Here is a 72,089-nt window from a genome sequence, read left to right on the forward strand (position 1 = left end):
AGTTAGTGTTCAACAGGTAGCATATTCTAGATGAGGATTTTCAAAGGGTTTAGGAGGGCTCAGTTAGCATTTGCCTAACTTTAACTCTTCTGCCTGCATGGCATGTAAATATACTGGGATGTCTCACAGCAGCTATTTTTGAAGGACATGTCTGCTCAATACACTTCTGTGGAAACCTTGGCTGCATTGGCATTTGTAAGACTACAAGAGGAACGTGATCCAGGTAAGGCCACTCAAGGAAGACAAAATCAGACAAAAACATATGTACATAATGCTGCATAAAACTTCCAACATGATTTTTTTCAACATTTTTTTCCCCTGGCAAAGTCAATCTTTATCCTCTCCTTTAAATATTTTACCTCCCTCAGCTATTTATCTCCTTGCTCCTTGTGATGTAGGAAACCTTCTTTTCATTTTCTCATGTTAGAGCTTGGAAATATGCTGAGGATTGAACTGAGATCTCATCAGTCATAAGGCAGCATTTGCAAGATGAGCTAATGAGCTAGTGAATAGAGTGGCTCTGTGTGAATCTCTGTAAGGATACAGGACAATACCATCCTGCGTTGTTACACTGTGAGTTGGTATCACACAACAGGTTCTGTTAAACTATATAAAAAAGCTTGTGGCTATGTCAGAGATGTTGCTTTCTGCCTTTAGATAAAGGAAAGTGGAGGTGCAGGAAGATGAAGGGCCAAATATGACAAACAGAAAGCAGATTTGAATTGCAGGAAGGAATTGAAAAGCCCATAAAAGCTGTTTTAAAATCCAAAGACAGAGAGGACAGAAACTGACAAATTTTTAACAGCAGACAGATTTTATGGCAAAGCAGCAAAGCATTTCTGTGTTTAACTGTGCTTGTAATTAATCAACTTTTAATTCTGTTCATTAAGCTTCATTATTATGAAGCAGTGCGTTATAGTCACAAAGGAGTGGATTTGATTAAAATTTGAAGTGGAGCAATTCAGAAATAGTACTGCCACCTAACAGAGCTAAGCAAGATTCACACCCAGGGGTTCTGCCACATTAAATCCAATGGAGATGCTCCCTCTTTATCAGATCAGAATTTGGCTCTAGTTCCTGGCAACTTCTTATTTGTCTTATGTATATGTGTGTGTGTTTATAAAACTACATAGCACAGTTATATACAGCTATAAAATTGATTTTCTCTATTGCAAGCAGCTCAGGTGGCAGTGTGGTGGTGTTACCTTGTTGTGATATATGAACAATTTTAGTTAGCCCAAAAAAGACATGTAAAGGGGCAATTGTCTCAAGGTTTATTTCCAGCAGGAAATTTCCCGCTTCAAGACGTAATTTCTGAAGCATTCCCCTTTAATTAAAGCCAGTCTACATGTGATTTTTCTTAATGTCTAATTCAGTTTTCACTAGATTAAAAAAACCCAGACAAACCTGGACTGAGTGTATGTGTTGACTTTCCTCACCCAAAGGTGTGACTAGCTAGCTTTGAGCACCATTTCCAACCTGTAATAAAGAATTTGCTGAAATGTTAAGGCAAGACAAAGTGTTTGTTGATTCTTGATCCTATAATGAATCTGAATCCAAGGCCAGCCAGTATCTCTTTCCATTCCCATTGGATGTGTTAAGCTCCTTGGCCAGCTTTGATTGCTTTCACTCTTAATGCCTCTTGACTTGTTTCACAGTTGTCCTACAGACTTGGTTCTTCTCACTGACAATGCCCTGATCACGAAAACATGCAGCTACTGCTTCCCCCTGCAATGCACGCATTTATTTGTCTATTATCCAGAGAAAATTGCATGTGGTAAATCTCCAAAGCTGACCATTCTGGGGTTTTCTTTTCCAGCACATGTTCCACTTTGTGTAGGATGAGTGTCTGGACATTTTTTTTGAGCTTGTTTCAAATCCTGTTCACTTCCTGAGGAACCTTATGCCTTTCAAGTGAATGCCACAATTAAGAATGCACTTGGATGTATGAAGCCAAACATGGAGTCTGGCCTCAGGAAATCCATGGCTCTCGTTTCCTCTGGATCCCTTGGGAAAATGTGCATGTTGTGAAATCTTAATGATGTCCTGCCTTTAGGAATTGCTTCTGCTGCCTTTCGCTCGCTTACATTATTACATCTACTCTGTTGCAATCTGTAATGAACCATATTCAGGACAAGCCAAAACTTGTTTGCCTTGTTGACATAAACAGTCTGATGGAAAGCCCTGGGATTATTCACGTGAAGGAACTCAGCAGGGTGTAGCCCACTATGTCACTGCTGTAGCACTCAATCTGGGGGAACATTCACAGTGTTTCACAGATTAATGTGTGCCTAACTACTGAGGAGCTTTATCTGAGTGCAGACATATTTCTCCATGTACTTCTTGACTGTGAGTTCAGTTTGCTGGCCAGAAGATGCTGTTATTTGCTAAAAAAATATTTTCGAAATCAAAACCTGATTTTGTATCATGTCTTCAGATGGTGGTAACAGTCTTTCAAATAGTGCTGAAAGGGCAGGATCAGATCTCTGCTCTTCTGAGTTTGGAGTAAAGTCAAAACGTGCATCTCTGCTGGCCCAGATCAGTGCTGTCATGGCAAGGCAGTGGAGGCAGCTGCTGGCTGTGGACTGCTGAATATTTAGATGTTTAATGAAGGGGACTGGCTTCAGCAAAAGCTTGGGAGACTGACTGCTCCGCCTAGTGCAGTCACGCTCCTAACCCAGGGATGTTGCCATCCATGTCATTTTATTAATTCTTGACTGACTGGGCTATCCTAGTTTTGACAGGACTCTCTTGCCAGAGAATTTTGATTAGAGTCAAAAGTGTGATCAAAACTGGTTCCTTTCCAACAAATGGCAGTTTTTCTGGAAATGTAGTAGCAAATATGTCTTTCAACCAGTTTTCTTACTTGCTGTACGCTTTGAAACTACTTCCTTAAAGCCCGATTCTTCTCCCAGTTCAACAATATTTAAGCGTTGGCATTTTTTTGCCTAGATAGTTCAAAGCTATGAGGACTTTTAAGTTAGCTTAGACTTTTTTCTGATTTTAGAAACTAAAATCAGTGTCTTTATTATCATGTCTTACTGTATACGCTATACTACAAGGGATTGCGTGTCTTTTATCCATGTTGGATGCGTTATGGGGTGGCACTGTACTGCCAAGACATCTGAGAAGACCTGGTTCTCAGGGAAATTCCTTTTCTTATTGAACAACCAGGCAAGAGTTCATGAGGGCTTGGGACATCTAAGGGGCATAATGTAATACCTGATATGAGAAATAAGGAATAGTAGGAAGATTTAACAACATGGCTATTAAAAGATCAATAATTTTTCATGACAAATTGTTATTATTGTTGTTGTTATTGTTATTTGTCAGGAAAAAAGACAGTGGGAAACTGCCTTTTTTCAACTCAGGTAAGAGGACCTGGAGTTGAATGTGCACATTAGCACTGACGACTGGTACAAGCTTAGTCTTTGTTTGAACAACAGGTAAAAAAGCATACAAAAATAATGACAGAGAAATTATTTTAGGGCTCAATTGTTCATCAGGATGTATGGGATATTCAGTGTTCATGAAATCTCTCCTTAGATTTGTAACATGAAAGTAGAAGCAGGAATGGTAAACTATGAACACCTAGTTTATCCTTTGAGATCAGGATGGTACAGTTAGTTAAAGTGTTGTTATGGAACAATTCCCCCTCCGCCCCCAAATTACAGAAAAAAAGAAAATAGGAACATGAACACACAAAGAATAAAACATGGAATAAGATCCTTCTGTAACTCCTTTCCTTCCTTTCCCCCAGGACAAAAATGAAAACCACTTTAGAGGAAATTCTTATATTTATATAAAATAAGGATTTTTTTTTTTCCTGCTACTATCTAATTTCCAATGAATAAGAATGACTTTCATGCTATGTCAGAGTCAGACGGGATTTTAGTTGAATTTACCCTGAGCTATATGAGCATTAGAAAGTGAAACCTTTTTTCCATAGATATGAGTCTGTTCATGGCTTGTATATTACAGTTTGCCTTATTACGTCTCATGGATTGAAGCCTAAGGCTCTGTAAGTGAGTTACCCAAAACTGGAGGACCCTTACAAGCTTTGACAACCAACAACCTGCATTAACAAATGATGTGGATATTTCATTTGAAGTGGGAAGAATAAAGAACATTGCTTTAAGTCAGTAAGGAAAATGAAAGACTTAATATAGGTTGAGTACAAAAGATGAGTCCAAACCTGATTGTTTTCTGTAAGAATAATTAAAAGGAGGCACTCTAAAAAAGATACACTCTTTAACAAGTTCCTTCAAGTGTTTTTCATTTATTTTCTCCATTTCTTCTCTCTCAGCTCACGCTGATCCACTGACTGCGACCTTCATTAGCAGTTAAATTAATGTAGTCTGACCCGGACATTTTTGCTGAGAAACAGACTTTGTAGACTGTGAGCTGTTTTTGCATGGTGGTCACTTGGAAAAGTGATGTTCCTGTTTTCACATAAGATATTTGTACAGTGGGAGATGTTCATAAACTATAACTGTCGAGACATAAGACTTTTAGAGAAGTTTTTGAGCATCTCCATTATTTGGCAAGATTTTCACACAAGCTGAATACCCTGCTAGTTAGTTACTTGCATTCTCTGCAGTCAGCACTTCTGAAAACTGCATGAGATTTTGATGTGTTGTGGTATAGTCCCAGCCAGTAACTAAGCACCACGCAGCCACTCGCTCACTCCCCCTACCCCGATGGGATGGGGGAGAGAATCGGAAGAGTAAGAGTGAGAAACACTCCTGGGTTGAGATAAGAACAGTTTAGTAATTGAAATAAAGTAAGATAGTAATGATAATAATAACAATATAATAATGATGATAATAATAATATACAAAGCAAGTGATGCACAATGCAATTGCTCACCACCCGCCGACTGATACCCAGACAGTTCCCGAGAAGCGATCGCTGACACCTGGCCAACACCCCACCCCCCCCCCCTCCCCCAGTTTATACACTGGGCATGACGTCATATGGTATGGAATAGCCCTTTGGTCAGTTTGGATCAACTCTTCTGGCTGTGCCCCCTCCCAGTTTCTTGCACACCTGGCAGAGCATGGGAAGCTGAAAACTCCTTGACTAGCATAAGCAGTACTCAGCAACAACTAAAACATCAGCGTGTTATCAACATTCTTCTCCTACTAAATCCAAAACAGAGCACTATGCCTGCTACTAGGAAGAAAATTAACTCTATTCCAGCTGAAACCAGGACATGTGTCCAGCTGTAATCCTGTAGGCCTTATGGTGCAAAACATGAACTACATCCTCAGTGATATTTAAAAGGTATGTTAGCTGTCCTTTCAAAGAAGTGTATGATGTACTAATTTCTCAGGGAAAAAGCAGGGAGCTGGAATGTAAGGTTTTGTAAAATACAGAAATTTTGAGGAATGAGGCGTATCAATCATTAAAATGGACCAACACACAAGAAGCAGAAGATGAATAAGGTGCTCCCCTGAGATTACGGAATAATCAGGTTCAGTTCATATACCATGAACTATGAAATGTGGTCACTGGTTGATATTACGTGACAATTATTCTGAAAAGATAGATGTTTTCTATAAGGAAAAAAGCTACGGAGTGGTAAACATATATTAGTCTTATTTTAAGGGATCCCATGATTCTGTTTTATATGAACTCTTTAATCACTCCTGCTGGAATGAATTCCACTCTGCTAGCATAGAAGAGCTACAGGTCACCAGAGCTAGGGAAAAGTTTCTGATTTTTGAGTGGCAGAGCTCTCTACGTACCGATACAAGACACAGTTCTCCATAGCCCTTTGTGACAAAGCTCTGCTTTGCCTTTGAGTCCTTTCTTCATAAGAATCATGAGACATGAGATTCTTCCTGTGTTCCCGAGGAACATAAATAATTGTCAAAACATTATCTTTTTAAAAAAAGGAGCTGACAAACTGCCATAACCGCAACTAGTCTCTGAGGCCTGGGCAACTCAAGAGAGGGAGAGTTTTCAGGACACAAGACCCTTGTCAGGCAGCAGAAGACCTGCTCGTGTTTTGCTATCATGGCCCAGGATATGGAGAACTGTATGTATGCTTGCCAGGATTATAAACTCCTCTGAACATCCATTTTGAGGTATCATTTAATCCCCGCTTTTTTTTATTGGACCAGGTTTTGAAAAGACATTTAGAAATGTAAAGATATAGATAAATGCCAAGAATGATATTCAGAAGCAGCCAGGTGCCAAACCCCTATTGAATACAGTAGGTGTTAAATACTGATGTGCTTTATTTAGGCCCCTAGGAACTACTACAAATCTGACTTTTTGGATTAGGATCTGCACCAACTGAAGTGAACAACAGCATGGATCCAGAAGGGTACCCTCCTGGTTTAATCATAACCAGGTACCAGTGGATGGAAAAAGGCTAGTAGTAAAAAGTAGCATTCAAGCTTCAATCACGTAATTCCTGTGGTTTTTAATGACTCATAAAAGTTTATTCTAGTTTGTAGTGCAGAGAGAACCCAAATATCCAACAGCAAAATATATTACCCTCAGCTCATTCTCTATCATACCCCTGAAAATAGCTTGTGACTCTCAGCATCTTGGGGACCTAATCCAGTGTTCTTGCATGGTACAACTGCTTCTCATCTCCTGTTTCTTGCCTTTGGAGGATCTTGTGTATCTTCTGTAAGCTTTTTTTTTTTTTGTCTATATCTTTAATATCACTGGCTACTGTGGTTTCTAGTAGTGTTAATTTCTGTGGCTGAGTACTGGGGGGAGATGGGTTTCAGGCTGATTTTGTCTATATGGCTTAGACATGATTAGTTTGTTTTAAGAATGGTGGTTTGGAACCAGCTTCTAGAGAAGAAATTCCTTGACATATTTAGGTATGGATCTGAATCTAAAATTAAGAGCTTTTCTCCTGCCTAAGTCAGGCTGAATTTTTCACTAGATATAAAATCTGGCTATTGATACACTTAACATTTTATTTTCTTTTTTCCTTTTGAAGTGTCACAGCAATGAATATGTTGTGATTTGTTTCTTATTCAGGATTATTTTGCCAAGTGAGTAGGAAAAGCTTTTAGGCACTCACTTGTTTTTTGTTCAGATCACATAATAAGTCACCTCAATTATCAACAGAAAAAATGTCTCTTTCTTTAAAAAGACATTTTGATATTTATCAGTTCCCATTGTGTAGTATTATTTCCCATTCTAGAGTGTAGTTTAAAGGTCAATGATGAAGTAATTTGAGATTTAGTCATCCTAATGTTTTGGTACTTTAATTTGACAAAAATGATTAAGAGTTTGGAGTTGTTGAAAACTATGAGAAAAAAAAATGGTTCTTGGTCTATTTCCATGTTCAGAAGAGGATTTTGGGTTTTGGGGTTTTTTGTTTTGGTTTGGTTTGGTTTTCTTTTATGCTTCCCTGTTGGATTTTGAGTGGCAAAGGAATTTTTTGAGCATTCTGAAAATTCAGAAAATACACTGGTGGAACTTTTTCAAGCTATTTTGTGAGCTTATCAGGAGTTAACAAAATCAACCTTTCTGAACAGAACTGATATTTCAAAACCAGTAAGGAACTCATGAGCTGCTGAAACAATCTAATATTCTGCACTCCTAGTTCCTTTTAGATAAAGCTAGAGTTCTTTTTTCAGGCAAAATCATACTCTTGGGGGAAAAAAAATACACTGAAAACTGGAAATACAGAATATTTCAACCATCTCCTTATATTCCCACTGATGTGCATAGAAGACACATACCTAAATTCCAGATTTTTTTTTTAATCTTAACCATTGATCCTTTGTTCCCTTAGAACTTGTCCCTAACCATAACCATTTTACAACTATTCCATAGGAAAACATAGGTAAAGAAAAGATGCCATAGATTAGGGTACAAAATAGAAAGAGAGAAAGTGAGAGGACTAATAAGGAAGAGATTTGGAACAACCAGCAAAGTGAATGTGTTGCAGGAGGCCAAATGGATAGGAGGATTACTGTTAAATTCCTGTCACTGTTGCATTTTCAAGTTGTACCTCAATCTCCTTGTTCAGAAAACAGAGAGAGTGTTATGGTTTTTTGCACAGTTAAAAAATAGTGTCAATTTAGTGCACAGACAGGTCATCTTCAATGACAGTCATCAAAGGGAAGGTATGATAAATGGAAGTTTTTAGGGATGTAGATATTGCTGGTAGGTCTGATGCTATCAAACAGTTCACCTGTTTGGTGAGTAAATAGGAAAAATCTTGCTTTAAGAGTTGTGGGTTACAGAGATTCTGTGTTATTTTACAGTAGGAAGAAAATACCTGAATTCTGAAGACCTGGCAAAACACTGGTCTTGTTTCCAGTCAGCCCTACTTGTAATAGATCTTCAAGAACTGAATCTTATCAGAGTAGGATAAAGATTAGTTCATTACAGTGTATAAGTACCTTCACAAGGAGAAAATGAAGGTAGTAAAGAACTCTTTAACCAACCTGAGAAAAGCCTGAGAAAGAATCAATTGCTGGGAACTGAAGCCAGATGAATTTAGACTAAATTTAATTTTTTTAACTATCAGTATGATTAAATGTTGGAATATGCTTCTGAGACAGACAAATTCTCCATTTTCCAAGATTTTCAGTCCAAGGTAAAAGATCTTTTGAGAATCTCTGTTTTAGCTGAGTATAAGTTATTTCTTAGACAATCACTAGGTGTTTTGTTTAGTAACAGGATAAAGTTTCATGGCAGGGATGGTCAAGCCATGTAATGATCCCTTCCAGCCTCAAACACTTCAAGTCTTGGAAAAAAAAGCAGTTTGAGCTGTGCAGATGAAAGTAGGTTAGGACACAGCTAGGTTTACAACTGTCTTTTGATTGTGTCTCACTGATAACAGGAGACACTGCTGACACATATTGGTCTCAAACAAGCATTTATATTGGTACAGCAACTGTTCTTATATTCTGTACAATGAAAACAAAGCCTTTGGGGTTTTTTTCCATTATTTCCAAGGTTTTATCTGTCTTGTGTTTCACTTACAGGATTTTACTTCACTGTCCTCTGATCTCCCTGATGCTATGAGTTGTGCTTTCATCACCCATGATGCTGCTGATTTGTTCCCTGCTCTACGCAGCCACTGCTAGATCACTGGTGGGACTTTCAGAGGCTGCCTTCACTGTTTCCTTCAACTACATGTTATCCAAAGGTGTCTTAACAAAACTTCTAGATGTTTCATTAAGCACAGGGCAAACCCCAGAGCCCTACTTTACGTTTCCTAAAGTCTCAGCTACTCCTAGAGTTACCCCAGGTAAGGATGAAGAGCGCTAAAATCTGTATGTTTGCGCCAGTATCTGTCTCCTGCCATCCTGCATCGTTTCTGTTCACTTGCCATTGCTTCTTTTTAGACTGTTACCATCTTCTATGCTTTTTGCTGACTTGGGGAATGAATTGCATTTAACCGACAGCAGTCTTTTTTTTTCTCATCAGCTAAACATGGGAGAATAAATGAATCTATGAGCAAGCTTGAATTTCTTGACACACCAGGAGGACGAGATGTTATCCAGAGGGACCTGGACAAGCTAGAGAGGTGGGCCTCTGTGAACCTCATGAGGTTCAACAAGGCCAAATGCAAGGTCCTGCACCTGAGATGGGGCAACCCCCGATATTGATACAAGCTGGGGGATGAAGGGATTGAGAGCAGCCCTGCGGAGAAGGACTTGGGGGTACTGGTAGATGAAAAGCTGGACATGAGCCAGCAATGTGCGCTTGCAGCCCAGAAAGCCAACCGTATCCTGGGCTGCATCAAAAGAAGCGTGGCCAGCAGGTCGAGGGAGGTGATTCTGCCTCTCTACTCTGCTCTGGTGAGACCTCAGCTGGAGCACTGCGTCCAGCTCTGGGGCCCTTAGCACAAGAAGGACATGGACCTGCTGGAGCGGGTCCAGAGGAGGGCCACAAAAATGATCCGAGGGCTGGAGCCCCTCTCCTACGAGGCCAGGCTGAGAGAGTTGGGGTTGTTCAGCCTGGAGAAGAGAAGGCTGCGGGGAGACCTTATTGTGGCCTTTCAGTATTGAAAGGGGGCCTGCAGGAAAGATGGGGAGAATCTTTTTAACAAGGCCTGTTGTGACAGGACAAGGAATAATGGATTTAAACTAAAGAAGAATAGATTTAGACTAGACATAAGGAAGAAATTTTTTACAATGAGGGTGGTGAAGCACTGGAACAGGTTGCCCAGAGAGGTGGTAGAGGCCCCATCCCTGGAAACCTTTAAGGCCAGGTTGGACGGGGCTCTGAGCACCCTGATCTGGTTAAAGCTGTCCCTGCTCGCTGCAGGGGGGCTGGGCTAGATGACCTCTAAAGGTCCCTTCCAACCCAAAGCATTCTATGATTCTATTCTATGATTCTTTCAAAACCATTTCTATTTCTTATTATATTTCTTGGTTTGAAATCATGAAAATAATTGTGAAGGATTACTAGAATACCATGATTAAGAGAAAGTTAGGAGATTGTTTTTTCCTTTACCTTGTTCATCTGTTACTTTAGATAGCTCAGGAGAGCTCATTACCTTTATCAGGTTTCCATGCTACTTTTGTTACTGTAGAATCGCTGGAGTGCCATGCCCTGGGAAAAGAGCAAGCAGCCTTTAGGGCCCACAGTTCTTTTAGCAACCATCCAATACTGTGCTGTTCTGAGAGGCTCAATACACAAAACCAAATCACATTTGCTAGGTCAGGTAAGGTAGAAAGCAAACCTTTAATTCTTTCCAGTTGAGTTAGTAAAGGAGAAAGAAGAGATGACATAATTTACTGAAACTCTGATGTTTAATTATGCTAGTAAGAACAGCCGTGCCATCCTCTTGTGCCATGAAATGAGAATGCTGTCTGCTAGGCAACACTCTTCACACATGCCAGCCAACCCTTTGATCTTATTCATGCCAGTCTGCACCCAGAGTCCCTTTCGTGGCTTTATTGATGCTTCCTGAGTGAAGAGTAAGAGCTGAATTTGAGCCACTTTTGCATCCGCAAAGTAGATTTCAACCTATGTTTTAAAAGTACAGATCTTTTCTTCTTGAAAAGCATTATGGGTGTAATTCCTCTTGCCTAACTTCCATCATTTACAAGCATGTGTCTAGCAGAAAATGATTGCTAAGGATCTATTCCCAGATTAAGCTGCAGACACAGCACTCTGCTAACAATTGTACCACCCATTCAGTTTCCCTTATAGTTGTCAATGACTTTTACATCAGCCCATTTTCTCTATTACCAGTGTTAGCTCTCCTGCAGTAGAAGGCATTAGCATATTCAAAGCATCTCCTTTTATTGTTTTGTAAGATGACCTTAACAAAATCTCCAATCCTAAATAGGAAGCACTGGCTGAAAGAGCATATTGAACAACTAAGGATCATTGCAACAGATACTACAAATACTTTAATTCACTGTTTAGAGCTACTTTGTTGCCTTCAAATGCTTGGTTTCTAACAGTACAATAAGTGATTCTCTTCTGTTGATGGTTTTACATTGATAAACCATAACTGAATACAATTACCAATTTACTGAATGTGACTGAGGAGAAAGCACAGGTTCTGTATATTTAAAACAGGAAAATTCTTTTCATTGGTAAAGCTAAAATGAGTCTCCCATTTGACATGATTTATAGCAGTGAGGGCAGGTCTGATAACCACCCAGGTTCAGTCTATAGCTCCTAGAATGGATAGATTATTATCTTCTTTTATTAAATTCATGCATGGCTTGCTGTTGAAGCTGTATATTAAAAGGAAAACAAATACTGTATAGCTATATCCTGCTATCAAGTCAATGAATAGACTTCCTACTATGCCTGATCAATGGGGAATTTGGTGTGAAATCAATGTCCAGCTCTGGCCCATAGCAGTCAGTTCTCCTGAGAACAGTATATCCATGTTAATGTCACATTCAAATAAGAGCAAATTCCTGTTACCCTAGAAATCAGTGAACCCTTTATTGTTGATTTAAAGGTGGGGTGGCTGTGGGGGGTGAGGCCCTGACACTTTGAGTAGAGTTTAAAAGGCTGTTATTCTCTTTATCCTTAAAGGTATGACAATTTCGGTTTTGCAATTTGACAGAGAGCTGAAAACAGCTGCATCACAGATCTGTTCCTCTATGAAGTCAGGCAAAAGAAATAGGCTTTCTGCCCTGTTGGTAATTTTCCACTATCTGCTTTACTTGCTGTCTGTAAAAGGTTTTTCCTTTTTTAGATCCATACATCTAACAACACCTTTGATAATACCATTTTTTGTTAGGGGTTGGAGGGACTCACAATGTTTACATGTCAGTATCTGCTTCATTTCTTTTCTGACCACATGCACCCAGCCTGAATAGAAACCATGGCACCAGATGCAAACTTTCAGCCCTCCATTTGTTTTGACAGGTTGCATCAGTGATAGATACATTACATCATTCTTTAGGCCGTTCATTTCCTGCCCGGGAGGAGTGGAGCAGATAGGACTGCAGGGGAACAACTAATAGTCAGCTGGAATATCTTCTGTACATCTTCTGTTTCAAGTGACACCCTAGGCAGACTTGTACAGATGTCATTCTTGGGACTATTACAATACAGGTCACAGGAATACTGGAAAAGCTGACACATCAGCAGTGAAAACTTGGCTTTCTAGTCCTTTGGCAATAACATTAAACAGATTTCTTAGGCTCCTAAAATTAGCTAATTAGATATATATGTGTGGCCTTTCCATTATTCCCTAGCACTCTGGTGTTCAAAGCACTATTGTGTGGGTTGAGTTGATTATGGTCCTGTGGATGTTAAATGCTCTGCATTAGAATATATTTAAACAGCATTAATCATGGGACTGTGTTCAGCGACTTTGAAATATGAAAACTTCATGAGGGAAAAAAGGGGAGAGACACAGTGTTAAACTACTGCCTTGAGGGTGTTGAAAATAACTAACAATCACCTTTAATGGCAAAAGCTTGAAACCCTGGTGATATTATTCAGCATTCCAGGTGTAACACAGGAGACAGCAGTGAAGTTTTAGTTACCATAATTTAAAAATATAGCCAATATTCAATATATTAGCAGTGCAAGCTTAAAGAACCTCCCCAGCAGATTCTCCACCTGTTTCTTTCCCTCTGTTTCTTGACATGTAAATATGAAGGCTTAGGAAGCTTGTGACCAAAGTTGGATGTGGTGTTAGGTTGCTTTAGTGCATCTCTGCTTACCTCTGGATGCAGAAGCAGTAGGGATAAAAAGGGGGGTGGGAGTGGTTCAGGCAAAAGATAGTAGAGAAAAAGGAAAAGCAGAAACACTGAATAGAAAGCAGGCTTTGAGTGAAGAAATGCCAAAACAGCAGAAAGGACAGCAGTGAAAAGGGCAGAGGAATATGCAATACAGGTTTTCAGTAAACGTACTTCTGACCTTGGGTCTGGAAAAGGCATACAATGAGATGTCCAGTGCCTTTGACATCCCCCATCCACATCACATGCTGCAGTCTCCTGCTAATGAGCCCCATTTTCGGGTGCAATATGTAGAGCCATTCAAAGCCACACGCTTGATTAGTCAGTCGCCTTTGACACTGCTGATCATGAGGTACTGCTGACCTGGTGGTGGGGCTGTGCAAAATAATAGGCAGCTGCTCCTCCCCTTCCTCAAGGTCCCTGACACGGGAAATCCCACAGGACTTGCCACTCTTATTTGATGTCCATGCTCAACAATTAAGGGACACTGAGAGCAAGGGACATGGCAAAGGAAAGGGCCTCTTCAGTCATCAAGTCTGGCCCTTTGCTATTGCAGATCTCCTCCTTGTGTTATTCCTTTCACAGGCTGATCAAGGACCAGCTTAAAACTGCTTGTTTTCCTTCTCCTGCTCCAAACAGAAAGCTCTTCCAGAATCAAACTCTTCTGAAGATTAGCAAGTCGAGCCTGAGGACATTTCTGGTTAGTCTCTGCTCATTAGTTCTTGTGACAACATTTTCCTTTAGCTTAATTACCTCATCTTCCTCCTCTGACATTTACCTCACTAATACATTTATAGAGAACAGATTATGTCTCCTCTCAGGCTTTCTTTGGCTGGGCTGAGCAACACATACTTTTTTAGTTTCACCTCCTAATTTAGACTCTCTGTTCCCTGGTATTTATCCCATTTAAGTTACTTTTTTTGACTAAGATTGAGGAGAGCTGTATCTAGATCTCATCAGTGCTTCACATGGTAGTACTGCATCTTCAGTACTGTCCTTTTATATGGGGCTTCATATGCCCTACCACATTTGTGGCTAATATAGTAATCCTCAGTCCCAGCTGCTGCAGTTTTAACTTCTATTTTGTTTCTTTGTTGTTAAGAATAACAAGAATAGTTTTTTTCCTTTGCATTTCTAGCTCTGATTCAGACTGACTTTGGCAGTTATTACTTCCTCTATAGTGGGATCACTTCCTCTATAGTGCATCCGTGGGTCCTGCGGGAACTGGCAGATGAAGTTGCTGAGCCACTATCCATCATATTTGAGAAGCTGTGGCAGTCCGGTGAAGTTCCCACTGGAAAAGGGGAAACATGACCCTTGTTTTTAAAAAGGCAAAAGAGGAAGACCCGGGGAACTACAGGCCAGTCAGTCTCACCTCTGTGCCCAGCAACATCATGGAGCAGATCCTCCTGGGAACTATGCTAAGGCACATGGAAAATAAAGAGGTGATTGGTGATAGCCAACACGGCTTCACTAAGCAAAAATCATGCCTGACAAATCTGGTGGCCTTCTACGACAGGGTTACAGTGTTGGTGGATAAGGGAAGAGCAACTGATGTCATCTACCTGGACTTGTGCAAAGCATGTAACACTGTCATGCATGACTTCCTTGTCTCTAAATTGGAGAGACATGGATTTGATGTATGGACCACTCGGTGGATAGGGAATTGGCTGGGTGGTCACATTCAAAGAGCTGCAGTCAATGGCTCGATGTCCAAGTGGAGAGCAGTGACAAGTGGCATTCCTCAGGGGTTGGTACTGGGACCAGTACTGTTTAACATCTTTGTCAGCGACATGGACAGTGAGATTGAGCACACCCTCAGCAAGTTTGCTGACGACAGCAAGCTGTGTAGTGTGGTTGACACACTGGAGGGAAGGGATGCCATCCAGAGGGACCCTGACAAGCTTGAGAGGTGGGCCCCTGTGAACCTCATGAAGTTCAACAAGGCCAAGCGCAAGGCCCTACACATGGGTCAGGGCAATCCCAAGCACAAATACAGGCTGGGTGGAGAATGGATTGAGAGCAGCCCTGAGAAGGACTTGGGGTGTTGGTTGACGAGAAGCTCAACATGACCTGACAATGTGTGCTTGCAGCCCCGAAAGCCAACCGTACCCTGGGCTGCATCAAAAGAAGCATGACCAGCAGGTTGAGGGAGGTGATTCTGACCCTCTGCTCTGCTCTGGTGAGACCCCAGCTGGAGTAGTGTGTTCAGCTCTGGAGCCCCCAACATAAGAAGTACATGGACCTGTTGGAGCGAGTCCAGAGGAGGGCGACAAAGATGATCCGAGGGCTGGAGCACCTCTCCTATGAAGACAGGCTGAGAGAGTTGGGGTTGTTCAGCCTGGAGAAGAGAAGGCTCCGGGGAGACCTTATAGCAGCCTTCCAGTACCTGAAGGGGGTCTACAAGAAAGCTGGCGAGGGGCTTTTTACAAGGGCATGTAGTGATAGGACAAGGCTTTAAACTGAAAGAGGGTAGATTTAGATTAGATATAAGGAAGAAATTCTTCACTCTGAGGGTGGTGAGGCACTGGAACAGGTTGCCCAGGGAAGTTGTGGATGTCGCATCCCTGGCTGTGTTCAGGGCCAGGTTGGATGGAGCTTTGAGCAACCTAGTCTAGTGGAAGGTGTCCCTGCCAATGGCAGGTGGGTTGGAACTAGATGACCTTTGAGGTCCCTTCTAACCCAAACGATTCTGTGATTCTATGATTCTACCAGACCCCCAGCACAAAATGAGCATACTATGAGCAAAGAGTTCACCACAACAAACCCTAAATTTTGGAATACCCAAGGTCAATTGGGAAGCATCCTTCCTGTTTGGCACTGTTGACTTCATTCTACAGAGTAGATTAATATTTGCACATGCAAGGGGGTATTCGGAGATACCTTCTCGCTTTCCTCCCATCAGCATCAGCTCTTATCCATGTCTTTCCCTTCCCCAGGTCTTGCTCCTGCTTTTGCTACTCCTTCCATCCCCACTTTCTTCACCAGCAACATGAATGCCTGTCAGCATTATTGTTTTCCTACTGCCTCTAATTCCCAGACCCAAGGTAGAGCCGTTTGTGTGTTTGGGAGATCTCTGTGTATCTCTGCTTATTTAGCAAATAATGTTGACACAACACTAAGCAATAAAAAGGCCAGGATCATGTGAGCCATGCCTCAGAGGTAGTTTCCCTGGAGGTAAGGTAGTTACCTCTGCAGGTAAGGACTGAACGCAAGCAGAATACTTGCCAATTTTGTACCAATTGTGCAGCCAGTTCTATATGATCTGGTCTGTACTATCCTCTTCCTTGCAAACAGGTCAAATGAATTTAAATGCACGCAAGGAAGGTCTAGCAGGACTGGCCCTTGGGGCTTAGTTCAATCCTTGGTTACATAAAGCAGTTTTTATTTGCTCTGGGTTGGAATAACAAGCCTGTAACTGAGATCAAAATTAAGCTCCTTGTGTGTGTGTGCAAATTACGCATTTCAGCAACAAGCTTTGCTAACAATGCAGGGGCAGAACAAAATGATGGAGGGAGCAGAGAGCCCATTCTTCTGTCTCTTCAGAATTTCTTTAGAAAATGATTGTACAAACCCTAGTCTTTGACCTCTGTCCTGAAGTGGCAATCTTTAATTACAATAAATTGGCCCGCAAGAAGAAGGGTAAATCAGTCAATTAGTATAACATGTTATCATCTTCCTAATATTTTGCTAATAGGAGCCCATTTTTGCTAGATAGAAGGAACACTAATTGTTCTTCTCATATTAAAACCAAAACACACACAATAAAAGAATCCAATGATAATAATTTAAAACTGAAAGATTAAACCCACAGGTGCAGCAGAATCAACCCACAAATTTGAAAATTATTTCCAGATTTCAGTTGCTCCTGGAGCCAGTCTAATGTCCTTGTATTTATGTCAGAGATACAGGTTCTTCTTCAGTAAGTCTTTGTTGCCTAGCACAAACAGATTTAACCTGCAAGCACAAGCCTCATTATTATAAGAATAATCAATAGTGCCTTTCCTCTCCCTACCTTTTTAAACATAAATCTTATTTCCAGGCATCTCACAATGAGCCAAAAAAATCTTATTCTGGGGTGCAATACTTATGTAATGTCTTAGGACAGGAATATTGTTTACTATTACTAGATTTGGATCCCTATCATGTTAAAGTTTTGGAAAGAAAAAAAAAAAAAAAAACAAACACAAAAAGATCTTTCAGGATCTTCCTGAAAAGAACCTAAAAACAAACACAAAAAGATCTTTCAGGATCTTCCTGAAAAGAACCTGGCTGTTTTCTTGTTATATATCTCGCTGAGAAGTCTTTCAGTTGTGCAAATGTCAGTTTGGTCCTTATGTTTATTTGAACCATTGTCACCCGTTGTTGGAGACGGAGATAACTCTAGAGCTGACTGCCGCTCCCTATTTCACTGCATCTGTACAGGGGAACCTATATCACTGTCCTCAGTTTTTGGTCTTCAGTCTTTTACTGCCCTTTTCCTGGCCTTCCCAGTCCTTATTACATTTGGGTTGAAAACCTTTGCAGTTCCTTTCCCTTCCTGGGCACCAATAACCAAACCTGTTGTTAGGAGTAGTGGAAGAGGGAAGCAGATGGAAGGACAGCTTGGTAGAAGCTGCACAGCTGGGGCTGCATTAATCCCCAATGCTCCCTTACCAGTAGACTCTGAGTATGGGAACAACAGGATCTGGATAGTGAGAGCATAGGTGGAGCTGTTCAGGGTACAAATAAATAATCCTGGGATGTAGAGAATGAAAAGAGGAGGTCTGAGGAAAAGGAGGAACTAGAGAGTGACAAGATCAGCTGGAAGGTCTGACATGTAAACTGATATGAAGATGAGAGATGCTCTGAAGGAATAGGAGGAAAAGGGGGAACTGGAAGAAAAGGCTTTACTGAGATTCTCAAGAAGTCATTCCAGTGGGATCCAAGTTCACTCCTGACTACTTTTTTAGACAGGATGAACATGGACATGTACTTAAGAGCTTTGCTGAATTTGGAATCACGCAACCTATGGCCAAATAAAACAAATCAGGGCCAAGGAAAAAAGATAGTGGAAATGACAGGAATGTAAAGCTGGAAGGAACCTCAAAACATCTTCTCCAACTTTCTGCCTGAGGCAGTGCCAGACACATCCAGACTCCCTCAGGTGGTTGTTGCCATCTTGTCACACAGCCTGGGTAGGCAGCTGAAGGGAAAGTTTAATGAGCCTTGAAAAAAACCAATGAATTAAGCAACAGGATGAAGTCTCTGAAAAAAAAAGAAGATTCTTCAAGATATACCATAGAAGGCAAGGAAAAGAAAAATGTGTCCAAGGGGGAAGAAGATTTTAAAACAATGGAAAACCAGGCATCTGTGTTGAATCAAAACTTGAAGAAACTGCACATAAGGAGTTGATTCTCTGTTGCTGCAAGAAGCTGTTGAGAAGAAACTAGGGTTTAGGACAGCCTTCACCTTTGCCCTCAGGGGAAAATACTAGGAGAGGCAGAATGGAAAATATTTTCTATATACTCTTGCAGCCATGGGGGTTGCTCTTATTTGATGTGTTTGATTTTTTTTTTTTTTCATTCTTAGGGAGGGGGGTTTTGTTTTGTTTGTTTGTTGGGTTGGTTTTTTTTCTAAATTGTAATTTTTAAAGCAAAAGAAGTCATTAATACTGAACTCCAGCAGATCAAGGACCTTCTGCTCATGCTGTTTCATGGATTTCTTGCCAAATATCTCAAACTAAAGGCCTTGCTTAATGTAGACAAGTGGACTTACATCCATTTTCTTGAAGTTATGCTAGTTTATACCAAGAGGGCCTATGGTAAGCTTTACATCCGGATACTGCAAGCCAACACTAAATCTAAAGACCAGTTTGTGAATAGCAGATTGTGGGTTTTGTGTTTTCCAAGAGTGCTATTGTTTCAGTGGATAGATACTTGCAAAATAATTCCCTTGTGCAATATTCTAAATTAGTTTAAGGAATTTAATATTTTGCTGGAAACCTTTATTTCTGACATTTTTCTGAGTAGACAAAAAGCAGTTCCTTGAGAAGAATTGATAAAGCATGGTTTCCTGCAGCTTTATGCTGGATTCTCTGCTGTTTTTCAAGATGATCACCTAGAGAAACATCTTTTGGTATAGGAAAATATCTAAAGCCATTTTCCCTTGAGGACTGATTCTCTACTCTTTACTAAGAGTTTAATTCATATTTCTGTCATTTCTTCAGTGGAATTGTAAAAGGGATCTTTCTTTACCTGGCTACCTTTAGCCATCATACCCATAGAAGCATATCTGTGAGGTCCCTACCCCTTCAGAAAATTTGCTTGAAGATGTCTGGTAGGTTCAATGTGGGGGAAAGACAGACAATTTCATGCACACAGATGAAAATGACATAAATAAGCCTCCATTCTTATAGAAATCAGCTGAAAACAAATGTCTGATTTCATTCCGTTATTTACCGCATCTCTGTTTTAAAAGATTTTTCTGCAGTGTTTCTTGAACTTCACTCACACACTGCATTAGAGATGAAAAAGCCCCTGTCCTTATCAGAACACCCCTGCAAATTTTTCATATAATGGAAATAAGTTTTTCTGGTTGTGGATCAGTAGCTGAATAGACTGTAAAAAGTTAGTGAAGCCCAGTCTGCAGCCTGGCATGTAGGGCAGTGCAAACTGGTATTTGACTTGTACCAAATGCAACTAAGTCAATTGTGAGGAGAGGTCCGGTAACAGAGTGTGTGTACATGTATGTGTATTCCACAAGATAAGCAAAAGGGTACTGTAAAATAATTTATGAAATAGTTCTTGAATAGGGTATAGCCATGAAGAGGGCAGTCTCTTCTGCTGTGAAATGGAGTGTGTAGCAAGCGGTGCTAATGTGGGGTATATGTGGAGAAAAGGAGGGGAGAAGAAAATTTCTCCATGTGCCTTCATATAGCCCAGTAAATCTCAAACTTGAATAGATACACAATACATGCACAAATAATACTCCCTTGAGATCATTTAGCATAAGGGCCTCCTGTGCACAGGCAGCAGAGTACACAGACTGCAGACAGCATTTTTTTTTTTTTAAATGATCACTGCTCTGCTGCATCAAGAGTTAGTGGAAGAAAGGTCTTTAGCAGCCACTGGCACTGCTCAGAGCTGTTATTCTCTGTCCTGCCAATGGCCTGTGGTTTCTAAGATTGCCCAAATACCTCTCCTGGTACTGTTTCCCCTTACCTTAAAGCTCAAGGCTGAGCAAATACACAAAATCCCACAGATATTTAGAGGAGAAACTCATTTTAGTGTGCCCTGAAATCATATGAAGTATGTAACACTATTCAGCAGAACTAGAAACTTGTGGAAATGTTTCTGCTCACTTCTCTCCTTGATGTGAAGATACATTACTGCCAGGCATTTGTGGATTTTAAATCAAACCATTCATGTTACTTTAATGTAGTTTGATGTGTGTTAATAATGTATACATGCCTAATTCAATGGGAACAGTACCATGTCTAAACTTGGAGAACATTAAATATGTGCATGTTATTAATTTCTGGTTTATGGGAACAAAGAGCTAGCTATTTTTATATTTTTTTGACCTACCCCTAATATTCCATTTCTCTTGGTTCATTTTATAAACTGAGTTTTAGGGATTTCAGTCCTTCTTTATTCCATTTCATATTGAACTTATTATTTCCCCCTGTTGTAAGGTGCTCTGATATTTCTGGGGTTTTGTTCTAAATAAAACAAAGGCACTTCTGTAAAGCCACAGCTTTACTGTTGGCAGAATGCCACGATTATTTAGCCTGTAACTACAACTCAGATAAACCCCAAGTCTTCCAATAGCTTACAATGTACCCTTTGTTTCTTACTAGGTTTGTTTTCTGCTTCTTAATTCCTCAAACAATTCACATTTATTTTAACTGCTCCTATGTTTGAACACCGTCTTTAGGGCAGCAAAGATTAATTGAAGCCAAAATGCTGATTTAGAAGCTTTGACCAGACCATCAGCTGCTCTAAACCAGCAGAGCTGAAAGGGTTTGGCTGCTGAAGATCTGGTTTACTGGATCCAAAAAATGGAAGGGAAAAAAGAAATAGTTGAAGGAAAACTGTTTTCTTCAGAGATTGCTCATCAGATTTTGGCATAAGTAGTACCATTGAGATGTGGTGAGTTTTTAGGGGGATCCTTTTAAACAACTGCTGTGCTGTAAGGAATAAGATCCTGAGTACTGGGCAGATGATACTGCACAGGGACTGACTTAATCTGTACCTGGCTATCTAAAACTTAGTCATCCAGAGTGGGACTGCTGACCAGACAAAAACACGTGGTGCTATCGCAGGTGCCTGTGGCATCATGCCTTGCAGTGGCCACCCCAGAAGGGTGCTATGTGATATGGGTTGGTTGTCCTGGGTAGCGCTGATACTCAAGGAACCCTTAGCAGCACGCTACAGCCATGGCACCTGAATCCCACTCTAGGTGAGCTAGTTGTCCAAAACTAACCATGGCCAGTGGAGAGAGACAGACAAACATATCCAGGAGGATAGGTGAATGAGATAAATAGATTGAGTCACTTTCTGCATGCACCTGTTTTCTTTCATTACAAGGAGCACTGATGATCTGCTTAGCAATCCTTCATTTTTAGAAAGCTCAAGTTAGGTGAAATAAAATGTGTGCTGTATGTAAGATGGGTCCAGTCCATCAAGACGTTTGCTACCACTTTTCGGTCGTGAAGAAACAAGTCTGGTACGTGTTGCAGGAAGTATTTAGCACTTCATTACACAAGGCTCAAATGGGTATAGGTTTGTTGTATTAAACCCAAATTCTTGAAGTGGGGAAGGACTAATAAGAAAGTCCTGTAAATTAAGATCTGTGGATGCAAACTCACCATCAGGTGTGTTTTTGAACCCACTCAAGAGAAAGAGCTTGGCCATGCTTGCACCGTATTGTGGATTCAACTTACATCAGGCTACAGCCAGCAAAGTGATTAAAGGGCATTTGCATGTTTCTTCCGACTCTCATGCCTCCTCTCTGTCTAGTTGTGTGGTTGTGTGTGAAGCAGCTTGGATGCAACAGTGCAGGTTACTGTGTTTGGTACCAAAGGTGTAGCTTCTTTGACATAGAATCCTTCTTTGTCATAGGTACTTCTAACAAATGTAAATTAAAAAGCCTGCCTCTTCAAGCAGAATGTGCTGTGCATAAAATGCATTTGCCAAATACTTTCAGCACTGCAATAATCCATTTCATGATTTAAAAGCCTTGTAAACATGTCAAAATGGTTGGTTGGTTCTACCATCTTTGTGCCATCTATTGCTCTGAATAAATAAAGGAAAATGCAATTTATTCAGTGCTTTGGAAGCACAACATTTCTCTCACTGATGTGTGACAACTATTATCATATTTATTGTCAGCATTACACTCCTAAGCATGCAGGTGATGCACTGTGAGTATTTCATACTGATAAAGCCATCAATAACTTCCTACTGGACCTTATTTGCTCAGTTGAATCTGCTCAGCTGGCTGGGATACCGGGAGGTAACTGATGAGACATTCAAACAAAACAAAATAAAGATAAACCAGGAAATGCCATGTTGCCTGCTAGAATCTTAACTGAAAAACAAATAAACAAATAAAAAGTTTGTTGGGGATTTTGAGGGACTAGCTGAAGCCAAAGTTTGCAAGTCCTCCATCTTCTCTGCTGCATGGGAATTCAGTAGCCTCTGGAAAGATGACAAGATCAGGCCACAGACAGCACCGTGTGATTCCAAATAGGCAGCAAAAATATCTTGCAGCAGCTAATATAAACCATTTAGCACCTAATCATTCTGACATATTTATATTTTCAAAGGCACCACTGGAATGAAAATGAAATTTAAAAAGGCCTCTCTCACAGGGTATAGTCTAGTGGAGGAAGCAGCCCTGCAAAGTCCCAGGGGCTTACTAAGTCACCACTCTCTGAGACACTGAGGAAGAAGCTCTGCTTTTGCAGCCTGTCAGCTTTATGCTGAATGTTTGTACAGGATCTTTGATCTCTTATTTATACATATTTCTCCAGGACAGGGAAGCAAGCAGAAATAGAAATTCTATTTATATAAATCTTTCTATATCCCAGAGGTCAAGAACAACAGCATTTCAAACAAAGTGGGGGAATTTATCTTTGCCTCTTAGTTTGCAGGAGAGATGCATATTTTAGATCATGCTTCCAGATGAGGCTCAGGTATACCAATAAATGAATGTGTTTTGTAGGTGACACTGCCATAATTTCTCTGGGTAAACTCATGTGTATGTGACACTGGGACACATTTTAGGTTGTCTCCAGAGTCTCCTGGTTGTGTCAGCTGTCTTCAAACAGGTTCTACCTGTTTTCTGACCAGGCAAGGAGATGAGGTAATGAACCATACACAGGGTGTTTAGAGCTTAAATAGTCAGTTTAGCTTCATCGTTCCTGTAGTCACTGTAGCCAATGTGCAATTTGGATTAAGATCAACTGAAGTAAAGCTTCAAAAATTCATCAGGATTTTCATTGTTCTCTGCAAATAATTTCATTACACTGTGAGGACAAAGTAGCCAAGTTGTAAAAAACCCCAAATCCTCTCTTTCCTACATAATCCCAACCTAAAGTGTGCTTCTGACGCGTCTTGTCTGACACTGCTAATTTTAACCAGGCAGGGATATACTGTCCTGAAGGGTTATCTTATTAAAAAAAACATAGCAAGCAGCCAGTAGCTCCTGTGGAAAATAACAATCCATAAGACTGTTCCTCTTTTCAAACGTTACCTGAAAAGCAGAGGCTTCTGGAGCACTTTTAAAATAGGTAAATATAAAAATATGCAGTTTTATTTTTAAGATACTTGTAGATCTTAAAGAAGTTCTTGGGAGGTGTTCTTTGGGTTTTTTTTTTTAATTGCTGTTGGAAATGTCTATAGCGGTGTGCGTTAACTTTTTTTTTTTAGTATTATCATCTCTTCCCCCAAATTTTGACCTGAAACGTTGCTTTATTGAAAAGTTAACAAATGCTGATTTAGTTTTTCTTACAAGGGCCCTTCATGTTTTCTTGCCAACTGGATGTTTTAGTAAGTTTCTTTCTTATTTGCAAAATCTTTTTAATAAAAAAAAAGAAAAATGCTTGGATGCAATTTTTGAAGGCTGCCTAGCTTGTAGTGGAAATAGCTCATGGAGATGAGACAATATTCAATCCAAACAGTTATGATCACATGATGATAATTGAAGTGTCACGTCTACAAATATATAATAATTAGCAATTAATACAGTGAAAAATTGGCAATTAAACCAAAATGGACTAACATTGCCGAAGACCATAAAAAGACCCCATCACACGATGACACAATGCCTTTGTTTTTAGACAATAAAATAAACCATGAAGAGCATATTTCTATCATTTATGTGAAATCAAGTAGGTTAACCATTTATGATTTTTATGCTTCAAAGCTTATGTGTGCTACATGCTGTAGAGAGATCTAAACCATTACTCTAAAGCCCAATGTACCATGCATGCTCCCTGCTGCTGCAGAGTCAGCCTCATCAAATCGGGCTTTGTCTAAAAGATATTTTAAATATATTATTGGATGAAAGGTGCTGCTTGATTATGCAAAACCAGCATAAGAATGCTAGTTAGCAAAGGTACATAGCTCTTGGCATTTATTTCCTCTGAGAGCTCACATAATCAAACCTGGGAATACATATACAGAGACGTGATGCAAACCATGTATTCCAGACGAGATGTCAGCGAGGTTCTGGGAAGATGAAACATGAAGCTGCACTAAACATTTCCACTCAAATTGCTCATCTGAAGCAATCACTAGCTAGTATATACACCCTTGTCTCTAGCTGGGTAGCAAGACCAGGAAAAATTTCACAGAAGTGGAGGAGGTGAATGTAAACTGTATTAATGCACCGGACTTAAAAGGCTGGGTGGAGTAAGTGGGAAATGCTGGAAAGACATACAACACATTCCTATATTTTGCTGGAGAATTTAGAAGTTTCCTTTACTAAGCTGACAGTCAGGAATTGCCTGTAGGTAAGCACCAGTCCGTTGCTCAGATTGAGTGACATGATGCCCCCACGTGAAGTGGCTCATGTTCCACTGAGCAGGAACCTGTCCTCCCTCTGATCACATCAGTGTAAATGGGATCTAAATTATTCCTGACCAATGTCCACCTAACATTTTATTGATCTTCTGTGGTGGAAATTTCTTGATGTTTGGAAGAAGTATTCCACGATCAGTCTTCCCCTCTGACAGGAAGGCTTCCTATTGACTTGGCTACGATTTGATCAAAACATTATGTAGAGTTTAATCCTCTATCAGCTCCATGTTTATTGTAGCTACCAGCAGAAGAAGAAGAACTTTTGCTTGGATGGGGGAGTGGGCGGGAAAGAATAAGGAGGCTGGAATCAAGCATAAAACAATTGAAATGCCAAGTAAAACCAGGTAGCTGCAGTTCTTTTCAGGGTTACCTCTGGAGCAACCTATATACAGAATGCAACTGCATAGTGACACACACATGCCATAAATAATAATGGTTCTTAAAAATGTAATTTTCTATCAGGAGTTTGCATGCTTGCGAAAGCTCATAAATAACTGGTGTTTATTCTCCACACGGCACTTTTGCAGTAGCTGATAATAGCTGAGTAAATGGTGGATGGGATGAATTCCTCCACTGATTTCAAATAAACCTTATGAGTTGGAGCAATAAAGAATGTTAAACAGTGTGCACAAAATAACATGCTGTTAGATACCATATATGCTGCTTCAGTAAACACTAAAGCATTTTAATCTTGGTTCCAACATAGTTAACAGCAAGATAATAAGCTAAGGAAGAATACTATTCTTTAGAACTCTTTCACATGCTTGTGCATACTGTTGCCCTGTGCTTGAGACTGCTGGCAGATGCTTCTGTCACTTTATTTCTGTGTCACTGCAATGAAATTGGCCTGAAGTTCAGATGAACATACTCATTTGTGCTGAAATGTGTTAGTGTAACTTAAATCCATGGTGGATGAGTGCAGTTGCAAGTGTAGCTCACAGTACACTCAGGTCCTCTCAGGAACAAATGATAAAGAGGACCATGTCAGCAGCTAGTAGAAATTTTTGTTGTCTCACTTATGCCACTTATTTTAAAAGAGCCCTCCCCGCCCTTACACATATGCTTGCACAAACAGCCTATAGACAAAACCACTCCAAAGCAGCAACAAACCATAGCAATTAGCCTGAAAAATCAATGCCCACCTAAAATGACCATCCATTTTTGTCATGCCACAGAATAATTAACTGAGAAATCATGCTGGCAATTGAGGCAGGCCTGGCTTCACTCAGCTGTAGAGATTTCAGTGTTAACATGGCAGTGCATGCCTTCATTCCTGGTATATTCCTCATTCCTGGTGAGGCCAGAGCAGGTGTTGGCTGTTGGGCTGACAGAACATCATCCTGAAGAGAAAGACCAGAAAAAGAGTTTCCTGGTTCCTTAATTTGTTCTCAGGTTTCTTCTTGCAGAAAGGGTCTCCTTGCAGGTTTCTCCTTTTCTCACTCTGCCTCTACTGCACCTGCTGGAGTCAACTCCAAACCCCTGTGCCCTTCTTTAACACCCACAGCAGTGTGACATAAGAAAGCCTCTTCTTCCTCTCAGATGAGGCTGAAGGCCTCTGGATATCATGCTGTTGCCTTGCTCTGTGGATTAGATCTGTCTGCTTGGCACTGTACCATAGTAATGATGCAGGGAATAGGGTCTCCTGTTCTTCAGCTGATGAAGGCTGAGTTCCAATCAAGCCAACAACTTCATCTCCAGCATGAGGACAGCAGGTAGCATTGCCATGATGTAGACACAGGTATTATGGGGCAGCCTGAAAGGGTGGGTGAGCTTTGTGGTTAGGATACTGCTCTGGCAGGAAGAAGCCTGGATCTTCTCTCTGTGATAAAATCCAGCATTGCAGCAAAGGTCAGAAATTCCCACCTGTAACCCCAAAATTACAGCACAGGGTGCTCCTGCCTGTGCTTTTTAGGAATCCTACACTGTGCTTGGTGGCCCACCTGTAACAGGAAGATTTTCTAGAGCCTGTGGTCAAGTGTGGTCTTCTGAGGAGCCTGAATATTTGGTGTCCTAGCTCACAGGTAAGTGCCCAAATCCCACAGACAGGGATACCAATGCTCCTGAAAAACAGCAGGAGCCCAGATATGCCCTGTGCCCAGCATTTCCTATTGCCAAGCACCAGGCAGCTCCAGCTCAGTACCTACCTCTGTTCCTCAGCCTTCTGATTTCCCACACACACTGTGAATCCCACTGAGGAGGCTTCAAGCTCTCCTCGTTGGCTTTATGATATGCTTCATGTACTGATCTCCACCCCCTTGAATCACCCTGTTGGGGTCAGCTGCCTCACTTTAGATACTGTGCTATCGAAGTTGAGGATGCTTAAGATACTTTGCTGATTCTCTTCCAACTCAGCCTGTCTTTCTGAAACTCGGAAGAGACATAGGAAGGTGGAGGAGCCAAAAAGCTGGATGAAAGTCCCTGACCTGATAAGAAAGCAGCTGGGAATGTTGTGCCTGTTGCAGCTGATAAAACGTTCCTCAGGTCCCTATGTATTGATCCATACTCAGCTCCCCTGCCTGTGTGCTGTAGAGGGCAATGAATAAGATGTTTTGCCTTCTGGGGTCCACTGGTAGCTCTGACTGAGCAAGCAATGTGTCCTGTACATGGAAAGTTAAATGGAAACCATTTGCACCATTACACAAAAGAACCATGGATGGCGTTTGCTGCTGAAATAAAAGCTGCTGTATGCTATAGTGTTTAATGTAGGAAGAAAAGGGCGGGTGGGGAGGTTTAAGTCATTAAGTACTACTGGCTTTAGAGGTTGTAATACTTAAAAATTGTAATGGAGTAGTGACACTATTAACCTTGTAATATGACGTGAGTGAAGTTCAAAGAATTGAGAGCATTTTCTGGGTCCTTGCCATTCTCATTAGCAGACGTTCTTGAAGGTACTTGTGTTAATAAAGTAAAAGTAGTGGTAGATGCATAAGGCTAATGACCACTGTCTATCCATTGAAATGAATGAACCAAAACTCTTGTAGAGCCAAAAGTACATGATAAATACATTAATCTTCAAGCGAAGTGGAGTGCTTGAAAGCATTAGCATAACTTAAGGTACAGTGAAAGGGCACCTTGAAAATATGTAGGATGAGTCCTCCCCTACAAAATTTAGGAGATCTTGTACTTACACTAAGTTTATTGCAGGTTCTCAGCTCAGCTGGGCTTTACAACAGCATGGTCTGGCAGCAGGTTTAAAAATAACTTAAAAAGCAACTATGTGAGCTTTTTGCAGCATACTACTGAGCAAATGCACTGACCTGCTGTGACGTGCATTGAAATCCATTCCCCTTTTTGATTTCATTATGCTGTGGTGATGCAGCATGTTCCCGGGCCTGAAATGAGACATGTGGTAGCCCCTCCTTCACTGAAGTGGTGAAGGGTTGCCCCCTATAGGGAAGGAAAAATATAATTCAGCCACCTTCTGTTTACATCAGGTTTCTTCTGCTCATGTCTGGGTGGAGTCTGGCAGGGGCTGAGCTTGGGAGTCCCTGAAGTAGCCTGTTGTAGGAGCATGCCTCTCAGGATCTGCCAGGGAGCGAAAACAGAGGGACCAGACCGGGAAAAATTATTTCAGTGCCCTAGATTTTTTTATGGTCATCCATAATAAATAAGCAACTTCTTATTTATTTAAGGTGCACGATAAATTTGTAGATTGAAGATGTTTGTGAAAGCAGTATAGTATCTTTAGTCGGAATAGCATGACCACAAAAATCTGGACCTCGGATTTAAGTGTCAAGTATGATAGTGAAGATTAGGTTTCAACTTCTGCAATGCTATACCCTACTTTAAAGGAGGTTGTCTCAAAGGAGTTGGTCTTCACAGTTCAACTATCCCTATTCCTTTTTGTATGACATTTGGCTAGCAAAGGGTTTCAATGATCCACTTTCATGATAGGTCTTTGAACAAACCAGTCTGCGGGAGCAATGTCTTTTTAATCCCCAACAGTAAGATGACCCTAAGTGTTTTAACCACATTCATGTGTTGCCAGCAATTTTTATGCTATTGATACAGATGTTATAGATAAGACTCTATCCTTCCTTTAGAACTAAAACCTGTGCTGGTATCCACAGTGTTTGAATAGTCTGGTTTTAATAGAAACATGAAAACACCATATGGAGCCAGACAACCATTTCCTTCCTTCAGTGTGTTTGGTGAGTTTGAGTTTACTTTAACATGACATCTTATAAATCATGTATCATGTAGTGACCATATAAGGTTACCTTTTATTGAAAGGATATTGGTGTTGAGAGCTTGCTATGCTTGGGTATTTATTAAGGAAATGAAAGATCTCTAGAATGTATGATACAACTTGCATTGCTAAACATTTTTATTTTACCAACAGAAAAGTGTTTCTTTCTCTTGCCCCTCTGAGCCTACAAGATAAAATACTGAAATAAAATTTGCCCTTGGATTAAAGTCTGATACTGTGTACATCCTGTTGGAGTCACAGACTATTTGACAGTGTGTTTTGAAATCACTCCCAGGTTCATGTTTTATGCAGGAAGGAAACATACCTGTGGAGATAGCCTTAGGCAGTGGTAATTAAAATATGACCGTGTGCCACATGACCTTAAGGCATATTACTGCTTCAACCCTTCACCTTGCAGTTGTTAAAATACTGGGCTTGGCTTATTAACAAAGCACCATCTCTATGTAAGAAATGTGCTGAGGGAAACAGGTCTATCGTCTTCCCCTTTGTAGGAAGGAAGCAGTAAGCAATAGCTCAGTTAGTTCAGTGACAATGTAGTATCTGTCCATTTGCTGCTGTGGCAGCTGCATAATGCCTAAAGCAGGTGGTGCAGCATAATGAATCCATCAGTTTTGGAGAGAAATCACAAAATATAAGGGTAGTGGCAGAATAGAAACATAAAAGTATAGGTTCCCATGCACCCAGTTTCCTAGTCCCCACAATTTTCTCTGAGCTCTCACAATGACGAAATCAAAAAAAATGTGTCCCTGACTTTTCCTGTATGTGATGGGCTGTTAACTAAAGATATCCACTAACTGTTTCAGGAAGAAAATCCTGATTATCTCCTCGGAGAACCTGCTGCCTTGCAGGGAGAGGGGCTACTTTCATGTGTGACCCTCTTACCACCCATGAAACCGTTTAGATACAGATCTCTCAACCTGTATCTCATCAGGGTGTGTAATGTAAAGTGACAAGGCTCTTGCAACATGTTGGGATTGACTGTTCCATGGCAGCAATACTTGATTTCCTTGAGCTGTTTTTTAAGGAAACGGGATTTCTGAGCACTTCTCACAGGCATTAAGCTCACCATATAAGAAGGAAAAAAATGCCAACACAAATAAAAGAGGGCATTTCCTTTTGGTATCACTTAGAAATGTTCTTTTCTAGATCACTATTGTATACAAATAATCCTCACAGTAGCTCCTAATGCTCAGGAGGTAATAAATACAGTCTCTCTTTACAAATGGAAAAGTAAAGGCTGGGAGAGCTGTCTAGGTATGTATACCAACCATATCAGAGCCACATTGTCAGGCACTGAGCCCAGACTTTTCAAAAGACTCAAACACAGGACTTAGAGATTTGCAGAACTTGGTAGCTCCCAGTGGGAGGGTTTGGGGCAGATCTTCCCAGGTTCCCCACGCAGCTCGATGTACGGTCACGCGGAATGGTCTTGAGGAAAACCTGGGTGAAGCAGAAGTTGGTGCTGGTGCTGACTGGTAACTGGAATTTGTCATTACTCAGTCTGCAGGGTTTGCACTGTGTGCCAGTGCTGGGTGTAGAGGCGCCTTGTGTGCATTGCACAGATAGAGCATGTTTGCTTATGAATGGGCGTGCTCTGGGACAGTCCTTGTTTGGTTCCATGTATACACACACACACACACACTACATCCATGAAGAGTGTAAATAGACTTGCCACAGCAAAAGGGTAACCAGAGACAAAAGTAGCAGCAGAATAAACAAATTATCTACTGCCACAGCCTTTCTGTAGACAAATCCTTGATGGTTGCAGACTCTGAGGCCAGTAAATAGAGGGCATTCAGAAGTACAAAACATGGCTAATGACTGTATTACAAATGCTGACTGTGCTTTCCTTACATTCCTGTTTGTTTCTTTTGTCTTCTTTTTTCTTGCTATTTCATGAAAGCTCATCCCATTTAATTTACATTTGATTTCCTATAAATAGCTGTGCTTTGTTTTATGTATTCATGTTTAAAGTCATGTTTATTTCAAAGGCAAAGGGACTTCAGACATTCTTAGTTTACTTCTGGCAACGTACTTCAGACATCTGGTTTGCTCTCATCCAATGTACAGAGGAGCCAGGCAGTAACTCAGACCACTGAATGACCAGCTTGAAGCTCACACCTCTTTCTGATATTGCTTTCCACATCTATCCTTACCTCACTCACTTTCTTTCCTGTTAGTGATCAGTCTTTCTTCACTTGTGCTGCACCTTACAAGGATTGCAGCCTGTGCAGTGGCTCTGTGGTTAGACACAGAGAAGCTAGAAGTCCAATCACTTCTGTGGCATCCTTTGAACATCACTTCTCCACCTGTGATGATTAAAGGTTTACCTTACTGAAGCATGGACAAAGCATGGACTTTCCCTATGAATTCTGAGCTTTTAAAGTGTCCCAACTGAGGCAGCTTCAATAGACTCTGTAAACTTGCACAGGAAACACCATCTTCTTAGCAGCTAATGAAATACTGTACTTTAGAACCTGGGAAGCTGCTAAGTGATTGTAAGTGCAGGGTCCAATTTAGCCTTGGCATAGTTGTCATACTTTTTGATTTAAAATCACTTTTGGAAGTGATATGAGGCTTTATTTGGACTGAAAACAAATCAAGCCATTTCCTGCAGAAGATTAATTAAATGATGTGGGGCTTCTTCAATCAGTGTCATTTTAAAATGCTCATTAGAACCAGTGACCATTGGGGCCAATGGCCAGAGGTTATGGTCTAAAGCCATGATTAAATCTGGCCTGCCATACAGGTGTGTAAACCATAGCTCAGGATTTCACAGTTAAGTAGATGTACACCAGCTGAGGATCTAGCCTCCTTCTTTTGTAACATTTGCCATAACTGTCACAGCTGAAACATAGTAGAAAACTCCAAAAAAGTTTGGAGAGCAAAGATATCGGTCAATGTGCATGTGTGTGTCTATCAGGTTTACTAAGTGTGTCATTCCAGCAGTATGATTTCCTGGTTTGCTCATGTGAGGTAGCAAGATCCCCTTAGCCCTAGACAGAAGTCCAGGGGAAACAAAGTGTTAAATGTGCAAAAATCGTTTCCCTCTTACTACTCATATTCTAATACAGCAAAAGGGCAGTGAAGAGAAGATTGAAAATAAGAGCCAATCCTTAAAACAGAGTTGTGATCAGTAGAGCATAAGCAGCGGTTCAGAGTAAATTTTATAGAATTACAGGCAAAAATTCCATTCAGATATGCATCACAGATTAAACAGAAAACAAAAAAGCACACAATGAGAGCGGAGTTATATTTTCCAAGGGAAATATATATTGCCACAGCTTAAAATAACAAAATATCAGAAAGATTTCCACTTCATGGTATATTATTTTATATTAGAAAACTTTAACAGTGCTTTGGGCTGAGTTCAGAAGGGAAATACTTGGATTCATTATTTGATACCACCTTATATCCTGTGGTAGTAAAACTGGGCTTGCATTGTCCTCTTGGGACTACTTTGAACAAATGTAGCTTGTGTGAAGCCCATGAACTGCTGGGGGACAGGCTTTTATAAGGGCGGTTCATTCTGACCTTATTTTCTCTGAAGCTCAAACTCATTGAGAGACTTGTTTAGTTCCATCCAGACAGAAAGCAGTTGGTGGCTTTTGTTTCCCTCCACCAGGTTTTGCTCATCAAAATGAGCAAGACGCCTCATTCTCCTGTAACACCATAGTGAACCCAAGTGAAAAAGAATAAAACCTAGACATTTATATGAAAATGTATTATGGAATCTGCTTGGTGAGGCAAAAAGAAAATTAAACCCCTGGTTGATAACTTGGATTGCTTTGCTGGTATGACATGTTAGAGCAATAATTATTCCTTTCTGTGAAACCACACTTTCTTAGGAAGATTTTAATTAGAAAGTTTCTCTTTCTATCTGTTGTACTCATGGTATTGAAAGGAAAGCCCTCAGGGTCCCTTCCATCAACTTATAGGTAAAGTGCTTTCTGCTTTACATAAAATATGAAGAACAGCACAGTTTTGTGTTGTTTTCTGATTGGCTGATGAGGCCATACCACATCTTGTCTGCATTGTCCTTGTCTTCATTCTGGTAGTAGGGTATTTGAATGTTATAGTGAGAAGCAGTGAGTATAGGAATAGGATTAAAATAATTCAAAGTGCCCTTTAATAATGGTCTGGAGTTGTGTTTTTGCTGTTCAAGACATATGAGGATTTACAAAGAGACACTCTGGAGACATACAGAGCTCAGAAGATTGACCTAACCTCTATGTCTGATGAAACCAGTTTATTTCTATAAACATAAACAACTACTTCCAAGATACGAATCAAAGAACCTGCCAGTGTGTTGGAGTTACTTAACTATTAGAGGAGGCTTCTGGTATGTTAGTCGTTGTGGCAACAAAATGTCCTTAGGGAATGAAAGCAAATTTATGGCCTATTACTACAACGTGTTTAGTGTTTTCAGACCTAGCTCTGGGTCTAGGGGATTATTTTTCTCCCTTACAGTTTAATTTATTAAACATAGCCAGATTGTTATATTCATAGAATTCATGGGATTATAGGAAATTGGATTGGAAGGGAGTTTCTAGAGGTCATCTAGTCCATTTCCCACTCCAGGACAACATCAAGTTGTACATGAATCTTTTTAAGTGATGGAGACTCCACAGCATCCCAAAGGAGTCTGTGCCGTTGTTCAACTGCCTATAACACTGGAATTTTTTTCCTAATGCCTAAACTTAAACTCTCTTCCTAAACCATAAACCATTTGTTTCTTGTCCTGTTCACCATGGTCACAGAGAAGAATCTGTCCGCTTTCTCTTTACAACAATGACTTACAGATTCAAAGATCACTTCTGTGTTTTGCGTCAGTCTTTTCCCTCTAGACTCTGCAGGCCCAGCTCTTTCTCCTAGATGCCCAAATTTTTGGTTGTTACTCTCCCTTGGACCTCCTTGACCTACATGTTCCTTGAAGTTAGGTGGCCAAAACTTAGTCTGGATGCAATGTCCTGAGATCTTACAAGTGTTGAATAAAGGAAAAAAAAAAAAAAATTATTCTTAAGTTTTTGGATTTGTCTTCTGACCAAATGCAACACACAGATCCTTACCTACAAAGCTGTAGTACCAAATCAATTATTCTTAACTTTTAGTTTAAGTAACAGACTACTGCTGGGTCATTGTATAATATAAAAGTCACTTTGCTTGAATTGCATCCTGGTTTTTGAGACTATTTCAAAATGGTCAAGAATCCCTGAAACACTAGTCCTTACCTGCAGCAGGTGTGGAACTTTTCCCAGTAATGGGCAATGTGCGATTTAATAGCGCCACAATCTCTTCTATCATCCAGTTCATTTGCAATGAACAGTATTAGGCCAAGACAAACCTCTGTGGAATCCACTTGATGCAGCCTCTGACAGTGAACCGTTGATACCTATTCTCCTCAATATGGCTTTCTAACCAGTTTTGCACTCACTCTATAGTAGGTTTCCCTTAGTCCACGTTTTCTTCTATTATTTATCAGAATGTTACACAAGACAGCATCAGAAAACTTACTAGGCTCAAGATATATGAAATCTACTGCTTCTTCTGTGTCCGCAAGGTCTGTTATCCTGTGAGGGAAGGAAATTACATTAGTGTGACACAATTTGTCCTTGACAAATCCATGCTGGCCGTAACTCATCTCCTCGTTATCTTCTAGATGCTTACAAATAGTTTCTTTGATTATTTGTTCCAGCATTCAAAGTAATACAATTAGAAGAGTTGTCAATTAAACATCTTCTTTCTGCATCTTGTGGCACATTCATTACCTGAAACTGCACTAAGATGTGAATTTTGTCAATTTGTCCTTGTCCTGATAATGGTAGAAATAAAGCTGCAGATCTATTTGCTCCTTGCCTGGAAAGACTGTGGTCTGGGATGAAGTCCATGGTCTGACTCCAGTCTCTTTTACTGGACACATTTCTCTTTTTCTTTCTTTTTTTTTTTTTTTTTTTTTTTTTTTTTTGTTTTTGTTTTTTTTTTGTTTTAATAGGGAGATTTAATCAGGGAAATTGAAACTCCACAGTCTTAATTTTCTCTTTTAGGTCCAGCTGCAGCATCGAGGTTTTGTCCTGTGGGGCAGAGCGTGCAAGTCCCCCTTCACCTGGCTGGTGGGACTAAGAGGACTTGCTCTGCTTTCCTCTCCTGGCAGAAGTGGCACTGCTTCACGCTCCCACGGCGAAAGTGCTGATGCTCTATGTGTGTTAAGCAGCAGGGAGAAAAACCTGTTGCTGCTGATGGTGGACTTGGCAGCATTGTTCCAGGAACAGGACTACTGGGATGCCTGAAGGGGTCAGGAGGAATCAGAAGGGGGGGTGGGGGGGAAAGTAAGGGCATATAAAGCCCTAAATCATTTCACTTTCTTTGCAACCTAGCTAGGAGTAAAACATATGAGGTTTCACCTGGCAGAGTCATTCTTTCCTAACCCTACTTTTCTTTAATCATTTTACAAGATACATACAAGCTGTAAGGCTTGTAAGAGCCCTTTGTTATTTATTTCTTTGCATTCAATAATCATCCCCAGTTAATATTTATTGCATGATGTGGCAGGCAGAATAGAGTGACCTTCCAACTCCCCCCTCTGCCCCCAGCCTCCCCTTGGAAGGAGGCAGGCGTGGTACGTCCCTTGATGAAAAACTTTCCTTCAGCCTCCAGCCAACTTCAAAAGCTGCTTGCTGTGATCTAAGAGGTTAATACCAAAAACACAGTGCAACCCTTGCCAAAAAATCTCCACTAACTTGTCTTAATCAAGTACAGAAATGTTCTACCTTTCTCTGCACACAGAAAAAAAAATAAAGAGGGGCAACAGAGAAATTGTATAATATGCAGCTTTATCAGTTTTCAGGGGCTTTTATTGGATGCTGCCCTATATACAAACTTCTAAATTGAATACACTGGTATGCCTCCCAGCATCAGTTTCAAGGAGATGAGCATCAAGCCAATTACACATAATCTTTTTGATAGGGCATATTAGGCTTTTTAAACACAAATGCTCAGAGAAGAGTAAACGTAAATAAAAAGATAATCCATGTGGTCTACTCCACAGCCAGGCAAAGTGAATGAAGATTTCTTTTCACTGCCTCTCCCTTACACTCCCCAAACCCTCCCCCCAAATTAGATTGTGCAAGGTTTAAGATGTGCGCCTAGACAAAGGGAGAGTAAGGAGCATCCTACACTGCCCTGTGTCTGAAGCTTTCTATTATTTAGCAGAAATCATTAACCATTCCTTTGTTAGACCACGCTGCCTGTGAAACCAAGTTCAAGCGAATTTGCTGCTGTATCCAGTATGTTTTACACAAGGGAACTACAGCTGTTTGTGCAGATGCCATTGTACAAGCACTGAATTGCTACTACTCAGTCTTTAGCCAGCTGTAAAAATAAGAAGAAACTGCATCCATTTAACTTTTTTTTAATTTGTCTGTTTAATTGAAATAATTCCTGTGCTTTTTTTGCTACTGTGAAAATTTATCTTCCTATTCCTCCACTTTCCTCAATTTTTTTTCATCCAAGGCTTTGCAGATGATATGAAGTAGAGCTACTTCCATGCTCAGATATCTGAGGTGTCCCATGAACAGACTGTGAGCAAACAAGAATCTTGCAGATGTATCAACTGCTCTGCTGTTAGTTTTGCAAAGATTACCTTCCGGTACAGGAAATCAAATATGTTTTCTTTAAGTTTATGTTGAGCTGCAGATTTGTATCTTCTAAAGGAAGCTAATGAGCTTCCTGGTTTTCTCTGGAAAAATATGCCAGACAGTGTTTAAGGCATAGATGGATTGCGATGAGAGTTTTGGATCAACATCAGAATGGAAAAGAGTAAACAGACCAATACAATAGGTGGCCAACTTGACATTCTTGCTGTTGTGTTTGGTTTCTCCATCCATGTTTAAGTGTGACGCAGCAGCACTTCTCTGGCTCATGTCTTGGTGTGTTGGGCATTTGAAGGAATGGAGTAATGTCTGGACTGGTCTTTGATATGCACTGATTTCATTAGCTTGCTCTTTGGAAAGGACTTTACAGATAGCCCCTTGCAGTTGGTGAGAGATATTCCATGGCATAGGTGGGCTTTTTTGGCTTAGGGCTTGGTGCACAAGCTGCAAGGAATCATTCCCTAGAGAAAAATATTGCCTCTTACTTTGAAAGCAAGCTGCTGTGAGCAGATCACTATTTGAAAGTATTCGCTGTGTCACATTTTGAATGCTTGTGGCCTGCATATCACTTGTGAGGAGATAACTAGATCACTGTCATCTAGAGTTCTACTTGTCCAATTAAACAGGACCTAACTCCACCTGACAGCTAAGCTGGTATCTCTGCCTTGGAGAATTGTACTCAGGACTACAGGTGGTGTTTACATCACTCTTTTTCCTCATACTCTGTTGTCTGAAATATGTTTGCATCTGGCCCAGGTGCACTGGTATGCCATAGCTCAAGAGCCAACAAAAAGGTGAGACAAATCCTTTGATGGGGTTGTCAACACTCTTGTGTCCAGGTGCCACCTGGGCCTTTTCAGGGAGATGAAGGCCTACTGACTGCCAAAAGCTGTGAAGATGCAGTAGGAAAAGACCAGCCTTAACTTGTCTAGTTTTTTACTGACTTCCTTAGTCATTGGCCTCTCTGGCACAGGACAGGAGCTCTCTCCTTGAATCCTCCACTCACTCAGGGTAGTGTAGTTCTCACTGGATGTGAATCACCAAATATATGAGCTCAAACTTCCCTTCCTGCAGGTATTCCCATGAGCAGCTAATGAGCTTGCCTGCATGCTTCAGGAAGCCAGTGTTCCCTGGGCTAAAATGCATGGCAAAATTAAATAGTTTTTAAATTGGAGTTAATGTTAGCAGGAATTTTTTTGCCGAGCTCATAATTTTCTTTTTCACATGCAAATCTCTCTCCTCAGTTCATGAAAAGCAGTTGTTACTTTAACCTTCTTTTTAAGTAGGTATTCTCTCTCATTTCCTGTACATCTGACATACCTGACCACAGTTCCTTGTTATTACTAATGTAACACTCATAATAATAGTAATAACTGTCTTCTTCATTTACACAGTACCACTAGCCAAACCTCCCAACCAGTCAGGGAAGGAATTAGGTCTTTTCATTAGGAGTCTAACAAACTGACGGTTATGACAAGACACAGTGTAATAACTAGAATATCACCAGCGTGGGAAGTGAATAGGTAAGCAGTGTATGGTGATACTAATCACCTGGAGAGCTCGTCTAGGAGGATTTTTCTGGAACTTCTGTGCAGGAAAAGAGAGGGACGATTGAGAAACATAGTGTCTGACACAGAGCAGTGTTTTATGTGTGTGTTCAAAAAGTAGCTAAATGGTCAACATTCTTGAATTGCAGTGAAAGTTAGATACCTAACTGCTCTTTGAACTGTTTTCAGGCTGCCTGCTTGGTGGGATTGAGGGACACAGCCACTGTTCTTGCAGGTCAGTTCAAGAGCACGTGAAAGAGTTCTATTTATTTGTTTGGATTTTTATTTGTGCCCCAGGTAGGTTCAATGTCCAGACATGATAGTGCGGAAGGTTGATTCAATGAATATGAATGTTCCTCTCTGATTTCATTCCCCACTCTGGTCAGGATGACCTCTTTCTTTGTTTCTGTATGACACCTTGTGTAGTCTTTGGTTGTTCAGCAATTATGTTACAGGCATTACAAAGCCAAGCCTTTGTTACCATCATTAAAAAAAAAAAAAATCCCATGCTGTTCTCTGCAATGCTTTAAGGCTGTTTGCAAATTAAAGTCAACGGAGAATGCAACAGGCTGCTTGCTCAGCAGTGTTAGTGATGGGGAACAGAGCAGAGGCTTCACCGTCCGTGCCTGCTCTTTACAAAGGCGTTTGCCCAGGGTGTCGATAGCAGGAGCCAGTGCACTTCCAGATTTCCCCAGGGCCTGCATCTCCTCCTACCCTGCTGTTGGCAACTCCACCAGTGCTGTTTTATGCCCTTTGGGTACATGTAACCATGGACAGGGGCTATGAGGACAATTAAGAATGGCACTGTAAATGAATATTTGGAGGAGACACATGAAGGTTGAAGCTCTGTGGAGGTCAGCTCCTTGCATGCTAGCAACTCCTTCCTGCAGTGTTGTGAATATCACTTTTGAATCTTTTTTTCATGCTGCACCAAAGGTTGGGGACAGCTTCCTTCTGCTCTGCAATCTTTTCCACCACCCAGAGAAGAAACTGCAGCAGTTTGTCTTTCTTCCTCAAAGTCACCCCTTAGTGCTCCGTTCTTCCCTTGCCTTCCTGCACCCAGCTCTTTTCTAGAATTGCTGGCTCCCAGTTTTGCTCCCTGTCAGCATATTGCCTGCCTGAGCTTTTTGTCTAGCTAGAACCAAACTCATGATTCAATGTAAACTCAGCAGGAGTTTTGCTGAATTATTTTAAACTCACTGGGGCAAAAGCTGTGCCTTCCTATTCAGCAGTGAGATACCATGCATATTGATTGTGGCTGAGAGAAAATAAAAATGAATACATTCATATTGATTACATGTGTTCTTACTCACTATTAGACTCACTGCATGGCCCCAGTAGATTTATGGTTTCCCTTTATGACTATTAGCAATAAATTCATTTCTTTTTTTTTTTCCCCCTTCTCTTTTTCTCTTCCTTTTCCTGTAAGTGTTCTGCAGAATGAATTTGAATAAAGAGAGTGGATTATAAAATAACTTGTGGGAAAGTTTGATGAGCTGCCTTTAATTTCCCACTCACTTTGAAAAATCCCTCCTTGACACATGTGTGAAACCCAAACATTCCTCCCACATGCAGTTCAGATGCTCTGGGCCCACAAGACATAAGTTTTGTGCACCAATGCACTTTTTCTAATGAGCATGCAATTTTTTCTCCAATATAATTATGACAGATATTACAACTGGGGACCAGACATGCAGAGCCATGCTACTCTTCTAACCTAGGAAACCACATATATTTGCATAATTCCCAGTACATATTGAAAATTTCAGAATTCTAAGCAATATGACCTTGCTTTTTATTTTCTTTTCCAAGGTTCTGTTCCATATCACAAACCTGCTGCAGTGAACGGGATTCTGAAGCTTAGGCACACTGTGCAGACTTAATTTCCAGCCCTTTGGAGAGCAAGACTTTGGTTCATGAACAGGAATTGAACAATCCAAGTGTGTTACGCCTGTATTGCAATATTAAATTGATGGTATAGAGCTCTGAGCCCTAGGCAAGGCTGACATTTCTGTCTGTCAGCCACATGCAGCACATTTGAACTGAATGGGCGAACTGGAGGGAGGCAGAAAAGGGTGAAAAGGGTGCCCTCCCAAAGCAGAAAGGAGGCGGATAGAGTGACACCAAAGGCACAGTTTATGAGTGAGCAATGGCTCTGGAGAAATAAACAGAAATACTGAAGGGTGTGACTATTGGTAGAGGTACAGCTAAGTGAAAAAGAACATAATGAAGAGGAATGGAAAAGGTGAAGAGGAACGGAAAAGGTGAAGAGAAAGTTCATGCCCAATATCATGTGAAAGATATCCTGCTGTTGACATCTGCTAGGCTCAGGAGGAGTCTCCCTCAGAAAGATGATGAAATCCCCTCACTCAACACATTTAAAAATAGACTAAACAAACCCCAGTGATCCAGACTCTCATCCCCTTACTCACATGGGGCCGTAACTCACTCCAGCAGTCGTCCTTCTGAAGCCTGGGAACACTTGCAGAACGAGAGGGTCTGAGCTGAATGCAAGGCAGAAATCTGGACCCGGGTACTGCAAATAGTGTTCCTGCATTGTAGCAGACATGGATTAGAAGAATTATCAGCTCATCACCAGAACACTGACTGGGCACATTGCCTTGGTATATACCTTCTTGCATAGGTATGAACTCTAGGGAAAGACTTAAAGCAAAGCATGTATTAAAGGGCTTTGCAGGATCAGGACCTGGAGAGCTGCATACAGCAAAATACAGGCGCACTCTGTCTTACTTCCATTCAACCTCAGCAGAGCTCTGATAAATGTATAAACTAACTTTCCACCTTCTTACACAGTTCTGAGTGATGACAGTATCTTTACAATCTTCAAGAGGAAGTAACCATTTGCTGATAAACATCTCCTCTCCAAATGTACTTAGTAAAAAGACACATTCTTTTGTATACATTTAATTACAGGAGAACAGATTTTGTCCAAATAATTAGGTAATTTAAACTGTGCAGTCTTTCCCAAAGAACTATATTTAACCTTCATTTGAATTTAATTTACACATCACAGTGCCCCTTAAGCAGTTCTGTAAGCCAAAACACTGATCAAATATTTTTAAAATGTCAAATGTTGCTTAATTGTGGATCGTACCGAATTTGTTTTTAGAGATAACTGCTTTTGATCTGCTGCTATTTTTTGTCTTTCCCATTGTCATGTTCCTCTTCATCAGAGGTTTCCTTCAACTGTTTAATCCACACAACACCAGAGTTTCTAGACAGCTGAAGAATTCAAAGAAGATATGTGGGGGAACCCTTCAAAAGTTTCACAGAGTATTAAACAGGATACAAATTAATGTCTTGCCACTACAGACCCCAACAGTTGCAAGGAAAAAAGAAAGCATTTTTTAAATTCAACTATTATTAAAGGATTATAAAATTTTTGCATGAATTAAAGGAAGTGCTATAAAGGATAATCTCAAAGCACTAATATAAAACTGCATAGCTTTATTGGCTTTACTGCACCATGCACCTATTCTGATTTACACAGCTCAGGATCTGGCTCTGTATATCTAAATGTATCTTACACTGTAGGGACATAGATCATTTTTCTCCTGACTTGTTCTTTCCTATTGTCTTGGATCTGTAAATTATATATATTAGGTTCACAAGCAGTGCAGTAAAAGTAAACAGCAAGAGATGGAGCAGCAAGAGATGGAGTCTCACAGTTTGAATGAATTATAACACAAACTACAGTAGGTCTGACCTACATTAAACTAGTTCAGTAGAACAAGCTTTGCATGAAGTGGCTTGTATTTCAAGGTTGTCTCTAAGGTTGATTCTTAGTTAAAAAAAAAAAAAAAAATTATTCCAAATGATCGCCAGACCGTTATCAGTCTCTTTGGAACAAACAAAAGCTACAGTATGCTCCACAGCTCAGCCATAAAAACAATAGAGCAGGAAGACTTTCTTGTAGCAGCATCTCCCACTGGGTGATAGCAGTTGAAAGTACTTACTATGATTATGATTAATTTCATTAGTGCTCGATTCACTTTAATACTTTTCTCCCTCTATCTCTGAATGCAGATAATTTTTCCCTGCAAGTAAATCCAGGGTGACAGTTTAATAGGCTCAGACATGCTTAGATCCGAAATGAGACTGTAATATTAATATACTATTGACCAGTTATGGATTAAGCAAACTGAGGGCACACTTGGGTAAATGACTTCAGAGGGACAAGTTAATGCGCTAAGTGGTTCACAGGCAATGATTAAAAATATTCTTCATTTACTTGGAAATTAATAGGTTTCTTTAATTAATCTAATAAAGCCAGCCTGTGGTATATTACAAATTTGGTGCATGCTTTAAAGGAAGATGCCGAGTTGCTGAATCTGGAAATCCCTGTGTTGCTCACCAAAGGAAGGAAACAGTCATATATAAAACCAGCCTTGCAGATGGCCAGAGTTTCTGACAGGCCATCTTCTCTTCCACAAGTATGGTTACATTTATTCATTGCATGAAGGGCATTATGAATCTAGAAGTTAAAAAATCAACAGCATCAACAATCCTATATATGAATTTAGGATTCAGCCAAGTATCTCTGGAGATTATTAATGTATTTCACAACTGGATCTAGTCAAATGAGCAGGGGTTTTTTTTTTTTTCTCCATCAGAGTTGCACCTTTCAAATCCAATTGGTCAACCATTTAAAAAAAATTAACTGCAACAAAATTTTTTGCAAAAACAGCAGCCTATATGCTAAGAAGTGTTAAAGCCTTGCAAAGAGAAAAGAGACAGTGGGATGATGAAATCAGCTAAAAAATTTGCATGAGTTTCATTTGCCCAGAAGATGCTCAGATAATATGGTTATCTAAAACATATTAATAGCCCACCAACAACAACTTTATACTGGAGAGATTAATTTAAAAGATAGTGCCTTGTTAACAGTCTTACTGTGGTTTTTATTGCAAAGGCACTGAGAGGCTTCATCTGCTGAACATTGTACATGTGTTGGAACAGGATCATCCTGGACCCCAGAGCTGTATAAACAGAAAATGGCTCTGTACCATGGAAGGTTATCAGGGAGTCATAGAGAACTCACTAAATGCTCAGAGATGCTCTGAATTTGCAGTAGATGATGGGGCGGCCAAAGTTCATGGTCTTTCCCTGAACTCTGTTCACCTCACCCAGCTCAACTGCAGTTTCTTTAGTGGCAAGTTGCACTATTTCCAGAGTAAAGGTAGGTCTATCCAACTTGACTTCATCAAATCCCACTCTGGTGATGATTACCTTTTCTGTAGCAAATCAAAACAGAAGCCTTTGTTATCTTTTGACCCCTTTTCCCAGCATCCTATTGTGTGATTGTTCCCACTTTAATGATGTTGTCTGATCTGTGAGTGCTGCTATTGAAAAATTCTGAAAATCAGAAGCTCTTTGGTTTAACCACTTCAAGGCTCAAAGAAACTATGGAACAGGGACCAAAGGTTCCACCTTCTTCATGTCCCCCCTTGTTTTCCCCTTGCCCTAATTACCACAAGATAGAATCCTTTCTCTCTGTTTTTCCCAGCAGTTTTCACATGCACGTAGCCAAGCAGGAGATGCTTCTCTGGTATGTCTTACCTGTTCCTTGGAAAAACACACAAACTAGGGAAAAATGGCTATCTTCCTCAACTCACTGGGAGAAAGTCATTATCAAAAATGCCAGACCACCACATTTCTACTTCCCTGGCAGAAGCTGCCATGTACTCAGTGACCTGGCAGCCATGAAGAATGTCTGACAGAGCGATGCATAAGTGTGTACATTACACAGTAGCTGTAGGAGGCAAAGAAGAGGAAGAGGAAAAGACGCTTGACTTAGGACTCCACGTTAAAAGTTCTTGCAGAACCAAGCTCTAGCTATTGTTTACATTCAGCCCTTTTGCCCCAGGAACATTCACACTGGAAAGCTTTCAAAGTTTTCCTTTCACGTTAGTTTGGAAAAAAAAAAAAAAAAAAAAAAGCTACCACAGTTGAGAATAACTTTTTGGACTCATTCCATTTACCATGTATGTGGATGTGTGTGTGTATGTCTGCGTGGCAGGCAGGGAAGGAAGAGAGGGAAGTACTTTCAACTTGCAGACAAAGTCTCCAGTGGGTGGAAAAGGCGTTTGAAATCCATGGAGCCAGGCTGGGTTACAACTGCTGGGGATCTGGCCCAGGCAGCTGTAATGTTGTTCAGAGCTGTGGTTTGGAGAAAACTGAATGTAGCTGTATAGAAGGAAAAGCTGAAAGAGATATTTGGTAGCCAGACGTGTTTCTTTCATGTGTGAAGGACAGCTGTGCAGCTGCAAGGAGCAATGCCTGCAAACTCATAGGATATGTACATTTTCTCTCTCTTTTGTGGGTCAGATCACAACAATTAACTTCTCTGAATGTTTGTGGTGAGTTTAATCTGAGGTGTGTCGGTTCCTTTGCATTTGCAGCTGAGGATGGCAAATAAAATGGCTAAGTATTGCTGTAGGCAATTTTGTCACCAAGCCTGCAATGAGGCAGCCTGTGAGAGGCCTTGAAAAGCCACTCTTCTGAAGTAGACCACAGGTAGACAGGGCTTGCTGCAGGCAGGCTTTGCAAATGTGCCATCCATTTTGGAAAAAGAAAAAGAAAAAGAGAGAATCACAGTATCTTGTTTCCTTCACATCTGAAATAAGCTGAAATTGGTCAGCTTTGTATTCCTGTGTTTACAAACATGGTTTTGGTGAAAAGAGATTATCATTAGAGTTAGCTTCATGGTAGCAATTCTTCAAGTCTTTTACTTCAAATTATTGCCTCCTGGATGCATTAGGGTTGCAAGGCACTGTGTGATTCCAAGAGGCATGAAAGTCCATAAAACAATGGCATGCAAAGAACATATGAAGGGGAGGCAATTCTTATTCCAAGTTTTCTGGAATGGAGAAAATTGTGGATTAGAGTCCTAATGACAGCTGTGGGTCTTCAGGGGATAAGCAGAAAAATGTTAATGAAAAAACTGTGTTAAATACCATCTCTTATTCCTTGTCATCTCATTCACCTCTCTGGAAAGCCATGGTGGTATAATGAAAAGGGAGAAAAGGTGAAACTTCAGGTTTTGTTCATAGCTCTGCTACTAGCCTACACATGGACTTCATCAAATCTCTTTGTTTAAGAGAATCTTCCCATAGAATTGGTATCTCTGTAAGACAGAGCTCTCCCTTTTTAGTATGACATTTATCTAGCATAATTTCTATATAACTGTACATAGATATGTCACATTTCTTAGAATAAGTATTCTTCATTAAAGATATCACAATGGTTGCTATGTCTTATATGCAGACAATGAAAGCTGCAAATTCAGTGTAATTTACTTTGGGTGATGATTTGGCCTTAGCCTTAAAACCCATACCCTTTTTTCTAATTTGGTCAAAAATAAAAGACATGGCTTGTCTAGCACCATCACGCCCATCTACAAGAAGGGCTGGAGGGAGGATCCAGGGAACTACAGGCTTGTCAGCCTGACCTTGGTACTGGGGAAGATTATGGAGTGGTTCACCTTGAGCATGCTCAATGGGCATGTGCAGGCCAACTGGGGGATCAGGCCCAGCCAGCATGGGTTCATGAAAGGCAGGTCCTGCTTGACCAGCCTCATCTCCTTCTATGGCCTGGTCACTTGCCTAGTGGATGAGGGAAAGGCTGTGGACGTCATCTACCTGGACTTTAGTAAAGCCTTTGGCACCGTCTCCCACAGCATTCTCCTAGGGAAGCTGGCGGCTCATGGCCTAGGCAGATGTACTCTTTGCTGGGTAAAAAACTGGCTGGATGGCTGAGCCCAGAGAGTAGTGGTGAATGGAGTTAAGTCCGGTTGGCGGCCGGTCACAAGCAGTGTTCCCCAGGACTCTGTTTTGGGACCAGTCTTGTTTAATATCTTTATCAATGATCTGGATGAGGGGATCAAGTGCACCCTCAGTAAGTTTGCAGATGACACCAAATTGGGCAGGAGTGTCGATCTGCTGGAGGGTAGGATGGCCCTGAAGAGGGACCTGGACAGGTTGGATTGACACGCCAAGGCCAATTGTATGAGATTCAACAAGGCCAAGTGCCGGGTCCTGCACTTCGGTCACAACAACCCCATGCAACACTACAAGTTTGGGGAAGAGTGGCTGGAAAGCTGCCTGGCTGAAAAGGACCTGGGGGTGTTGGTTGACAGCTCATTGAATATGAGCCAGCAGTGTGCCCAAGTGGCCAAGGCAGCCAACAGCATCCTGGCTTGTATCAGGAATAGTGTGGCCAGCAGGAGCAGGGAGGTGATTGTCCCCCTGTACTCGGTGCTGGTGAGGCCGCACCTGGAATACTGTGTCCAGTTTTGGGCCCCTCAATACAAGAAAGACATTGAGGTGCTGGAGCGTGTTCAGAGAAGGGCAACAAGGCTGGTGAAGGGTCTGGAGCACAGGCCTTATGAGGAGCGGCTGAGGGAACTGGGGTTGTTTAGCCTGGAGAAGAGGAGGCTGAGGGGAGACCTTATCGCTCTCTACAACTACCTGAAAGGAGGTTGTAGTGAGGTGGGTGTTGGTCTCTTCTCCCAAGTGGTTAGCAATAAGACAAGAGGAAATGGGCTCAAGCTGTGCCAGGGGAGAATTAGATTAGATATTAGGAAAAATTTCTTCATGGAAAGAGTGGTCAAGCATTGGAACAGGCTGCCCAGAGAGGTGGTGGAGTCACCATCCCTGGAGGTGTTCAAAAAATGTGTAGACGTGGCACTTTGGGACATGGTTTAGTGGGCATGGTGGTGTTGGGTTGATGGTTGGACTGATGATCTTAGAGGTCCTTTCCAACCTTAATGATTCCTAGTTTTACTTTCATTAAAAAATAATCCAGCCACCAAGCCAGGGAACATGAAATTAATTACTACTCTACCCTTAATTGGTTTAGTGGTGGACTTGGTAATGTTAGGTTAATGGTTGGACTGGATGATCTTAAAGGTCTTTTCCAACCTAAACGATTCTATGATTCTATGATTCTATGACATGGGAAGTGACTCAGTTCCCCACCAGCTCAGGAATCCAGGCTTTACTAATGCCTTGGATTTGATTATGTTCACATGGATAGTTTCTGAGAGGAGCTGGTAAACTTCGTTTTGCTTCAGTTATTAGTTTTTAAGGCTATGAAAGGTCAGGATAAACCATCCATAAATGCAGCAGCGATTAAAACCTCACTTAGCTTATTGCACAGTATGTAATTGTTCATCCTATGTCACATAATAAAATCTGATGGAGATAACTGCCTGGCGTTTCCTTTCATTTAAAGGAACAGGCATGCACTACACATACTGTTACCTACATGGACATCAGTGCTTTTTCTGTTTAGATACAGCTGTGTATTAAAACAGGGGATATTTGAATCTGAATGCTGTAGTGGTCTGTCACTCTGTTATTGCTAACTTTGTCTTATAGTTCTCATGAGGATGAAATACAAGAGCAAATGTAAAATAGTCTGTCTGATGGTAATATCCTTAAAAGATGGCTGATGGCATTGCCTTTGTGGCTTACAGATTCTCCTATTTGTGAGCAAAGTTGAGAAATGTCATCCAAGCATTTAGAGCTCCCATTTTCCTAAGAGCTCAGTTTTCAATTACTGCCAAAAAGTAGGAGCCAATTTTCTGAAGAGCTCCAAATACTGAGTGCTACTGACCTAATGTTGGCTGGAAATGTGGCTATGATAATTGTGTTAGGAGCTATGCGGAATGGGTTTAGAAAAGCTGGGTGTGCCCAGAGCACCCACAGCTGTTAAAAGTCTGCCACTGTGATACTATTGTGCCATCCCCTCCAAAGTACGTGTCACTACTGTACAATTCATTGCCTCTCTATGCTCTGTGTGCTTCCATTAAAAACTGGCACTGTATTTGCTATCCAAACACCCTCTGGTCTCGCCTGCCCTCTCCCAGGTGATCTGGAATTCTGCTTCCCTAAACCTTGCATTGCTATGTAGATTATCACAGCCATAGTCTCTCTCTTCTCTTTGTGTCTTTAGCAAGACAGCCTGCAAATGCAGAATCTAAACACTACAGAAAGAAATCTGCCTCTTTTGTTCCTTGGACTCCTGACTTAGTCCGCTGCTCTGCCAAAGCTAGTTACCAGCGTGGCAGCTGATAAATAAAGAACAGGCTGCTATTCGCTCTGCACTGTAAGTACCCTGTAGCTGTTAATGTATTCCTTGCTACTAAGGCCCCTCTACTTTAGTAAGTTCTCTGAAATAGTCAGCTGCTAATGTGGCTGCTACTGAGTGCCCACCTTTTAAAAGTTAATTCCCACCGCTTACTTTGAAGTCACCACTTCTGCTGCTAAAAACCACAGGGCAGGGTGCACCAGGGAAAGGAATTCAAAAGGCAGCACACCAGCATTTCCAAAGGGGCTCTCATCCAGCAGACAAACTTCTGGGAGTTGGAGCAGAAAAGCAAATGTCAAACCCTATCTTATGATGTTAGTAAGTGGCCGGTGACTTGCAGGGCAGAGGATGTCTAGTTTGGTTTGCTTTAAGCAGTGTCCTCCTCACAATGTGCCACCTTTTATTCAGTCTTCCCATGGAGATGTTTGCCTAGAGCCCCCTTTCCTCCCTACTCACAAGTGTGTACCTTGTCTGATGTTCTGTGTAGTCTGGAATAAGACCTTTTATAGATCCTCACTCAAACCCAATGATCCAGCAGATCTCTACCTAAGCAGCTCAGAACGTGAGATACCCTAAAAGAGTGTAAATGTTCTTGCAAAGTCTTTTAAATGTTAGTTCTGCTGTACTCCAGGGTAGCAGTAACTGTTGTTTTGGCCAAGAGGAGGATATCTCCCTCCTACCTATGCTTGATTTGATTTACAAAAATATAGGCTTCTCGGTTTCAAAATCCCCTGCCCTCCAGTCCTTAGTTCACTAAACAGGCTCAAAACACACCTACCAGTCTGCTACAGAGAGCTGACTTCATTCAAAACCACCGTTTGCACAATATGCTGATACTAGGAAACTTTGCAGCCAGGTAGGAAACAGTTACGGAGCTACCTGAAGAGCACACAAAAGAGAGTGCAACTCTGAGCAAGTGAGTAAGGCTGTCATAGGGGAGAGGAAAGACTTCTGCCTTGGCCCTTGTCCTTGCATTAGAAAGTCTCCAGAAAACATAGGGAGCAGGAGCTGGAAATTCAGCTCCCCCTCTTCTAATTGGTTGCCCTAGCCCTAGGTGCTGGGCTTGGGTTTCCTCTGGTTTGTCTTCCTGTGTCATGGCTTAACCACAAGGTAGGCAATAGTGCGAAATATCCATGCTGTTTACTGTGCCCCTAAATGCATGACTTAGGCATTTAAACAGGATGGGGATTTAAGTCATAGAGACATCCAAACCTCAGCTCTGGGCTAAGTGTTTCTGCCTGGGAGAAATGCAATGCCTTACACACCCCTCAGCTGGGCTTGCTAATGGCAATGCACTGTTTTCCTGTAAATCCCATTTCGTGGTGCATACTGTGTAACACAGTGTAGAGATGTAAATTAAATTTTTCTGCTCCATTCCTGAACCAGGTACCTGAATTCTGCATTTTATCATGAAGCCTAAGTTCCTTCCTTAGGTTTAACCCAAAGTTACTGTTTCATATTCACTCTTTGCTGTCAATCCTTCATGAGTGCTGAGGTGAACAGCAGCTGTTCACAGAGGACTGGGGCAGCAGCTACAACAACTGCTGTGAAAAGTAGTTCAGGCAAGCATCTGATGGCAAAGAACAGCAGAGCATCTTTGAACTACAGCTGGAACCTGAAGAAAAGTCAGATCTGGAGTGGAAGTGAAACCTGCAGCAGTGAAAACACTACAGAAACAGAACCTGCAAGACCTAATTAAGGCTTAGGGGCCACAGAGAGATTTTGGAGGGACAATGGACATCTGGGGATAGGGCATGTCAAAAAAAGGAGATCAAGAACATAATCAATTATCAGGAAGGAGCCTTGGCATGTTAGATCAATTGCAACTGTAGGATTTAATTCCCCCCGTCACAAAAACAATGAGGAAAACAGATGAGAGAGTCTAATATTTTGGCAGCACCTGCTGTCTTCTGAAGAGGCAGATGCTGCCAAAATATCAGCCTCTTATCCTCTTTCCTCTTTCCTTTTGTTTTTCTGATGGATTGAATTAAATTTGGGGCTTAACACAGGGTGCCTGTGCCAGAGCTCTCTGTTGACCATTTCATGCAGCTTGGGTTTGCAATTGCATTTTTCACTAAACTTCCTATTGCATAACCTGGCAAATCTCTTTTTCTTTTACACCTGAGCTAAAGGACACATATGAACAACGTTTCTGGGGGTGAAGTGCAAACAAAGTTGAGGGACATGAGCAAGAGAGATGGGCAGAACATATGTAGCAGTAAATATTGGGGTGTTTTTTTTTTTTTACTGTAAACACTCCCTGACACAGTGTGTTGGTGGGGCCAGGATCCGCATTCAGTGGGACTGTACGTGAGCCCCTTCATTTCTGGATGTGTCCTTATATGACTTGCCTGGGGCCACGCAAGGATCTGGGCCAGGGCTGATATTGGACAGAGGTTCCCCAGGCTTCCTGAGCTAAGCTCATTCTTATGTGCTTGCTTCCCAGGCTTGAAATGGATGCCAAAAACTAAGGACCACTTTTTCAGACTAATGTCATTGCTGAAAGCTTGAGTTAGAAATTTCTCAAACCCTTGTCTATAAACATTTCGTATCATTTTGCATTTATATGATGTACAGCAGCAAAAATCCTTTTTGCTTCTGTTGTGAATGGGGACTACTCAGCTGGAGTAGGTGAACAGGTTATAGTGCAATAGTTAACCTAAAATACTCCTTTCTAATGAGCTGTGCTAAGCCCCAGAATGACCTTTTATGCAATTCACAAGTTTTCTGAAGTTTGTACTTGCCTTGAAAGAAACCAGGGCCAGGGGGCAGGGGGGAAGGAATACGTCACTGTGATTTTTTTAAAACTAAATAATTATTTTCTGTTGTTCTGCAAAGAATAAGAAATTCCTTCTCCTTTTTAGGTACAAAAGAAGTCCCACAGACCTAATCTGAGGCACTGTGGTATCATTTGAAACAGTGGACTCTGGAGCAGACGTAATATTTGCACTAGGCTGTGAAATAAATAGGCATTTGAAATTGTTAGGATGTGAATTTCCATAGTGCCTTGAGGGACGCAATTTTTGCATTATGTGAACCATTTGGATGAGAAGACCACGCAGTGAAGCTGAACAGCTGTATCCTGCCCACACATTGTGAAGTGAGGGAGAGGCTGGGAGCCCGAGGGAATCCTTATAAGACACCGTGTCCCTGAAGTTTTTCAACAAAGAAGTTATGCAAAGATGTGCTGTCTAGAAATGGAGCTGCTGGGACTATCCTCCTCCCCCCGCCCCACAGTGCAATGTAGCATAAACATAAACTTCTGTCTACATGCATTTGTTTATTTATTTTGACATAAAATACCGCCTGTTGCTTTGAAGTCTTGGGAGTGATGGGTTTCGTGCCTATTTTATATCCAGCTCTCATTTTATTGCTAAATAAATATGGCAGGCCAGGAGGCAGTAGCAGGTTCCTGAAGCTGTGTGGTGGCACTGGGTCCCTCCTGTCCCTCCTTAGGTGAGCTGAGGAGCTGCTGGGGAACCAGCTCCATCAAACTGACTTCTACAGACTTTTCCACTCGGTGGAGCATGTAGGAAATCTCATGAAAAGGGAAGCAAACTTTTAGCACTCCTGGCACCGATTAGGCCTTGGGATAGATTTGTCACTATGCATCTGGTAGCTGATCTGGGTTTAAGACTCTGAGCGGACCATAGCACGCTCCCTGTGAGTTTAATTGTTTAACTGGAGGATCATTTTTAAACTAGGTAATAGATAACCTTCTGCCATTCACAAGGGCTACTTCTCTGCGAAAGAAACCACCGCAACAGCAACAAGAACAACAAAAGACTAGATTCTCTGAATTATTTAGAGTTGCCAAAGGTGTTGAGACAGGAGCTAATTAAGAAAAGCTATCTGCAATGCAATGCTATGCTATAAAAGAATAATAAAATTCAAATCTCATTTGTTCCACTTCGCGTTCCTCGTATGCCTAAACCTCTATAAAAGGCAGCATCTGTGTTCACATTGTATGCTGAAAGATATCACACAACCACTAATTCAATTGACATTTTTAACTGTTCATTGTACCATATATTTCCATTTACTAGATTTTTTTAAGTCCTTTTAAGTACATCATGTATAGAACAGGATAAAATAAGATAGAGCCGTTTACTTCCATAATGAGATTGGCAGTTGGAACTGACAGAGCATTGAGCTGTCAATTTAAGCACCAGCCATACTTGCAGGATTTAAAATAGTATTTGAAGCTTTTATACCAGCCAGTGATTGCATTTATACTGTGCTAGTTATGTGGATTTGTGTCACAAAGGAAAGCATGATGGAGCATTATCTCATTCGAACCAACAATTTAGAGATCACTCATCTGATTATGATTTGAAATGAGATATGTTATAACATCAACAATGCCCACAACCAATTGTTAAATAAGAACATTTTTCAGCTTTGGTGACAAAACTGAGACTTTCTTTTAATTTTCAGTGGGAGGTGCTCAAGGGCGATTTTACCATGCCAAGATGCTTATCTAATACAAAGGAGAGTTCTGGGTTCCTTTTTTACCGTTGTTTTTTTGGTAGGGGCTTTTTGGGTTTTGTTTTTTTCTGCTTATAGCTACAAGGCGGCCTTTTCTTCTGACTGTTGTTGCACATGGCAAATTCACAATGAAATCAATAGGAATGATCGGTTTTTAGATCCATGGCAGGATTGGTTCCAAGCATACAGATGAAGCTGGAGAACAAAGTCACCTGAGCTCTCTTACAGAGGTGAGATGTAAACACATAAGGCTCAGAAGTGGCCTCACTGGCTCCTTTGCTCTTTCTGTGGTGCCCCAAGGCGAAAGGAGGAAAAGCATAGCGGAGACTAGCAGTACCTGCAGCTCGTACCTGCAGCTCAGGGCCAGGCCCAGGTTTTGGAGCCCAGGGTGCCAGCACCAAACAAAAGCTTTTCAAAGAAACCCTTTGTCACTCTTGGAAAAAGAGGGACCTTTATAGTAAATGCAATGATTTGATGGGGGGGTGTGGGGGTGGGGGTGGTGAAACGTCTTTTGTGGTGAAAATAAAAGTGATTATTTTTGTTTGTGTATTTACTTTTTTTCCACTTATAAACCAGGGCAAATTTCCCAGCCACTACTTTTTTAAAAGCCTTTTTCTTTTCCTCCAAAACAGGGGCAGGTTTAGAAAACAAACAAGCAACCCGAAAAGTAAATTTGAAAGATGTTCGTACTCCTCTGTTTAAGCCTGAGGTGAACAGCGTAAATTTGGTGTGGAAATAAAAATACCCGGTGTGTCTCTGCAGTCCCAGGGGAGGTGCCAGAGCCCAGGGGAGGGAAGAGCCTGCGTCCTATCTACCCATCTCCACAGTGGGTAGCATCTGAGGCAGCTTCCTACACAACTGCCTTTTGAAGCACTTAACTTGCTCCATGCTCCCTTCAAGGAGCCGCAGGTTGCAGCCAGACCACCCACCAGCACTATCGCACTTGGTTATCATGTGGCTGCTTGAAAGAGCTGTGAGAAGAGCCAGCCCAGCTGCTTTCCAGTCCCGCACAGCTGGCCTGTTGGAGAGGTCAACAGGGAGAAGAAATCGCATGGTCTGCATGGGACAATGATAGCAGCTGGCCCAGGGCAGCAGCGGGCTCTGCTCGACAGTAACTGGTCCAAAAGCCAGCCCAGACGTGGGTGGGAGAGAGGAGAGGAGACTCCCACATGCTGCAAGAGGTGAGCTGAGATTTGATGAGGTGGTGTGCACCCATGCAAAGCATGGCTCTTGTGTACAAGGGAAGGTGATCCCTGTGGTCTTCCCCATGCAGGGGTTGGGACAGTCCTGCAGAGAAGACCTCGCTGCTTCAGGAAAGCTGCTGGACCTGATTGTAAAATAACATCATGTCTCCAGACAAACTCCGCTTGCTTCTGTTGGAGAATTGGTTGGCAGAGGTGTGTCTGGCTCACTCTCTTTCTCTTAAGGACTTCGGGAACAACCTTGGCCTTTGCTGTCTGCCTGGCAGAACAGGTCTCTCCATCTGTTACTGAACCTGAATTATATTAAAACTAATCTAGGTGATCCTAGTAGCCTTTTCTGGCCCTAGAATCTATGAAATATGTTAACCTCTGCTAGATGAATTAATACTTTCTGGACTAACATCATAATGATTATTTCTTTAAATATTTTAATACCTAAAACCAGCAGTCTCTGACACTTTTATTCCATTTTATCTTTCCCAGAATAAAAGAGCATATATTCAATCTACACAGAAAACCACTCAGGAATTTTTATCTCTCCCCCTTTCTCCTCCTCTCTCCTGGGACTCACCAGCTCAGCTGGCCATGATTTTTGATAGCTGTTTGATTTTATTAGCTACCACTGCAGGTTGTCAAATCTTTTTGTGCATAAACTAGCTTCTCAGCCAGTTACTTAGCTTTTCATGGTTATTTTGGGGAGATGGTGAATTGCTTCTTTCCAAAGCTGCAGCTATTGGCCAAAGCATACTGCATTAAATTTACTTAGCACAAAGCCATTACTACTGTCCTTGGCAAGGCTCTGTCCTTCTAAATCAATTGTATTTGTCTTGTACAGTGAAACCATGAGGAATGAGCAAGCACATTTGCAATTCCCACCACCAGTGAAACCACCACAAGGTAAACATAGTTAAGTGTATACAAACACACACCCCACTTCTTGCCAAAACAAGGGAAGCTCGTCCTGAGCTGAATATAAAATCAGACTCAAAACAGTTTTAGCTTCACTAATCCTGTCCCCTTGCTTATTCAAATTCACCAGTCTCTGGCAGACCTGGACACAGATGTTCTGAAGCCACAGGAAAGGCTGAGCTCATGTTTTTATAGTCCAGCAAGAAGCTGGAAATAAGGACAATCTTGTCTGAAAACCTGATTTTATTGTGCTTCCAGCTCAGTTTTAGCAATCTTTAGAGAGCTGAATGACAGCCCTGGAATAAAAAGTCCACATTTTGGGGTGCTTTTTTGATCTTCCCACTGTTGTAAATGAGGAACTTTGGCACCCCAGCTCAAGCTGATCAGAGGACAACCAGTGATTCTTGGGGTTTCAAGGCCTGTTTTCTTTCCACATTAGAGCAAAGAAAATAGAAGTGAGTTGGAAGAGGGCTGTGACTATGAATGACCTGAAGGGATCAGCTGAAGGAAGGAAAGTGGGTGGGAGAGAGGAGCACCTGCAGTCCGGGTACATGTCCTGCCCTGCCAAGAGCAGGTGGCCCCACATTTGGTCCTGGAGGAGAGTACCTCACCCTGGGCATGCTGGTATCTGGCCTGCTGACAAACAGCCAGTCCCCTCTGGACCTGACCACTCACTGAGGGATGCTTTGGTGATAACGTTTCACCAAACATAGTTACAGTTCCTGTAGCATGTGTGACAGATACCACTATAAAACTTTGATAGCTTGCTACCTTTTTTTTTTTCCTTTCTTTTTGCGTACTCCATCCTTCTGCCATCCTGAGTGAGACACTATCATACAGAGCTCAGTGGTGATTTTTTTCAGAAGCCATTACCATGACACACCACTCACCAGAGGATGACAAGCACTTTCATCTCACTCTTGTTCTTGGAGACATGGTGCTTTTTTTTTTTCCCCCCTTAAGTCACTCAAAACACTCCGTGGTTTTGTATTCACTGAAGCGGGGTGCCAGATCTTCTCATTGTTGGTGTTGTTGCTAACAGCTACCACACAGAGGTATACATTGTTTACACGTCATGAATGTTTTTATGTTCCATGAAAAGTCAGATTCCTTCAGTAGGGGTGATAAAAAAATGTTCTTTCTCCCTTCTTCAAATTCCCCTTATGCTCGTGGCTCACTTGTAACTGGATGCCACAGGTTCTGATACCCTCAGACAGGAGAGAGCTTTGAACTCATCTTGTCTATCTTATGTTTTAGCTGGGATTTTAGCCTGTGAGTTGGAGAGCACGAGGAGGACGGGGGGGACTTCTCAACTAAGACCTGGTCATGTTTGGGAAGAGAGGGGCCTTCCTGAAGGGAGAGTTGAGGCTGAGTGTTGTGCATGGATGCAAGCCTTCCATCCAGAACCAAGGAAAGATCCCTCCAAAGGGTCTTTCCTATTCATTCCTGCCCCAAACATTTCTTTCTGGTCCCGAAAGATGAATCCCCTCCACCATTTGTAGCACGCTGCCTTTTGTAGTCCTCTTCTTCAGTGTCTGAATCTCCTTGTCCATTTTGTGAGGAGGTCCAGATGATGGACATGAATTGGGTAGGTGACTAAATGCTTAAATGTGCCTTGTTTGCCGCTGTGTTTTGTACAGTTCCTGACCCATAGCACACCAGACTGGGCTGGGGCAGGAGAGGGACTGGTGGGAGGAAGGGGTCTCTCTCTCTCTCTGTCCAGGACAGTTGCACTTACCCTTTTTGCTAAATGAAGCCAAACAAAATAAGATCAAGATTGGCGTGTTCCTAACAGTAACCTGCAAGCACAGCAGTTGAGTTGACTGATCTCAAATTATTTAGAGTACAGTTACAAGTCTCCCCAGCAATCTAGAAGGCTGAAGAAAATCTCATTAGTTACAACCAGATACAGCAGTGAGCAGATTACCTTTTGACAAACAATGATTTCATGCTTTGTTGAAGCAGAAGAGGAAAAAAAAAGAAGTGAAAGCAGGAGGGGGAAGAATGAAAACGCCAAGTTAAGATTGAGGAAATGCTGTAAATTAACAAAATATTGATACAAAGCATTAGTTACTGGCAGCCTTGAGGAGGCTAGTGCTACTTCTAGGCTAGAAAACTGTGTTTTTGGGAGCTGCATGACAGCTAAGCTTTTCCAGATGTCAGGGAGTTCCCAAGCATGGTGTGTACAGAAGGCAGGCTGGGCTCAAGGCAAGGGATATGCAGAAGAAATGCAGAGCCACAGAGGTTGCACTCTTTTTTTTTTTTTTTTTTTTTTCCTATCATCACCTGTTGGTGGCAGACAGACCAGTGATAGGTTTACTGGGGCTGCACCATGAGCTGGTGTGGTGGGGGCTTCACGTCCCAGGAGGGAAAAGTTCCCAGCACCATGCTGATGTTGTCCTGTTGCCAGGAGCAAACCAAGCCAAGGCAAAGTCAGACTTTGCCCAAACAGACTGCCCTTTTCTGCCACACCTTGGCCTTAGGCTCAGGGGATTTTGGGTCCGGCAGTTCACCGAGAGGGAACAGGACGGCTGTTTGCTGAGAAGCCTTTTGAAAGCTGAAAGTAAAAAACTGACAGCAAAACTGTTATTCCTGCCTGACTCATGGTTTGTAAGTGACTCAATGTCCCATCAAACCCTTTTCAGTCCAGCTCAAAATAGCACAGGCAAGTCAGCTAATAGTTTTGATAACAGCCATTTTCAAAGCCTCAGCCACAATACAATCTGAGGGCCTGATCCAGAGATAATTGAAGTGTTTCCCTGTATTGAATCCGAGCCTAAAATGGCAGAGCCAGAAAGGGAAAAATAAACTCCACAGAAGTGAATAAAAACATACTTGAAAATGAATTCTGGAGGCAGCTCAGCCCAGCTGCCTGTGTACAACCAGTGGCTTTTCGCTCCTGTTGACAATGTGGCTGCAGGTGCCGAGCGCATTGAGGCTGAGCGTTATTATGGGAAGAGAGGCTTTCTCAAAGCTGCATCGTTTTCTTGTCAGAGGTGAGCATCAGCAGCGGCTTTGTGCTCCAGGTGCATTCATGCCACCCCGTTACAGTGACAGGTTTGAGTGAGATGGAGCCTGTGCTCTGAGAGCAGAATTCTATTTTGCGCCCCTTGTAAAATTGCTGCCCCCTTTGCCTGTCTGCTTGCTTAATGGGTTTTCTCCCCTACCATCAGGAGCAGGTACAGCAAAGAGCAAACTTTGGGATTGCTGTATAATGCACATAGATTACCTGTTTACTTTCCCCACCAGGCTCAGAAAGTTGATTAATTTTAGATGGACTAAGGCTGATTCAAAGCCTGCTGAAATCTGTAATAAATCACTAAAATGAAAATATAATTCCATGTACAACAGTGGCAAAACACCCTTTGACATCTGTAGACAAGCCAAAATTCTAGTTCAAGTACATGGATGCTGAACCGCAGTTAATAAGGAAAGAAATTCATTAGCAGTTAAAAAATACGTCAAGGAGGGTGAAAACCCACCATAGGGATTTTGTAAAAATATGAAGCAGATGTAATTTGTTCCTGCATTTTATTTCTACTCTTTACACAGGATATTTTCTCTCTTATTTGGCACAAGAAAGAATCCCAGTGCATTTTACGACCTGGAGAGTTAAGATTGCATATCATCAGCCTGGAAGCACCCGATTTTAGCATGGCACAGAAAACATTCAATGCAGCTGTTACGTTTCTGCAATTGTAATGTGAGACCTGTAAATGTTCTTTGCTCCCAACATGAAATGAGTTTGCAATATTGAAGATGCACAGTTTGTGAGCAGGCTGGGGTGTGTGTGCATGTCGGGGGAGGGGGGGGGACTACGACGACACCTTTCTCCCATTTGCACTTTCATTTATGCAGCAGATGATGAGTCACATTATATAATTACATAGATAGAAAGTTATTTGATGTTTAATTGTGCCTAGACAAATGTTAGTTGCTTCCTAAGCAGTATTTTCTCCCTATCAGTATCTTCCTAATAGCTGTGGATTTTTAATTACTGATAATTAGTATTTACATAGAGCCTTTAGCAAACAATTCCTGAAGTACTTGTAGTAATTACATATGTAAATTGTTATGAAAGAAAAATGTTTGCAGCTTAACGAAAGCAAAGCTGGGGAAGTAGGCAGTAAGCAGAGGTCAAGTTTTAATGTTTAAAAATAAGGCAGAGGTAGAACAAAGTCCTGTGTTTTTCTACGCTGTCAGATGAAACAGAACTGAACAATCAGGAATTTCTGTGTAACATTTTTTTTAATAAGGACAGAAGTGAGGACAAGTTCTTTTGATTCTAATTTATTGATGTTGACAGAAACAGTTGAAAAATATTTATGAGACGCCTTTTCGTACATGGACTTAGCGGTCATATAGAAGGGTTGAAGGAAATGCCTTCCTGAGACGTTGGACTCTGCGTGATACTGTCAGAGTGCAGAGGGATTTATAACACAAGACACAGATGAAACATCTGCAAATCTCTCAGTTAAGAGTCCGTGTGCAATTCTGAGCTCCCAAAGTCCTTTCTCAGATTTTGGACAGGACTGAGCATCAGCATATCCATCACAAACACAGTTCAGATGGATAAAGGGAGATAACAGACTTACAGCACATGTGTGGAAAGAGATACAGCCCTCTTCCTGTACAGACTGCATAATTCCTGCCTATTGCATCTAGCTCTTGCTTCAGCCACATGTCTAAGACTCAGACCCACAACAGCGTCTGTGACCCCTAAATCTCTGCAAGCCTCTTGGAGCTGAGATCATTGCTGTTACTGAGCTCTACTGTGCTCACACAAGAAGGTGGTTTTTTTTTAACGTTAGAAAGGGAAATTAGGATTCATTACTTATTACAGAGATAAAAGCTTAAGTTTATTCTCCTTGTGCGTGTTTTAGGAACCTGCTGAGCTGATCAGCTCTGCCATCTGATGAGTGCTCTGCAGCGACATGAGGAGTAGATGAATTAAAGGCTTTGTCTGCTGCTTGTTCTTACTCTCTCTTTTTAACATCCTACAAGTCCACAAGGGACAAGCAAATAAGAGTCCAGCCCAGGTCTCCCCAGCCACATTTGCCTTGTCAACAACTGCCCAGGAGCAACCCATGTGACCCTCCCTAGATCATATATTCCATTAGTATAAATTATTAAAATGAAATATTTTACAAGTGGCTACAGACCTATTCTAAATTAATCCTTTTATTCCATTATGAGGCAATAAACCTTTACATTTCTGAGAGCTCTTGTCAGACATGCTGCTGCACTCAGGAATAAATATATTCAAAGGCTGGGAGACTCTTCCTCTATCCCACTACATTCATATTAATCAGGCTCGCCAGTGTGTGACTCTGCAAATAGCAATCATCAGATGTGTCTTCCTGAAGAAACTCAGTTTAAAACCTGTATTGGGTTTGCGTGGCAAGGTATTGGTAGTGGTGGGGGTCTACAGAGGCGGCTTCTGTGAGAAGTTGCTAGAAGCTTCCCCTGTGTATGATAGAGCCAATGCCAGCTGGTTCCAAGAAGGACCCATCGCTGGCCAAGGTTGAGCCCATCAGTGACAGTGGTAGCACCTCTGTGATAACATATTTAAGAAGGGAGAAAAAAACCCTGTGCAACTGCAGCCAGAGTGAGGAGTGAGGATATGTGAGAGCAACGACCATGCAGACACCAACATCAGTGAAGAAGGAGGGGGAGGGGATGCTCCAGGAGCCAGAGCAGCAATTCCCCTGCAGCCCCTGATGAAGACCATGGTGAGGCAGACTGTGCCCCTGCAGCCCATGGAGGTCCATGGGGGAGCAGAGATCCACCTGCAGCCCAGGGAGGACCCCACGCTGGAGCAGGGGGATGTGCCTGAAGGAGGCTGTGACCCTGTGGGAAGCCCACGCTGGAGCAGGCTCCTGGCAGGACCTGTGGCCCCGTGGAGAGAGGAGCCCAGGCTGGAGCAGGTTTGGTGGCAGGACTTGTGACCCCGTGGAAGGGACCCACGCCGGAGCAGTTCGTGAAGAACTGCAGCCTGTGGGAAGGACCCACATTGGAGAAGTTCATGGAGGACTGTCTCCCGTGGGAGGGACCCCACGCTGGAGCAGGGGAAGAGTGTGAAGAGTCCTCCCCTGAGGAGGAAGGAGCAGCAGAGACAATGTGTGATGAACTGACTAGAACCCCCATTCCCTGTCCTCCTGCACCGCTCGAAAATGGGGAGTGAAGCTGAGCCCAGGAAGATGGGAGGGGTGGGAGGAAGGTGTTTTAAGATTTGGGTTTTTTTCTCATTACCCTACTCTGACTTGATTGGCAAGAAATTAAACTAATTTCCCCCAAGTTGAGTCTGTTTTGCCTGTGACGGTAATTGGTGAGTGATCTCCCCCTGTCCTTATCTCCCCCCATGAGCCTTTTGTCATGTTTTCTCTCCCCTGTCCAACTGAGAAGGGGAGTGATAGAGCAGCTTTGGTGGGCACCTGGCATCCAGCCAGGCTCAACCTACCACACAGCCCTGCAGGCAGGACAGATCACATTAGGCTCAGGCTCTGGTCTTCTCCGAGGAGGTCTAAGTGCTCTGGCAGTGCAAGATGGACCCGTAGCTGAACTGCAGCATAACTTCACAGAAAATAATTTGCTGTTGCCTGATTGGTGTCTTTTATATCTGTAGTGGGAGCTGGTTAATCCAAAAGGCATGTCCAGCTTTCCAAAGCTGCGCTCAGAGGCAGGCTAATCTCTCCCTAGCAGAAGCATGGCAGATAGAGACTGAGGACTGAGCTAACTCTGGCTTCCTGATGTCACAGGATTACTTTCTTCCATTGTAATATTCTGATGGCCAGTATTGCTTGCTGCTGTAAAGAACCAGGAAAGAGATGAACCAGCACTATTTTTCAAACATTTCATGCAAGTATTCTTGTTTGCTTTTGGTACACAGTGTAGCGGCATTTACACAAGCAGGATCTTCTTAGAGTTGAAACCAGAAAGATACAGATTTAAAAAAAAAAAACCAATCTGAGTGAAGGAGATCCTGACTGGAGCTTTTAAAACACAAGTTTTCTGTAAAGTCTTATGCTGTGTGCATGTGTGTGTGCATACTTGCTCAGAATGGACACTGGTGGTAGGGCTCAGATTCATCAGGGATAAAGGGGTTCCCTCTGAAGCCCCCAAAGCAGTTTTTAAGCACCCTGTCCGGACAAGACAGTAAGCACTTGTTTCTGGAGGAGGGAAAAGCACAGGGCACTTTTGTCATTTCACCAGACCCCCACGTTCAAATCCCCTTGCCCATTTCTGTCCCTCTCTCATGAGAGTGCACATACCAAGGGAGGAGAGAAAGAGCTTGGCTGAGGTAGACTTCTTGCTTCAACCCATGTCTTGGCCTTGCACCTGGACAGGGCACCTGGACCTGTCCATCCCACTTTTGGAAAAGCAGCACTTTCCTCCTAGCAGCTGATTAGCTTCCATAATGCAAATATGAGCTGCCTGTGCTAGAGGCGAAGACTCAAACCCTCACTGACAGTATGTGACAGGAAATGTATAAAGGAACCATAGGAACCATCACAAAAATCAAACAAAAATGCCCATTTTAAAAGAACAGTTTTGAAGTTGCAAAATGAAAGGCTTTCAAATTTAAGTGAAGACATATTATCCAGTTGTCCAGGCTGCTTTAACCTCATCCTTGTTTTCAAATGATACACACTTTCAATAGGACCTTTTTATTTAGAAGGAAAAATTGTGGGTGAGCAGAAATCTGACATTTCTTAATGTTTGAGTGCCATCTAAATTAGTTATTTTTAGCACAGTTCTGGGTACATGCCACTGTACATATGTATTCCACCTTTTGTAAGTAATGGGAGAATATCACTGGTAACAATGTGAATACAGTGAGCTAATGAACTTGGATGAAATATGAGCTGAATATGTCTCTTTTTCTCTGTCAAATATAGAGGAAGCACAGGAAGACTGGACCATCAGTCTCCCCTTTTTTCCAGACTTTGGCTCCTATCATCTCAGGGCCATAAAGGTGAGACATCTCTATAGTTCTGTTACTGTGCACACCTAGATGTACTACAGCTTTGATCAGATGAGAATTTGGACATCTGTCTCCTACTCAGTGGACTGTTAGATGATACAATCTGAGTACTGCAGGCTCACGAGTTGCTGTGAGGCTGTAACCCAAGCCATAACCAAGCCGTATCATGTCACCTGGTGGGGTTTTGCTGAATAGAGAGCACAGATGTCAATAGACTGCACTTGTTGCTGGAGTATATCTACCTGCTTAACCATCTGCAGGCTGCACCATTCATTTATTTCCCTCCTACCCACCTCATGAGCTGTGTGTGCTGGGTGGGGAGCAGCAGGAAGAGACCTTGAAGTCTTATTTGCAGACTTGAGATAAGAAAGCTATGGAGAGAGAATACAAAATTATCAATTTCTTTCCTCCATTTTTTTCTCAGCCCACAAAGGGCTAGCAGTCAGACCGCACACTGCTCAGCTCTGCCACTGAGGCAGGGCATCACGCTTTGCCCAAAGCACTGCCTCCTGTTCTCCCACTCTTTGTCACTACTACCATAATGTAGTACTACTAATGTACTACCATAACGTCACTACAGACCATAATGTAGTTTTATCTTTCTGCACCAGGGATCAGTGGAGAACCTTGGAACAAGATTTCCAAAGCTAACCAATGATACTGAGTGTCTTAATTTGGGGTTTTAAAGTGTGGAGAAACTATAGAGGAACTTGCCTAGGAAATGCTGAGTAGAGGGGTTACCCTTAGAAGAAGCGAGGAGCACCATGACTACCTCGTCAATGTGCATCATGTCATTCCTGACACATAAGAAATTATTTTATTGATTTAAACAGAACAGATCTACTGGTCATTTTCACCTTTGTCCCAGCAGTTGTTTACTGCAGTTTGTCAGCTGCTAGCAAAATAAAAGCATATGTAAACACGTAATGCTCAGTGGCTTCTTGTCAGCCTGTCATCCTAGAATGGCTGTTCACCTTACTGCACGTTAGCTTTCTGTGGCAAAAGGAAAATATTCGTGAACCTGACACCTTAAACAAACAGTACATGCAAAGATGGAGAACAAGTTCCCCATTCCTACAAAGCACGCGTTGGACTTTTACTGACATAATTTTTAGAGACTATGATATGTTTTTAATGTAGCACCTGATGTCAAAAGAGAGTATATAAAAAGTTGCTTCATTAACAAACACTTAATTCTCTTCCCTTTCAGCAGGTCCCTGCTCTTGGGGCTCTCTTCATCATAAATTTTCTCCATCCAGTCTACTCAGCTTCCAAGCAGCAACAGTATTTCTTTTTCTCCAATTAAAATATTGATAATCAAATCAGCACTTAGATAATAAAGCCTTTAATGTTCTGAGCAATTTTAGACAGCTGAGGCAAATTTTGCTGTCTTGAGCTATGATTCCTTTCTGTAGCAAATAATACATCTGGGTTTGAATTAAAATGAGGCCTGTCTTTGGTGTGGGGTGGGAATGTAGGCAGCCAGCTAATTGAAATATCTTCCCATGGAAGGGAAGCAAGGTATTGTTTCCCAAAGAGAATGTCATTAAAAAAAAAACAGGAGAGAAAAACTCTGTATAAAAAGGTGTTGGTGGTACATTCAATCGTTTTCCACGCATAGTTAGTCTGTTGTCATATTTACAGACAAGTGAAACTCAAATGCATGTCAGCTATTGAAGAGTAATCAACTGACTAGTGCACCTCTTTTATACTAAGGCCTATAAATCTTACTATGTGCCATTATTGGTGTAAATGGAACAGATGTATTGATTATTTGCACCTTTGTTCCGACTGGGATATTTACTGCAGTCAGCTGGCTGCTGGCAAAAAATGTACGTGATAAATTAAGATTATAGTACCCTTCTATCTAGTAAGTGATTGCTTTTGTAGAAAACAGAAATAACCATCATAGCTATAAACAGATTATTATGGATGAGTTAAAATTACATTTAACTCATTTTTACTAGTCTGACAATAAAAAACTTCTTGGAGAAGAATTATTCCCCAGTAGGACTATTTTATTCCTGATAAGACAGGCGTCGCCAATTAGTGTTTACTAGGATATTTTTCCTCCTTAAAAAACAACAACAAAAAAAAGTCCTGAAATGGTTTGAAACAGAGTTAGGATATGGGGCTTAAGAGAGGCTTGAATAAGGTGTATTAAAGTAAATTTACAGCAATCCATTTTACTAGCTGAAATACTATATATATATATATGCATCTGTGTTTGTGTGTGTGTAATTATGTATGAAAAATGAATGTTATATTTCTTTACCCATATGTATATGCATATAAATTATCAGGATGCTTCTTACTTGTTATACTGCATTTATATGACAACTTGGAAGCAGAATGACTGCATAGTTGAAGGCTTCCCTACAGCACAGGAAAAACTGAATTTGCAACTTTAGGTTGGAACAGAGGACCTTGCCTCTTCTGCCGAGGGATACATTGGGAAGACAAAGAGATGAAGCAGTGATGGAGGGCTATGAAGAACCCCTAATGATATTGATCTAAGGGTGTTGCTGCTTTTGTGTGTGTTGAGAGAGTGAGGAGCTGGTGACTATTGCATCTTGGCTCTTGGAGCAGTGGCTGCCCCACGCTTAGGGGCAGCCTGGCCCCATGGCTGCTTTGCCACCTCCAGCACTGAGATACCCCCAGCTCACTTGGCCTCTTCCTACAACTAGTCCAGGTGCAGGAAACCTGTCAGTCTTTCATCTGTAGCAACTGCTTCTGGCATTTCTAACTGCTTACCCAATTTCATACAGACCGAACATTTAAAACACGTCTACCATTGTATACATTCTTATTTTCACAACTCTCAATCCTGCATTTATCTGAAATATTCTGAGTGATACCATCAGACCTTCCAGGATCAGAAATGAGATTATAGGCAGAGAAGGTTCCTCATAGTGAAACATAAACTGCTTGTACTTCTGGCCTTGGGAGGATGCATGCATAAGGTGGTCATGGTCAGAGCAGCTAGTGTTGTGTACAAAGAAAGTCTGGCCGTACAGCAGAAAAGTAGAAATAAATAAACCTCAGCAAACTAATACAACAAAATCAAAATTGCATTTCTGAATGAAGCTGTACACTTGCCAAAGGCTGGTACTTCAGAAGGGAGAGGCAGAAGGGACAGATATTCTCCATCCTACCCAGGTGAACTGGGATTGCTAACACATGGCATTCCTGTCTGGTTGCGAGTAACCTGAACAAACCTGACAGATGTGGGATGGCACCAGGTGACCACCACCAGCACCTATAGTGCTGATATTGAGAGAGAGAGAATGGAAAATGACCTGTGTAAATCTAATCTGAATACTGGGTCATAATTTTGAAACAGACCTTGAAACAATCTAAAAGGAAGATGTTAAAGAAAAATGGGATTATACAGCACCTTGATTTTATCATAAAAAGCAGCTCATATCAGACTAGTCAATGGCTTTCTCTATTAAGAAAATTATATTGTAGGAATGCTACGGATCCTGTCTATCTGGAATCAGGGAAGGTATCAGCTGCACTATCATGTGGGAACTATGAATAAAATGGACATGAAAAAACCTCAGATAGATAAGGCTTCAGCTTGCAAGGAAATGGTAACAGATAGGGTTAAAGGGGAAATATTAGGCTGAAGAGAGGTCATTAGCAGAGTTCCTCAAGGATAAGGTCTGGCACTGATTCTATTCACTATTTTCATTAATGAGCTTGGCAGGACTATTAGGAAATTAACTAATATCAAGTGCAACTTACTGATGACAAGGTGCTGGGAGGCACTGTTAATGGGGAGAAGGAGTGGACTGGCACACAAAAAGTGGTCTGACCTGAGAATTACATTCAAAAGCTTGAAATCAACTTTGTGCATGAGGGAATAATAATTCTGCTATACGTTAGAAGCTCATCATTTGGAAACGCCTGTGAGAAAAAAAAAAAAAAAAGACTGCAGAATATTACCATAATGCAGTGGTGGGGTGGTCAAATTCGCTCCCAAGATGTAAGCATAGAAGTGTTTTTAGGACTGAGAGGGTAGCACAAGCAGAGCTGTGCAAAGCTCTTGCACCTTGCCTGAGTACATTGTATGATCACCATAAGGAAAGGTGATTTCTGACTGCAATAGGCACAGAGGAGGACAAACAGCAGGGCTGGGGAAAACAGGACCTACTTTATAAGAGGAGACCAAAAACCTCAGATTGTTTAGCTTAGTGACACAAAGAATGGTGATGACTGATGTGTAGATGCATTTATGGACTCAGCATGAGGAGGGAAAATATCTTTTCATGGTGAAGGACCTTCTTGATATAAGCCATATGGGAACACACTTATTTTGGGATCAGAAGACAGCATCTGACCAACTCAGCAACCAGATTCTGAAACAATTTCCTGATTACAGACAGAGAGAAAACCTAATGTCAAGCCTGGCATGGTTTTGAAAGGGTGCACGTGATGTGGCATAGGTCGGGGCTGGGTCCCTGAGGAACGTTTCAGTCTGGTGCACCTGTCTTTCTGTGCTCTGCCAGGTTTGTGTATAAAAATAATGTATTGCTTTCCAGGAGTCATCCTTCAGGAATACCATATTTAATGCCACAAATCAAGAAAGCACTTGCCTTGGAAATTATTTTAAGCAAAGAACTGGGTCTGCTTCCAAGTTTTTCCATAGGAAAAAAGGTCTTGAAAGACCAGTCTCTTCAAAATATAACTTGGACAGAGCAAGGGAAGAACACCTATGGCAGCTGAATGATGCCCCTTCTCCAAACTCCTGCAGTCTTCAGATTTCTAGAAGAAGCAATGAACACAGACTTCCTGAGCTAAATCTAGTCCCTCTTCTCTGTTAAGAGAGAAGAGTATACCATGAGCTAAAGCAGTTTTGAAACTCTTCTAACTCCCCTGAAGACCAGGAAGCTGTCTTAAAATAGGGGAATTCTGTCGCTGCACTTAATCTTTCCCCATGGAAGGCTATTAAAATGGGGTCTATGGACTCCATGAGCAATTGAAGAGTTTGGAAATGTTTGTTTGCAGTTGCGTGGACATCAGAAGTCAAATAAAAGGGATTCTTTCCACCAGCTCTGTAACTGTAAACTCTCTGAATATTGGTTCTTTAGCAGCAACAGCTATGAATATTGCAAATGTCTCTATTTAGACATACATTGATCGGTTAACTTGGCTCAGGAAAAGGTAAAGACCACATGCCAGAATATATTTCCTTGGTGCACTGTCCAGGAATAAAAAGAGAAAAGTGCCAGACACGTAAAGAATGCCAGAGTGCTGCTAATACCACTCGTCCAAAGCAAACCAACTGTTAAGAACTGAGATAAAACCAGGAAAAAGTGATAGAAATGTTATCTATTCCTTACCAGCCAGAAATCCCAATGTGCATGAGCTAACAATGTGAAAAATGTAAGCCACATTATCAGTCACATTTAGAAATTATTATGATCCTCCTTCCATCAGCTGTGCAGCCAGCCAAGTTCTGACAGCTCTGGCTAGTTAGCAGACTGAATTACTCATAATTATCCATTACTTACTCAGTAAACAGAGAGATATGTTATAGACGAGGCTGGTAGCACAGCCTATTAAGGTTGCCTGGCACTTCCTCTTGTTAGATCCTGTTTTCAGATGCTCACAACTTTGCCAATGTTTAATCTTTCCTACTCATGTTTCCCAGGCCAGGAGTTTCACATGCAGACAATGTGGAAAAAAAGGAGTCTCTGGATGTAAATTTAGAGCAGGACTCACAAAGGTGCAGCTTGCCCACTTACGCTGGAGCCAGAGCTCTGCAGCAGGCAGGGAGCGGGAGCGATGAGGTTGCAGCATTGTAGCCGTGTGCAGCAGTGGCTATAAGGAGAAATGGGGAAGGACTGAAGCATGTCCCATAGAGTGCTGTGCTCCCTAATGCCCTCGTTTTTGTGCTATCTAGAAGGAATGTCATTAGGATGAGTAGTTTAATGCAAGGAAGGAGGGAATAACGGGTTAGAGGGGAAGGGGTGTCTAGCTTTAGCATTTACCATGGCCAGGAGTGAGCCATGGCAGAGGCACACGTAATACAGACATAGTGAGGAAGAGCTGGGTGGTTGTGCAGCCTCTCCTTTCCCATCAGTACCAGGGAGGAGCCCAGCCTGAAAGTGATGATTGAAATTACCAGGAAAGGGTTTGCTACCTTGATTCAGGAAACTCTTCTGTTGGTTTGTGCTGAAAGGACCACAGCCTTCCAGTTTGAACTCTAAGGAAAGAAAATGAGTGAAAACTCATTGAGATCTGCAGGTGATTAAAAGCATGCTCTGCATTTAATGCTTACTGGGTTTTTTGGGTTTTTTTTTTTGATCCTGAGCATTATTGTCCTATGATAATAAATGTTTGAATGATACTATAAATATTGATCTGGGAGGAAGCTGATAAAAATGAAGCATTGTTATGAGCATGTCACAGGGGTTTCAGAGTGAATGTATTGACTGATGTGCTTCATAGATTCAAATTACTGATATTCACTGGTTAGTTTTCAGGGATTTGTAATCATATCTTTGAAGCATAACAAATCAATTTGATACATAAAAGACTTCTAGGGGAAAAATCGCAAGGATACATTAGAACAAAACATAAAAACCCATGCAAAATTTTTCAGATTCTGAGTTACACTTAAGACAGACAATAATACAACATGTCTGTTCTTGGGACCATTGTGCCTCTGTGATGGAATACTAGCTGTGTTTTAACTTTTTCTGACCAAGTGCTCAATAAGATAGCCCCTGAAGAGCGAAAAAAGTTTTTTAGCCAGAAAACAAATAAAAAAGAGAAGCAAGAGCATGAAGGCAAAATAGAAAGAAAATAGGGAAAGACAGAAAAAATATCATGGTGTTGGGAAAGATGAAAATAACTAAGTATAGGCCTGACCCAAACCCCTTGAGCTCTTTGAGAAATGTTTCTTGGAACCCACACTGAAAATAAGCAAAATAATTCCATAGGGTTGGTCTCCAGCTGTCCTGATTGATCATTTGTACTTACAAAGCAAACAGACATTAATTTGCTGTTTCTATTGGCACCAAATTGCAGGCATGGTGTCTGAAGATGAAAAATCATGGCTGCAAAAAGCAAGATTGTGCCCAGCTGAAAAATGGAGCCTTTATGACATTGCAATAATGAATGCTCTTTAATAAGTCTGTTGCATTGTCTGGTTTAGAAGAGTATAATGTATAATAAATATAATGACCAAATTGACCCTATCCTGTGACTTTCAAGGACCTGGGTCATTTTCTTAAAGGCACATAGTCCTCATTAAGAAAATTCACATCTCAGACTTCCTGTTGAATGATCTCTGTGTCTCTGGGAATACCTGAGTTCCTATCAGTACCTGTCCTTTGGGGTGGACAGAGTAGTAGTGTGAATGAACTACTCGGTCCTTTTTAATTTTGAGTGCTGTGCAGCTGTTATCTTGACTGGGAGAGACTTTGTGACTTCCTTGAAGCCAGGCTTTTATCAGTTTCATTGCTGAATAAAAATACCATTTTGTAATAAGGAAAGGCCTTCTGGACTTCATGCTTACATTGCAATTCTGACAAACCATAAGGACAGTGAAAGGGCTATATTTTTATTTGGGGTATATGACGGTTGCAATATTTGTTTGGTTTTGCCATTATCCTTTAGCTGTGTGAGAACAATGTCTAGGGAGTCCTGCCTAGGTCAGTATACAAACATGCTAAATCTAAGCTGTATGCAAAGAACAGTCTCAGCTCCAAGTTTAAATAAACAAAGCAGGTGACAAATAAGAGAAACAGGTGTCATATTGATACTGCCTAATAAGGATGATGTAGGCAGGTGTCATTTAATGGGTTTTACTGCATTACCATGTTGTGATTCTCACTGTAACAATATCTGCATGTCTTTCTCAGGGTATAGTTCTCATGGTATTCCTGTGCAAAAGAACTGTCTAGCTGTCCATTCATTCCTGTGAGTCCTGATTTATGGCAGCTAACTGTTCACATACTTTAAGAGCAAAGCTTGTGTTGCTTACAGAAAAAAAGGCAGTGTTTCTCTAAAAGGCTGTTGAACCCTCCAGCACCTATTGCTGTGCTTTAAAGAGCAGACTGGGCACACACACAGGCTGGCTGTATTCCCTATGCAGTTATCTCACCTCCAATCCCTCTTCCTGCTATATTTATATAGGAAAAGCAAAGGCTGCCCATCTGGTTCACTTTCTGGTGGGATTAAGGAGCCCTTTTCAAGTGCTCCCTATCCCAGTTGAGAGACTGTCCCCTTGCTAGGAATCCTGTTCCATCCTTTGCTCTGCTCCCCTGCCTGGAAAACATCAAAACATCTTCTAAAGGTGCTGCATTATTTATATTTTTGCATGTGTATTTTTATATTTTATGATTTTTCATTACATTTCAACTAAGAGTTAAAACATTTTTCTTCTTGGAATTTTGGGAAAAAGATTAAAGACCATGTATTCCCATGACTGGGAAGACTCAGTTGCTCCTTCCAGCACCCTGCCTTTACTCTAGTATCTGAAAAGAGAATACGAACTTACTAGCTTGGGGATAAATATAACTTGGACAATATGCTGTCAGCATGGGCGTAGCTTTACTTTTATCCTTGCATCTATATAGCAGGTCAGTACAGATTAGTTTCCTACAGAAGCCTAGTGAGATTCAAGTTAATTGCATCATTCATGCAATTGGTTCTTCGCTTTTGATAAAGCTCCCTCTGAATATGTTAATGGCATTCATTGAGGGCAAAGCTAAAGAATCTATGAGGTGTGACATATGTTGATGGATGTC

The sequence above is a fragment of the Pelecanus crispus genome, chromosome 6, assembly GCF_030463565.1.
Source record: "Pelecanus crispus isolate bPelCri1 chromosome 6, bPelCri1.pri, whole genome shotgun sequence".
Taxonomy (NCBI): Eukaryota; Metazoa; Chordata; class Aves; order Pelecaniformes; family Pelecanidae; genus Pelecanus; species Pelecanus crispus.